The sequence below is a fragment of the Eleutherodactylus coqui genome, chromosome 2 (assembly GCF_035609145.1).
Source record: "Eleutherodactylus coqui strain aEleCoq1 chromosome 2, aEleCoq1.hap1, whole genome shotgun sequence".
NCBI classification, from domain to species: domain Eukaryota; kingdom Metazoa; phylum Chordata; class Amphibia; order Anura; family Eleutherodactylidae; genus Eleutherodactylus; species Eleutherodactylus coqui.
Genome location: NC_089838.1, coordinates 224595445 through 224667533, shown reverse-complemented (window position 1 = coordinate 224667533; position 72089 = coordinate 224595445). Strand labels below are relative to the sequence as shown.

Genomic DNA, 72089 nt, shown 5'->3' with positions numbered 1-72089 from the left:
TATGGCTCATATTTAATGCACGATGTATATTACAAAGTGCATTAATATGGCCATACAGAAGTGCTTAACCCCACTTGCTTTCGCAAGACAACCCCTTTAATCTAATGTACTGTCATATGGGCACCTTTATTATGATAAACATACTTGTGTCATATGGGCAGCAGTAATTTTGAGGTGAAGACACAAAATGGATACTATTTGAAATCCTACAATTAAACTCAAAAGTCGTAAACCTCAAAGTCAATAGTCTCAGCGTTTAAATGCAGATGACACAAGTGGAGTAGGAATGCCTACTGTAGACCCTTCTTTTAGCAATTTCGCAAATAGTAGGATCTTCTAAAGTAATTTCATGTCATTTTTAATTACAGAAACTTAAATACAGCCTTCATTTTAAAATGTAATGTCAAAAATATTCCCATTATCCCATTATATGAATTTATTTGGAAGCACAAATAGTTAATTTTATTCACTCCGTTCATACACCTAAGCTTTAATAACAGTTAAATCTTCCCCCTAGGAGATTACACTGGACAGTTTCCCATTCAAGCCCACTGGCAGGGAGCATTGATTCAGGAATCTTTCCTATCCACAAGAAACATCTGGTCACATTCCTATCCTAGCAAATGCATTCGTCAGAGAATTGAAAAATATGTTTTATGTACAGTATTCGTATAGGCATCTATTGTTGTATTCATGTGGTGTAAAGGTATTGGGCATTTTACGGAAATCATTGTAGTAGCAGATATCTTTTGAATAAAATGTACTATATGCTTCTTAAATATAGAAAAATAAATGATATATATATACGGTAGGTATTTGTATTACATCACATAGACTGTATCTAGAATGAGTACATGGTTGGTGGAGAGTTGAAGGGAATTAAACTATACATTTCAACAGCAGGTGATGATATGATTAGCGAATCTTCAGACTTTCCTGTCATTTGTTTGAGTCATCAGGTTATTTGAATATTATCCTCATGATTTCTGTGATTATACCAATCTATATAATCTATATTGTAGATGCCCATCTCTTCTAAACACAACTCCTCACAAAATACCCAATTTTAGATGGAAAGTTCACTTATTTGTTTTTTCCAACCAATGATTATCCTACGTGGTCTTTCTTCCTTGCCCTACTAATTACAAAGCTACATTTTATTTCATAACTTCAAGTTTCTTTGATCAAAATAGAAAAGGAGCTTAAAGGGCTTGTATCAGGATAGGTGATAAAGGTCTCATCAGTGGGAGTATTTCCATTGAGAGTCCTACTGATCATGAGAATGGAGGTCGTCTGTCCCCATTTCTTGTCACTGAAGGCTCACAGCACCCACCTGCAGTGATGTCAAATTGAAAGCAATGATGGCCTCTCCTCTGTGGCCGCCAGTTTATTCATTTCAATGGGGCTGATGGAAATAGCCAAGTACAAGCGTTTGGCTATGTCTGATAGTCCCACTGAAAAGGAATGAGGCAGCACCAAGAATGCGCAACTACAACTTAATTCAGTCTCCTCCTCACTGTGGGGTGTGCAGTACGCCCATAGTGAGTAGGAGAGGGGAACAAGTGACTCCAGTTCTCATTATCAGTGGATATCTCAGCAGTGAGACCCCTACTAACCAGACGTTTATCACTTATCTTATAGATAGATAATAAAAACAAAATCTATTCTGGTACAGTCCCTTTAATAATGTCCTATTTTTTCAATCTTCTATTGTGTGTGTATAATATAGAGAAGGGCACGTTTTCTAGTATTTACATGATTGGTCAGACATTGATCATTTATGATTAATTAGTAAGATCTGAATCAGTTGCTATATAGACCCCAGTTTGTTTGAAAGCAAAAACATTCCCAAGTAAATAAAAAGCAATAGCACTGTTCTGACTACCCTATACTATGCATCTTATACTGCATCAAAATGACCATAATAGGAAGGAGAACAATAGAGATGAGTGAGCACGCTCTGATAAGTCAGTTACTCGAGCGAGCTTCGCTCTTCTCGAGTAACTGACATTCTTGTCCGAGCGTGCTCGGGGGGGAGAGGGAGATCTCTACCACCCGCTATCCCAATGGGTTTTCACAATCAAAGTAAATTTTGCTGCATCTCTATATTGTTGGAGTGTGGGAGAAAACTCATGCTAACACGAGGAGAGCAGATATACTCCATGCAGATGTTGTCCTTAGTGGAATTTGAACCCAGGTCTCCAGGGCAACAATGCTAACCACTGAGCTACTGTGCTATCCACTAGCAGTAAAAAAAAAAGAAGGGCTCATCTATAATGTAATTATTACAAAATAAGCTGTTCTCTGTATCAGGTGATTAAATGAGTTTTTTGGTTTTATATGAATAAAGATTAATTAGCTAAACAAAAGTTACACAACTTCAAATATATTTTTGTATTAATTCCTCTCATTCTTATATTTATGTTCAGGCTGGAAACCAGTAAAAGCATAATTAAAGGTTACACAGCTTTTCATAATACAGTGACTACATTTTACTTGTATTTAACAAGTAAACCCATTAAAAACCCAAGATACTCATTCATTTACCCCTCTAGGACACAGCTCCCCTTTTTTTCTTTATTACTAGCTTCTTTTCCCCATTTTCAAAAAAATCATAATTTGTATTTTTTCAATCAACGTAATTGGGTGAAGTTTTTTTTTTTGCTGTACAAGTTGTATTTTTCAGTGGTATGATTTAATGTATAGTATATACTCTAGACCAGTAGTGGTGAACCTATGGCACGCATGTCAGAGGTGGCACACGTCGCTGTCAGCCTGTCACCACATTAATGAATACCTGCAGGTGCCGCGGCTTCCCTGCCGGCATTCACTCAACAGCGCTGCTAGCTGAGCTGATCCCGGCGCACACTATGACGTCCTCCTCCCCCTCTTCTGACATCTCCTACCTAGGTTCTCCACCAGCAGGGAAGGAGGTAATCCACATATGAGTGACAAGCAGTACAGCAGAAAGGAAATCTTCACAGCATCATTTATTGAGACATCCAAGGTAAAAACGGCAGAGCGACGTTTCGGCTGATATGACAGCCTTTCTCATGCTTAATGCCATATGGAACAAACTCCACATATATATGAAACCAAAAACCAATCAAAACACAACATATAAACACCCCCCCAAATATGGACATACGATTGGGTCGCTGAAGAGGGCATCCCGCAGGCAAGCAGCTGAAGACAATAAGTGCGGAGGCGTTGTATGTGGCTTCTGACATTATCCCAGAAGAGCCCCTGGCATGATGAGATGTCGTTCATGCGTCAACAACGGGAGTACACAGTGACGGCGCATATCATGAGGGTATCAAAATCCCATGCATGCGTGGCACACAACTCTCGGGAAAAGCCCAACATGGTCACTTCATTGGGGATGGAGCCTCCATTCCAGCACATATATTATGCACACCAATGGCAGCAGGCAGCGGGGATTTACCAAATACTCTCACACTCAATGAATGACCACTGTATATGGGCAAACTGTCCAGGGACAATGAATGTTCACATACCCCTCAGTGAGGGAAAGCCTTGCTCCGAGGATGGACTGGGAGGGCCAGTATCGAGATCATAGAAAAAAATGAAAAAAAAAATATATATATATACAAAAAAAATATCAAAACCCAAAGGAGAGTGATTGCCTAGAGGGGGATATAGTATGCATAGAGAATGCACACTACAATCCCCTATATTCCCATCAATATCTATGGGGCATAGCTATAACCGTAGATTACATAAAAAATATAGTCCAACATAGGCAAGAGCATTGGCAACCCCCTCCACTACACACAATAAAAAAAAGACTTTTTTCTTGAAACTGAAATAACTTTATTGGACCTAAAAATTAATGAAAAACTATATCAAAAATAGACAAATACACAACAAAAAAAGAGGGAAACTAATATGTTGCAATATAATGGAATTGACAAAATATGATTCCCCAAATATATAATCACTCCATACTGTACAGCCCCCAGCTTTTCCACTAGATGCACCTCTCCAACAATCGCCTACAACAAGAAAAAACACAACAGTTACTAAAAAAGCAGATAAATTATTTTAAAAGAAAGGAACAACATTATATTCAATGTTAAGACCTCCAGGTTAGAGTGCCCAGCCTGAAGATCCACTGAAGCTCCAGAAATTTAAGCGGAGTTGATGTCTGGCAGCACATTGATGTCACAGTGTGCATCTGGGATCAGCGCCAGCAGCAGCACCGAGAAGAGGAGAGGGGGTAAGTATATGGGTCTCACTGGGGGCTGCTGTGGGGTGTCACTATTACTACTGGGGGCCGCTGTGAGGTGTCACTATTACTACTTGGGGCCGCTGTGAGGTGTCACTATTACTACTGGGGGCCGTTGTGGGGTGTCAATATTACTACTGGTGGCTGCTGTGGGGTGTCACTATTACTACTGGGGGCTGCCACAGTAAGGCGGAAATGCTGCAGAATGTTCTCAGCAGAAATTTCCATGGCAAATTCCACAGCATTTTTACATCCAAAATCTGCACCCTGTCTATTTTGAAACAGCCTTGTCCTTTTAAGAATGACGGAAGTAAAAATCATACGTTGGGATAAGCACTGCCCCCTGACGTGTTGGCACTTTGCGATATATAAGTGGGTTTTGGGTTGCAGTTTGGGCACTTGGTCTCTAAAAGGTTCACCATCACTGCTCTAGACTGTACCTGTTATGATCGTGTGGGCAAACTAAGCACGGGGGCCCACACGATCGCGACCAAAGTGGACTAGGGTACGCACACAGATTTCTGGCAAACTATCCCTGTGCTACCGGGAGGTTGACCTGGCCCTACCTGAGCAGGGCCATTGCCCCAATAAGGGCAGCCCAGCGGTCTTCGGATCTCGGCCCTAGCTGATCCTAGGAGCCACGCACCAGAACAGGACGCATTCACATGCCACATGACAGGGACTGAACAACAGGACACACAGAGCCAGAATACACAGCATACAGCAGCCAAAATGTAACCACTAGTAACAGATTGGAAGCTGAATATAATTACCAGGTATTAGTTGACATTTTGTACAAAACGTGAAAGCTAGCAGGCCACTTCACGACTCCTGGTTATACTGCTAGACCCTACACTAACCGAGAGTCCAGCAGAACCGGACACAGTTCATACAGAACGCTGCAACAGGACAGGACACAGATAGCAGGTCACACAGCAAGCTAACACAAAACTGACAGAATATAAATGAACAAACGGACATGAACCAGCAAGACACAGATCACACAGCAAATTTCAACAGACAAGGATTCATGACTGCTCACCCTGAACACCAGACAGAGACTAACCAGGAGCTGGGTTTATATGTGAGCACAGACCCAGGAGATTGGCCAGCAGGAAGTACCACACCCAGCCAGCTCAATCAATTAACCCTGTGAGGGTTGTGCTGCTAGGAAGCATAGAACTACAGATCCCAGCAGCACACATAACAGTACCGTTCAAAATTCATATTCAGATCATTCTATTATATTTAAATTAAAACCTAAATTTACAAACAAATCATAAAATCCAAATAAAAGAACTATAATTTGATTGGCTAGCAGGAAGTACCACACCCAGCCAGCTCAATCAATTAACCCTGTGAGGGTTGTGCTGCTAGGAAGCTTAGAACTACAGATCCCAGCAGCACACATAACAGTGCCATTCAAAATTCATATTCAGATCATTCTATTATATTTAAATTAAAACCTAAATTTACTAACAAATCATAAAATCCAAATAAAAGAACTATAATTTGATAAACCACAGGACCCTAACAGAAACACATGTAATACAATATAATGTGACAATCTATAGTAGTGTTGACAATGTACTGGTACCGCTATTCTTTATAAAGTGTCCCTAAGTTCTTATGACACAATCACCCACAACAGATTTGTACACCTATTGAGTACCTTCATTAGCAGAAAGTTACCCATCATTTTAAAAATCTTTCAAACTTTCTCGGTGTTTATATACTGGACTGCGGCACGTACCACCTCTTTAGCTAGGCAGCGCCTTGTCACTCTGTAAGATATAATCACCGAATTTTGAACTTTAGGGCTCATTCACATGGACGTATTGTCACTGTGTATTACGCATGCATATTTCCCGTGTGTAACAAGCGCTGAATGGAGGCAATGAAAGTCTATGGACTTTCATTCTTCCATTCACACCTGGGTTGGAACTATGAGGGGACCTCCCTATTAAATTGCAGCATGCTCTATTTCTTTGCGTTTCATGCAGGGCCCCTGAAGGGCTCCCTATTAAAACGCTGACCCTTCACAATGCCTGCAAAAGGACAGCATTTAATATGGATACCCCCTCTGCACAGAGTGGGGGATTATAGAAAAAAAAGGAAACACTGCGTGTGTCCTTGACGTCATAATCCCGGGCATGCGCAGTGCCTATCGCAGCCCTACACAATCTCTGCCGGCTCTTCTGCCACCACAGCGTAGGGACTGCGATGAAAGCAATGCTGCGAGACAACTCTGTGAAAGAGCCCTTGAAATGTATAATTACTGAGCGTTAATATTTCCCGCACTACAACACTCCGCCACAATCATCAAAAGAAGAGAAACCAACAATAGAATTAATAGAAGAAGGGCTCAAAGTAGAAATAGAAAAAACGCCAATACCCAGGTGCAAAAGGGGGAGGATTTTCCATTACAGGAATCTAGTATTTTTAATTTGCGTTCAATTGAACTCACAACAAAACAGATGTCATTGCCAAATAAGGGACTGAATTTTCACAGCCTGCTGATATACGCTGTATACTGATGCATTGGATTCCAATGCATCAGATCACATGGCCGTATTCCTGAGACGTAAAAGAGCCCAGCCAGCCCAATATAACGCCGGGCGCTTTTACGTTGGGCCCAAAAGATAGTCCTGGAACTATCTTTTGGGCCGGAATACGTCAGCCGCTGCATGGGCTCCTATGGGAGCCCATGGTAGCAGCCGCAGGTGAGAGTAAGTTTAACAGTGTGGCTGCTAAACACCCTTCCTCTGCTCTCCTTTCCCTATGCAGGCTCACCTGTCCTCTTCTCCCCGCTGGCTCTCTGCAATGGGAGGGGGCAGAGCTAAATGCCGGCGCATCCTGCCTCCTCCTATTTCTGGCCTTGGATAAGGGGTGGGATGTGGGCGGTGCTAAGCTCATGCCCTCTCCCCGCTCCTTGTCCATAGCCATCAATGGAAGGAGGCGGGATGGGACATTGCTTAGCTCCGCCCCCTCCCACCCCCTCTCATTGCAAAGAACGAGTGGGGTGGAAAAGAATGGTAAGCCTGCGATGGGGAGGGAGGGAAAAGGGGTGACGGCATGGTAGTCTCGGCGCATATGTGCTGGGACCCATGCCATCTGAATGTGCGCACAAACGTTTGATTTGTGCACCCATTCACCAATTTTATCTTTCTCAACATAGCGTATATCGGCCGGCCGTGAAAACGAACGGCTTATATACGCTCGTGGGAAAGAAGCCTTAGATAAATTTCAAATATATGTGGGTATAGAAAAATATATTTTTAAAATTTGTTTGAAAAAATGTTCTAAGAAAAATTCTGTAGGACAAGCAGTGGAAGATAATACAAAATACATACATACAGATGTGCAATTCACAAGACAAGAATTGGGAGGAGAAATATTAGTGTTCCATACAGCAGTGGAAAACGATTTACAAAAACTCCGCCCCAAAAAGTATAAAAATTGTTTAAGTTCAGAGGAAATGAAAAGGGACTACAGAAAAATTCTAGTATTACAATGTGCCCTGCGGACAAAGAAGGAGGGATAGTCATAATGGATACTGAAAAAATATGAATATGTGTTTGAGACAGTTGTCCGATGTTGAGATATTTGAAGTCAAAAGAGGACCTAATAGTTCCATTCAGAAAGGAGTTGGAGTATCTGTTAACAGACCAGGATTTTAATTTAGAATAGGAACACTGAAGAGACTTCCTGTATTTTAGTGTATCCCAAAAATACATAAAGATCCTATTACTCCATAAGGGAGACCTATAGTTTTGGGGATTGGTTCCTTGATATCCAATCTATCTCAATATCTTGATAAGATTCTCCAGCCATTTGTAAAAAAAAGATTCTTCCATATTTACAAGATAGAACAGAAATAATTAAGGTAATGGAAAGTGTAGTATGGCAAGAACATTGGATATCAGTAACATTAGACGTTAGTTCATTGGATACATCGATAAAACATGACCAGGGATTAGAGGGAATCAAATTGCATTTAGAGAATATAAATAGTGGAATTGAGCAGGAACAAGTAACATTTATTTTAATTATAATTAATTTTAGATTCACCCATAATTATCTTTGTTTTGGTGCAATCTTTCATTGTCAGCCTTCCGGACTGCCATGGGTATCAGGTTCACTTCTATTACTGCAAATTTGTTTATGTGGTTTTGGGAACATAGATGCATGTGTCCCCAACTGGTCATGGACCTGATCTATGGTGGTGCTATAGTGATGATATATACTATGTTTGGTCTGGTTCCCTGAACATATTGGATACATTTTTATATGAGAATAATCTAAAAAAATTATAATTTACAGTTTATGGCCAATATTGCAGGGAATGAGGTTGAGTATTTGAATTTGGAAATTAAATGTGGTGAGGGTAAGGTGGGAATGTAATACTTTCCAAAAACCCACAGCAAAAAATGTTTTTCATTCTGTTTACTAGTTGTCATTTACCTACATGGCTGTTGGGGTACCTTTCAGCCAATATCGCTTTTTGAAGCATAAATGTACTAGGGAGGAAGTCTTCAAAATTTAAGCTAAAAATGTAACAAAACAGTTTGTTGATAAGCAATATCCTGAGGGTATTTTGATTAACTCCTAGGGAAAAGTTAGAGGTTTGGACAGAACCTCATGTTTCAGTGAGAATAAATCAAATTTAAAGAAAGGCCTTATGAAACAGAAAGGTTCAGCGTAAAGGGGTTGTCCCGCGGCAGCAAGTGGGTCTATACACTTCTATATGGCCATATTAATGCACTTTGTAATGTACATTGTGCATTAATTATGAGCCATACAGAAGTTATCAGAAGTTATTCACTTACCTGTTCCGTTGCTAGCGTCCTCGTTCCCATGGAGCCGACTAATTTTCGGCGTCTAATGGCCAAATTAGCCGCGCTTGCGCAGTCCGGGTCTTCTTCTTTTCTCAATGAGGCCGCTCGTGCAGGATGCCGGCTCCGTGTAGCTCCGCCCCGTCACGTGCCGATTCCAGCCAATCAGGAGGCTGGAATCGGCAATGGACCGCACAGAAGCCCTGCGGTCCACCGAGGGAGAAGATCCCGGCGGCCATCTTCAGCAGGTAAGTAAGAAGTCACCGGAGCGCGGGGATTCAGGTAAGCACTCTCCGGTGTTCTTTTTTAACCCCTGCATTGGGGTTGTCTCGCGCCGAACGGGGGGGGGGGGTTGAAAAAAAAAAAAACCCGTTTCGGCGCGGGACAACCCCTTTAAGTTATAGTTCTGATCATGGGCGGATTAGGGTTATTAATAGGTCTTGACATTTATTGGGAGGGGATAAAATTTGGGTCTGATATTACCAGAATGAACTGCCAATGGTATTTACTAGGGATAGTATCTTCTGTGAAAAAAATTGAGAGGGAAGTTAAGTCCCGGTCATAATTGTGATCCAGGGGATTGGTATTCTCAGCCAGTTAAAAAGGATTGTCGGTAAGGACATTTTATTGCTCAGATATCAAGGACAGAGTCTATGAGTCAGAGATTCCTAGTGGACTAAATGTGGAGTTGGAAAATTTTGGTTTTTGGGGGAGGTCCGTTGCAGGTGCTTTATATATTTACATAATTTTTATATTTGTATATTATTTATTTGCATAATATTTATATTCTATATTTGCATTATATATTTCATACTCATACTCTGTGTTTTTGGTATGCCATAAAAGTGTATTAATGAATGCAATTCCACAAATCCAGTTCATACTTTTTATACAACTCAAAAGGGAATAAATATGGATGGAGTTTAATAAAGGACTAATGGCCACTAGTGGAGAACCGAAGTTTGCTTGAAATTACAACAGTGTAACTTTTAGGAGGACTTAACTGGACCACAAAAAGACATGTCGTCAAACGAAAAAAGGAAAAAGGAAGGCTCGGAGCTCCAGTGGGAAAAAAAAACCCAATGGGAAACTAAAGATCAAATTAATGATCTTTAATACAATCTTGTACAATGCGTTTCGTCGCGGACACCGCGACTTTTTTAAGTACAACAAACATGAATTACATCATTTAATATATAAGTAAAAACAGGGACTTACATTCTCAAACCGCCAATGGTCGATAGTCGGGAGGCGTCCGAGATGTGTGCGGACCACTTATGGATGTCATAAGCGGCCGGGTGACGTAGGCATGCTCACCCGACATGTGTGCGGACCAATTCTGAGTATTGTGACCGGCTGCGTGACGTAAGCACGCACGCCTGGTACGCACGTTCCGTTCTGGTGGAACGCATACATCAGAAAGATATGTAACTTGCACACATCACATTATTGTTCGTGGGGAGGAGACCTGGAACAGTTTGGACACAGCACAGCAGAAACATTCTGACATGTATACATGTATACATAGAACTCCAGGTTTCAGCCACCCCACTATACAATTAAGGTGTAGGTTCCTAGCAGTGACAAAACTCTGTGATTATATCTTAAAGACTGATTAGGTTCCACCATCTTAAGGAGCTGGTAAGTGCCAGAGTCCAGCATATGAACAGTGAGAAAGTTTGGATGATTTTGTAAAGGATGGGTGTTTCTCTGGAAGTGACTTTCTGCGAATGAAGCAACTCCATAGGTGTGCAAAACTTTTGTGGCATGTGGCCTTGGTGTTCAATGAATCATTATGCATGTGATACTGTTTTTTCTTGACGTGACACATTACAATCGATAGTGCTTCTTTTGGCATGCAGTATTTGACATATCTATGCTGTCAGGGTGTGCTGCTGGGATCTGTAGTACTAAGGTTCCTAGCAGCACAGCTCCACAGAGATGGCTCAGTGTGGTATTCTCCAGCAGCCAGTTCCCTTTAGTCTGCAGCACAAAAGAACTAGCATCTCTCAGTATTTGAGGATGGTCTTTGTATGGTTTGGATGTATCTGTTTTGCTCCCACTCAGAGCTGTGTTTGCATGTAGGTCTGTTGTGTTTCTCTGCTTCCCAAAGACGGTTTGGACACATGTAGTCCTTGTCTGTTTCATATGCAGACCCCCTCTTCCCTTCCCCTGACAGGTGCGGCCTCCAAATATCTTATGTCTCATCTGTGTGTCACATGGTGGATCCCTGACACAGTTCCCTATGTCAGCTCGGTGGCTGATTGTCTATCTCCCCTGTATGAGGACACTGTTAGACTTGCTGTGGTGTTTCATCTGTGTCCATGTGAGCTCTGGGTGGAGTCCGTGTTGTATGCACTACCTATTGTAGTCTGGTGTGAGCAGTCCAGTTCTGTGCTCAGTTTACTGAAAACGTTTAAACATTTTTAAGTGGAGAGACATGGAAAAAAACAATTTTGTCATCTTAGAGGGGGGGGAGTATTCTTTTTACTGCATGATATCTTTATTATATCCATCAGTACAGTCATGATAATACCATATATATTTCCTGTCACCATCTCTGACTGCCATAACTATTTTATCTTTCTGTTGATTGTGCTAGGGCTTGTTTTTGCAGATGATCTGGGGATTCTACTGGAGTGCATATGTCTTTTTCATCACATTTTACCTTTCTTCTTACTGACAGAGTGACCAAAAATGAAATCACAATTCTGTTGTGCATTTATTTCTTCTGACGGTGTTCACTTACTTTTAACTTTTTCTTAGTCCCCTAGGGGGACTTAAAGTTGCAATTGTTTGATCACTCTATCTGTAATACATCTAGAATACTGTATTCTGACACGCAGTCTATCAAGATGTGACACAGGCACGCCTTGATAGACAATCATTCATGGTAGGCCTGAGGGCCTGAAGAAGGCCCTCGGCTGCCATGATAACTGAATGGAGCCTCGCAATCTCATTGGGGCATTTAAAGGGTTACAAACACGATCAGCATGAGCTTTGGTCAGCGCTGTTGCAGGCACCTGCCTGCAAAGACAGCCATCAGCCACTGTGCATGGAGTCAGAATGGCTTCCAATCCTGTTTCATGCAAACCCTCTGCCTGGAGGGCTTACATGCCCACCTTTTAGACTTAAAGGGGTTGAAGGGCTAAAAGGCTTGTCCCACTTCTAGCTGTTTTGCTGAAGGAAGCAGACAGCTCTGTATATTGTGCAGGTTGGTACTGAAAGCTGAATCCCATTCACTTCAATAGCCTGTAGTACCAACCCTCTGCCACTGCACAATGTGTGGAACTGCCTTCTCCCTGCAGCGAAGCAGCTGGAAGTGGAACAAGCCTTTTACAGGGATTTTTCAGGACTAAACCAAAAAATGTTAAACGGGTTTAAAATGGATAAAATTGAATACTCACTAGAGATGAGCGAGCACCAAAATGCTCGAGTGCTTGTTACTCAAGTCAAACTTTCAGTGATGCTCGAGAGTTTGTTTCGAGTAACGAACCCCATTGAAGTCAATGGGCAACTCGAGCATTTTTGTATATGACTGGTGCCCCGCTAAGGTTTTCATTTGTGAAAATCTTAGCAAATCACCAAAGTCATGTAAAAAACAGAAATGGATAGAGCAGGCGAGAAGCAACATGCAGGGCTGCATTTCGGGCTCCGAGGTCTCACTATTAAGCCACAATAGTGGCAAGAGTGAGACCCCCCCCCCCTGCACTGTCAGCATAAAGATCGTTCTCCTCTGCCACAGCTGTAACAGCTGAGCCAGTCAGAGGCAGCACTCACTCACCCATTCATGAATGGGTGTGAGTGAGAGCTGCCTCTGATTGGTGAGGCTGTGACCAATCAGAGGCAGCTCATTCAGCAGGCGGGGATTTTAAATCCCCGGCTGCTGAATACTACAGAAAGCAGTTCAGGAGAACTGCCGGCAAGACGCGGCTGAACTCCGGCTGCAGCGGAAAGGGGAGTATAAATTTTTTTTATTATTTTTACACATTTTAGGATGATTTTCAGGTAAGGGCTTATATTTTTAAGCCCTTCCCGAAAATTCATCCCGCGCTCGCCAGCAGCCCATTGCTTTCAATGGAGCCGGCTGTATTGCCGGCTCCATTGAATTCAATGGTCAGTGCTCGTTTAATCGAGACGAGTACCGCGTGGTGTTCGTCTCAAGTAACAAGCATCTCGAGCACCCTAATACTCGAACGAGCATCAAGCTCGGACGAGTATGCTCACTCATCTCTAATACTCACCCATCCCTGCCACTCCCCATCCAACGTTGCAGGCTTGGTACATGCCTCACGGACTAAGAAGAAGCAGTGGGTGGTCATGTGCTGTTCATTGTACATGTGACTCACAGGCTTTAGCGTTGATTTATCTATGGTATTCTTATATACCACTTTAGGTTTTTGATGCCTGAAGACTGTGATTTATGGTATATATTAATAGCAATAATGTATCTAAAACAATAGTTAAATGGTTTTTAACGTTTCCATGTTATTACTTTTCTTAGCATCCTTTTATTTAATGATGGAGAAAAAACATAAATATTAATTTCCTACTTTTAATCACTAAACTCTCACGAAGAATTCTTACTTGTTTTGCCTAATGAAATAATGTTGAGCTCTAGATTGCCTTTTCTTCAGTTGAAATTCACAAAATAATGCTTGAAATCCCCCCATCCACCTGCAAGCATTTAGAAGTGTAAACATTGTTTTCTGGCACTTTGCAGTAACAGTTACACAAAATCTCGTAGTAGACGTTGCCAAATTGGTCTCACAAAACAGCTGACTGTCAAGTGTTCCCCATTTTTACTCTTCTACTGACTCTGGGGTGGTGTAATAATCCAATGCTAAATTAATCTAAAATATTGATCTTATTTAGTAAACAGCAATAAGATTTATGTGACTCCATAAAGCAAAAATTGTGTAGTCTGCAATCTTGTGACTTTTTAGAATCATTTCCAGCAAAACTCAGTGATTCTAGTCACAAGAATTCCCCTTTCTTATACCAATACAACTCATCTACGGTAACTTAATGGGGTTTTCCAGTTTAGCGTAAATAAAGCTAATTTATTGTATAATGAAAGGCTACTTTCTAATTTATGTTTCAGTTTCTCATTATGATCAAGGTATCTGCTTGTTATCAGCATTTTCCATGTTGTCATTCGGGAAAAGGCCTATTTACACGCAAAGATAATCTGTCAAACCATTGAAAGTTTTAGCAATCTTTTTGCATAAAGCGTTAATGGCCAGTAATGCCCATTAACACGTTAGCATCTTCATTTGCATGTAAAAGAGCCTCCAGGAGAGCTTGTGACTAATTCCACACCCAGCTGCATTGTTCTTCATGCGGCTGCAGGCAAAATACAATGTAATCTCCCGACTCCCGTGCAGAACACAGCATTCGGTCTGTTGAGAGATACTTTATCTCTCTGCAGCTGAACCATGGATTTTAAGTTCACCTTCAGATGAAGAGTGCATGCTAGCAGCATTTACATGTAACGATTATTGCTCATTTTTGGTTGTTTGAATGATTTTTGACCGATAATTATTACGTTAAATGGGCCTTTAAAATGCTGCAGCCAGATCTTAGCAGAAAGACTGTAATACAATATGTCTATGTCTGCATACAAGTGTTACATGATCTTACTCCACCCGCTGCTCTAGCGTTCACTGTATTGTAGGAGAGCAGGGGGAGGAGCAATGTAGTGCTGTGCACAAGATAGCATGAGGTAGGAGACTGGAAACGGCACTCCTGTATGCGCTGCGGAATATGTTGGCGCTATATAAATAATATTATTATTATGTGTGTGTGTAAGTTACTATAAGCACTAACAGTGGCTGGATTTGGGGTGCCACAAAGGGGGCTTACATATTAATTTGTTAGAGCAGAGAAAGGAGGGGTCCTATTACTATTAGGAGTCCACAGAGGGGCTTCTATTATTATAAAGGGTCCATAGAGGGGCTCCTATTAGGAGTCTACAGAGAGGTTCTTATTTCTATTAGGGGTCCATAGAGGGGGTCCTATTACTAATGGTGTCCATAGAGGAGGGTCCTATTACTAATTTGGACCACAGAGAGTGTCCTATTACTTAGTGGGGCCACAGTGGGGTCATCATCAAACTTAGTAGGGCCACACCAGATACATAATTACTTAGTGGGAATACAGCAGGGAACTATTACTTAGCGGGGCCACAGTATGGATTCTATTACTGATTGCAGCCACAGAAAGGTTCTATTACTAAGTAGGACCACAGCAGTGGTGCTTAGTGGGGCCAGAGTGACCATCCTATTACTGATTGGAGCCATGGAGAGGTTTTGTTACTTAGTGGATGCACTGCTACTTATTGGGACCACAGCAGGGACACTACTACTTAGTGGCACCACAGCAGATGCACTTTTATTTAATTGGACCAGAATGAAAACATTGTTACTATAGAGGGGCACTGAGAATTTCATTAGGGTTGTAGCAGTAGAATGGAGAGAGTATGCAGAAGCGAGTCATGGCTGGAAGAAATCTAAGTGGACCCAGAGAGAAGAAAATAAAATACTGTTGACTCCGGACAGAGTCAACAGCACCTATAATCGCTGGAGGTAACTCCACTATAATTGCTATGTCTGTGTAGAGCTTGTATTTGAGCACATATTATGATAACTGGGTTATTTAGAGGTATACTAGAGCTGAACCACTGTGTCTAAGCCTGACACATTCTAAAAGTTGTTATACATTTTTTATTTATTCATTTATTTCTATATTTTTTTCAGGATTTGGGGGCAATGGGGTTCCGTGAGCTCTTTGTATATCCACACTCCTACTCTTAGCCTGCTAAATTCATAGATCACTATCATGCTGTGAGTTTGGCTAGTAGACCCACAGTTGAGCTAGGACATTCATATGTAAGATCATGCATTCTTAATGTGCGTGTCAGCATCTGGCCATACTGAGAAGTAGTATATTTCTTGGTTCTGGTGTTGCATTTATGTTATGAGCTTGGTTCTGGTGCTGTATGTATGTACTAAGCTTGGTTCAGGCGCTGTATTCATGTTATGAGCTTGGTTCTGTTGTTGTACTCATCTTAAATAGATAGTTAAGTATAGAAGGACATGTGGTTGACCACACACAGCCAGAGCATGCCCAACTGTGGCAGCCAATGGCTACACAATTTTGCTAGTATTTTGTATGGCCATGGCTTAGCAGGGTGCGGCCAGCTCAAACAGGTGATTCCACCCTTACAGACCATTCACATATGAGTATTTTGTGTTCATGTGCTGTCTGTGTATTTCACAGCATGTCCTATTCTGGCCCATATAACATGCAATGTTGACTGCTTGTGGCATGTGAATGGGACACTACTTTTGGGCCAGTGTTGTGTGCTTGTCCCAGGTTAAAATTTGCCAGCCAGCCCCTGCTAGTAGCCACAATAGAAGCCTATCTTGCCTTTTGCTGCTTTATCCGGAGCATAGAAAACAGCTCAGGTGGCTAAGTGTTCAGTGATATATATTTTAATAGGATGTTCTGCTGTGTTTTATGATAAAAAGCAGAAATAAAATCTGTGAAAACTCATGGAGTTCCCCTTGTTTTTACAGAGTGACTAACAGCTTTTCCAATATACCATCTTCTAATTTGCACATAGGTGTGGACGTTGCCTGGAGAGCGATTTCTACGCAACTGCTTTGTCCCAACAGTGAAGTTTGGAGGAGATTCTGTTACGGCAAGGGGGATGTTTCTGCTGGGAAGAACAAGGGCCATTGGTTATAGTGAAGTCTACCCTCAACACCAATCGGTACAGAAATTCTGGACCATGTGGTATTACCTACCCTGTGGCAATAATTTTCTACAGCTCTGTGCTTCTACTAATATGACCGAGCACCATGTCATACAGCAAGCTGTTGGATTGAGGAGCAAAACATCTGTGAATTTCATTGGCCAGCCTAAAGTCTGGATCTCAATCCCATCGAGCCTCATTGGTATGAACTAGAATACCATATTGGTGCATGCCCAACATGCCCATCATCCCCATATCACTATCTGAAGCTCTTTTTGAGGAATGCAGGCAAATTTGTCACGACATCTATCAGAATTTGGTAGAAAGCATTCCTAGGAGGATTACTGCAGTCATTGAGGCCAAAGGCAACCTAATGCTATATTGAAAAATGTGAATGAAATTGAATTTCATCACCTTCTCTGTGTGTCCCAATACTTTTACCAACATAGTGTATTACTATGGTTAATACAGTTTAAAGGTAATTATTACAGAACTGAGACATCAACAAAGATAACTTTCCGCCTTACATCTGTATCTGGATAGTGGACTGTCCTTGACAACATCTAATATACAGTAAGTGTAAAGTATACTTAATTTTATATAGTTTGAACTTGATAAATTAAAACATTTGCCCACAAACACTGGGAAATTTTTGAAAAGAAAACAAATACAGTTGCACACAAAAAAATTATATTTTAGAACTTACTGGAATAAAACTGTGGAAGAACAAAGAAAACAAAACATTCCATTTGAACCAGGAATATGGGTTGTCATGGTAGTCTGATAAAAATATAAAATGTTACGTGAGTTGAGAATGTAATGTATCAGCTGTTAACAGAACTAGGCTGCGGAAAGCAGAGGAAAACATAGGGAGTAACAGAAGAAAGATTAAAGTGATGCAATGTAATACTCTTTGGCATTGACGTGCTTATGTGTTGTTTGCTCTATGGGGATAAAAGCCATGGGATGATTTGCCATCCCTTTAGTTCTTTGTGACTTAACCTCTGCTTGATCTAACTAAAAAACTGAAACTCCACCAAGAAACACTAAACAATTCACGTAAAATGATCTAAGTGCTGAAAAGAATATTTGTTAAAGAATGTCCCTGCTGGAACTCTATATCCCTATTTATTAGCTTCAAGTTTCTCAATTGAGTATTAAAACAATTGTTGTTGACTGTAATTACTGTTAAGCACTGATTTTTTTACACAATAATAATATAGGGTGGAAATTACTATGCCTTGGAAACCTCTACAGATCTGGTTCTTTTTATTTTTCTAGTATAATAATAATAACAATAGTAAAATACAGCTAAAAACCTCAGTCTGCTTTTGGAGTTTTGCATGCACCTCATTTCCGTTGCCTTTGGCAATGAAAATGGCTTTTACATGTCAGCATAAGCCTATTAGTTACCAAATCGTTCATGATACCATAGTATGTAGATATGTGAAATATACCATACCTAAGTAGATTTCTATGAAAAAGTGTTGCCTTGTTTTATGTTAATGCATACTTGTCACATTAAATGGTCTCTGATAACAAAAATATTCCTTCTAATTTAATAGTTTGGACCTGATTAGCAGACTCTGTTCATATCAGCATTGTGGCTTCTGGTTATAAGGTACATGGCCATCTTGTTCAGATCACCCCAGGAACACAATTGACTGTCTTGAAAGAGGTGAGAAAGGGTAAGTGTAGCTAAATACGGGCAAACTATCGACTGAATAATCACTAAAAGGATCTCAGTAGTCGCCAGTCACTTTGCTTAAGCATACAAAAATGAAGCGATTAGGCCAAGTTCAGACGAGCGTGGTTTGCATGCTGCTAAGCAACGTGTAAACCATACCGCTGTCATCCTGAAAAAGATTGCGTGACCGGGCTACTTCTAGTTCCATGGAGCAGCCCAGTCACACATCTGTGGTGTGGGCTGCGTGCTTCCACGACTCCCATAGGAGCCTATGGAAAGCACCCTGGACAGCGGGCACCACGGAGATGACAGGTGAGTCAGCACTTGCTGTCTGTTCTTTTTTGGAACTGCAGATCCTGCACTTCCCAAAAGGGTTTATGTGAGCACTTCCATAGCAACCTATTGGTTGCTATAGAAGCGTGGTTTACATGCTGCTGTAGCAGCGTGTAAACCACGCTCGTCTGACTGAGCCCTTAGTGAGCGGGTTTTCACGCAGACACTCATTTTTGTGCAACGTGCAAAATACAATAAATAGAGTTTGAATACATAAGTTGGCATGGTGTGTGAAAAGTATATGCACTTGTTCTAACAAAATAGGCAAATACTATAGATACAGAGGGCCAACAGTAACAGTTCTCTAAACTTATTATGAGAACCAATGATGCAATAAAATGGATACATAAGATAAAAGTATTTCCATATATCTTCCTATAGGGAATGGCATTATCCTGTTCTTGTCCCGTTCTCTATGGAGCTCTGGCTTCAGGACCTGCACAGAGTTGAATACATAAGTTGGCATGGTGTGTGAAAAGTATATGCACTTGTTCTAACAAAATAGGCAAATACTATAGATACAGAGGGCCAACAGTATCAGTTCTCTAAACTTATTATGAGAACCAATGATGCAATAAAATGGATACATAAGATAAAAGTATTTCCATATATCTTCCTATAGGGAATGGCATTATCCTGTTCTTGTCCCGTTCTCTATGGAGCTCTGGCTTCAGGACCTGCACAGAGTTGGTCATGTGACCTTATATGTGCATGTCCTTCTGCAGTAATATACTCCGAACACACATGTATCTCAGGAATCACTAAATATCACAGTTTTGTTATGGCATTTGCACCAAGAAATATGCACTGAGCAAATAAATTGCATAACTGCTATATTTACTATTTATATACATTTAAGGCTCCTACTGTACACCTTAATCAAACTGTTAGAGCCCATCTACCACACCAAGGTAACCCAACCCCCTCCCCTGACAAGACTCTAAACCATCAGACTAACCTCTCGTTGGGTCAAGGGTCTTTAAAATGAACTCGGGCCTGTAGAATCCAAGCAAAGCTCTGCTTTAATTAAAATCAGCCTAGGACAGATGGGAAGGTCCTATCTGAGGGGGGTAGGCTTGGCATTGCAGATGCGCTTACAGTTTTATCAAGGTGTGTGTTAGAACCTCACATGTATATATACATAGTAAATATAGCAGTAATGACATTCGTTTATTCAGAGTTGACATATCTCTTGGCACTTGTAGCATACTGTTACACCATCTGCATACAGTAGTTGTCTTTTCAGTACAGCCACAGGAATGTGAAACTGTATATTTATTTCATTTTTGATTTTTGGAGGTGCTGTCTTGTTTTTTTTCGGTAAAGTGTATTTCGAAATTTACCTTCCTCCATCTTGGAATTTTGGACGTGTACTCCAAGTCTGATTTTAATTTGAGAAGAGTTTAGCTTGGATCCTACATGCCCCAAGTTTCTTTTGGAGGCTCTTGGCCCAAAGAGAGATGAGTGTAGGGTCCCATCTGGAGGGGTTGCCTTGGCGTGGCAGATGCGTTCTCATGGTTTAGTCATATATTGAATGCTGGCATATTTATTTGAGCTTTAGCATGCTGTCACACCGTTTGTCTAATTTTCTAATTTCACTAATAAAATAGATTTTTTTGGCTTCTCTGATGGATAAGGTTACTGTTTTTGCCCATAGAAGTCTATGGAAAGGGGAGGAGAAGGAGGAAGCAGCTGCAGGGAGAGACAAAGCACAAACATGTATAAAAGGTTCAATTTTGTATGTGGCTCTTGATCTTTATTATGGGAGGATGATGCAACAACAAGGCAGACACACAGCAATAATCTTAATATAACTTTACTCCCCATGAGGTGCAAGACTTAAAGGGGTTGTCCCGCGGCAGCAAGTGGGTCTATACACTTCTGTATGGCCATATTAATGCACTTTGTAATGTACATTGTGCATTAATTATGAGCCATACAGAAGTTATCAAAAGTTATTCACTTACCTGTTCCGTTGCTGGCGTCCTCGTCTCCATGGTTTCCGTCTAATTTTCGCCGTCTAATGGCCAAATTAGACGCGCTTGCGCAGTCCGGGTCTTCTGCTTTTCTCAATGGGGCTCCGTGTAGCTCCACCCCGTCACGTGCCGATTCCAGCCAATCAGGAGGCTGGAATCGGCAATGGACCGCACAGAAGCCCTGCGGTCCACCGAGGGAGAAGATGCCGGCGGCCATCTTCACCGGGTAAGTAAGAAGTCACCGGAGCGCGGGGATTCAGGTAAGCGCTGTCCGGTGTTCTTTTTTAACCCCTGCATCGGGGTTGTCTCGCGCCGAACGGGGGGGGGGGGGGGGGGTTTGAAAAAAAAAACCCGTTTCGGCGCGGGACAACCCCTTTAATGGTTACAGAAACAATTAGGCATAGCGCTTTGTGGTTACAAAGTTTCTTAAGCGCGCACAGCTCAGTCATTTCAATAGGGCACACAGCATAATGGTTATGGTTTTTCTGTGAGGGAACACATCACATTAGTTACCATCTCTGTGAATTTCACAAGGTAACACAGTTGAACAGAATGTAGCAGGGCACCTTTGGTTAGTACACTAATAGCCTCTGATCATATTAGCCGTAATTCTCAGGGCTTTGTCAAGCCTAAGGTACAGTCTATTCTCCAGGTAGTGGTCCAAAACGACTTTGTGCATTTCTCCAGGGAAACTTTCAGAAAAAGAGTTCTCCTCAGCATCAAGCAAGGTCACTGTCAACTTATGTCAAGATGACAGGTCAGTAAGTTACCACTTAACAGGATTTCAGGATCAAATGCACTATTGGGGCGTAGTGGCTGGACCCAATTTCACAGATCATACAGGATGAAACTTGCCAATTCCAGTCAGTCTCATGCAGCTAAAATAAGCACAACTGACATTTACTATACACTGAACTATAAATTACGTCCCAAATCTCAGAGGCAAATACAAGCAGCCCCAATATATCACCTTACAACCCAAATATGGGACTCTAAGGTGCTTCCACAGTAACAAAATACAGCATCAATACAGTGCTGCACAGTTCTGGCAGTCGTTATAATGGACATTGAAGGAACAGTGCCTATGAAAAAAGAAATATGTCAACAAGAAGAATGGGGAAAATGTTCAACATTTTTTCAAATGTTTCTACTTATTATTACCATTATCACAAATTTTTTATTTAAATCATCAAACTGAACTCCAATACTTTTTTTCCAACCTGTTCCACTACTGCTTTTTAGCCAGCTTCAGATTTTCACATTGTTTTTAAAATGGCTGCCGGGGAGTGCAAAAACTACATCTCCCGCAATACTCTATTGCCAGTTACTGATGAGTGTGCATTCAAACTGTTCAAATTGTGTCATCATTAAAGAATTTGAAGGCATTGAGCATGCCTGACCAGTAAGATAGCGAGCATATAGATTGTAACCATTTGATACTAATGGATAATTAAGCAGGAGGGGGGCACAGGTAAAGGAATATCACTGCAGCGTTGTAAAACAAGTTATATTATACTGCAAAAAATATGTGATTGTCTTAAGAAGTTTCCTGATATGTTTCATTTTGAATCACCAGAATACTTCTTTAACTTTGCAAGAACCTTAATATAGTTCCGTTGCATACTTTGTAAGGAACTGCAGTTCAGGATTAGAGGCAGTTAATCTGAACTACCCCCTTATACACAGATGCTGATGCCCCTCCTGGCAAGTATTCTGCTGTCTCACATCAATGCTGGTTTCATAACTACGGTACACTGCTCATTACTGCTGTATAATGTCCTCCATGTTGCTGCTGCTTCTGAGATTGTGATTGAGATAGGGGAGCAGAACTTCCTCTTCTCTGTGTTTGCTGTGTATGGGAGACATCATAGCAGCTAGTCTCTTCCCACTCTGGATGAGAATACAGCGAAAACTATTAAAGATAAAGCCTATGAAAGAGGAAAATGGTGAAAAATACAAGTAATATAATGACCAGATATGTTATTTCTCATGTACACACGCAACAACTTATTCTTAAAATGCACCTGAAACAATAGAGAAACTCAGTTGTGGAGACCAAAGCAAAGTAAAGGGTTGCATAACAAAAAAGGCTCAAATACTTCAATCACATTCAAAATAGGAAAAGGTCACATCTAGACGTAACATGGAAAGAAAATATGCCATTAAAGTGGTTTTCCTTTAAGGTTAAACAAACACTTTAACAATGTGCTGAATATACTTTATGCCACCACTAATTTCCTGGCAACAGTTCATAACTAAAATATTTATTATGAAATACTCAATATCTAAAGATGGAAAATGCTTTCGGTGGCACAGAAAATATTTTTTTTTTCAAAGAAACCCATCTAATGGTCCATCCAGTGCCAACACTAAACATAGTCTAACTTTGTAACAAACCCTGATGGTGATTGCTCAGATTAGTGGTGATTTCTATACTCTAACCATATACGAGTATAGTTAAACACAAAAGTAAGAACATCCCATGTAAGTTTATTTTTTATTCATATGTGGACATATCAATATTTTCTTAATTCAAACAGCAGACAAAGAAAGGTGCAGCATGGTGGTTTAAGGCCCTTTTACCCGGGCCGAAAATCGTTTGGATTCCCACGAACCAGCAAGAATCGGAACGATTATCGTTCAGTTAAATGCATGCTTCGACTGAACAATGAATGAGAATTCATTTGTTTGCATGCAAAAAACTGAACAATGGCTTGGCCTATGTAAACAAACAGTTGTATGTTCTCCCCGGGTTTGTGTAGGTTTTTTCCGGGTACTCCAGTTTCCTCCCACACAGCAAAACCATTCAGATATGTAATATGCATGGGCTATATAAATAAAGGTGATTATTATTATTATTATTATTATTATTATTATTATTATTAAAGGTGATGTAATTAACCAAAAAAGATTAAGAGGGATTTTGCCAAGAGGATCCGGCCGGCTGGAGATGAGGTGACTGGAGGAGCCAGGAGAAGATCGGTGAGGTAAAGATCTGGTAAGGGGGACTGGAGGAGCCAGGAGAAGATCGGCGAGCTGAAGATCTGGTGAGACGGCTGTCTGGGGAGAAATAAGTGAGTATAGAATTTTTTTTATGTCAGAACCCCTTAAAAAACAAAGCTTATTTTGGCATTAAGCATTTTTTTTTGTTTTTTGCATCTCCATATTCAGAGTCATAACTAGAGATGAGCGAGCACCAAAATGCTCGGGTGCTCGTTACTCGGGACGAAATTTTCGCGATGCTCGAGGGTTCGTTTCGAGTAACGAACCCCATTGAAGTCAATGGGCGACCCGAGCATTTTTGTATATCGCCGATGCTCGCTAAGGTTTCCATTTGTGAAAATCGGGGCAATTCAAGAAAGTGATGGAAACGACACAGCAACGGATAGGGCAGGCGAGGGGCTACATGTTGGGCTGCATCTCAAGTTCCCAGGTCCCAATATTAAGCCACAATAGCGGCCAGAGTGGGCCCCCCCCAACAATTTTTACTTCTGAAAAGCCCTCATTAGCAATGCATACCTTAGCTAAGCACCACACTACCTCCAACAAAGCACAATCACTGCCTGCATGACACTCCGCTGCCACTTCTCCTGGGTTACATGCTGCCCAACCCCCCCCCCCTCCGCACGACCCAGTGTCCACAGCGCACACCAAAATGTCCCTGCGCAGCCTTCAGCTGCCCTCATGCCATGCCACACTCATGTCTATTTATAAGTGCATCTGCCATGAGGAGGAACCGCAGGCACACACTGCAGAGGGTTGGCAGGGCTAGGCAGCGACCCTCTTTAAAAGGGGCGGGGCGATAGCCCACAATGCTGTACAGAAGCAATGAGAAATATAATCCTGTGCCACCGCCATCAGGAGCTGCACACGTAGGCATAGCAATGGGGAACCTATGTGCCACACACTATTCATTCTGTCAAGGTGTCTGCATGCCCCAGTCAGACCGCGTTTTTTTATAAATAGTCACAGGCAGGTACAACTGGGAATCCCCAACTCCGCAATGGGAATTCCGTGTGCACCCACAGCATGGGTGGCTCCCTGGAACCCACAGGCTGTACATAAATGTATCCCATTGCAGTGCCCTGAACAGCAGACCTAACGTCAGATTAAATGCAGGTGGACTTTGGCCCACACTGCATGCCCCAACCTGACCGGGCTTTTTAATTCATAGACACAGGCAGGTACAACTCCCTATTGTGAAGTCCCTGTGGACCGACAGCATGGGTGGGTGCCAGGAAGCCACCGGCGGCACATAAATATATCCCATAGCATTGCCCATCACAGCTGAGGTAATGTCATGTTTAATGCAGGTGGGCTTCGGCCCACACTGCATGGCCCAGTCAGACTGGGGTTCTTTAGAAGTGGACACATGTAGTTACAACTCCGTGTGGACCGACAGCATGGGTGGCTCCCTGGAACCCACCGGCGGTACATAAATATATCCCATTGCAGTGCCCAGCACAGCTGATGTAACGTCAGCTGTAATGCAGGTGGGCAAAAAGTTAATTGGATTACATTGTAGGCGAGGGCCCCAAAAAATTGGTGTACCAACAGTACTAATGTACCTCAGAAAAATTGCCCATGCCCAACCAAGAGGGCAGGTGAAACCCATTAATCGCTTTGGTTAATGTGGCTTAATTGGTAACTAGGCCTGGAGGCAGCCCAGTTAAAATAAAAATTGGTTCAGGTGCAAGTTTCAACGCTTTAATGAGCATTGAAACGTATAAAAATTGTTTACAAAAATTATATGACTGAGCCTTGTGGGCCTAAGAAAAATTGCCCGTTCGGCGTGATTACGTGAGGTTTCAGCAGGAGGAGCAGGAGGAGGAGGAGGAATATTATACACAGATTGATGAAGCAAAAATGTCCCCGTTTTTGATGGTGATAGAGAACGATGCTTCCATCCGCGGGTGCAGCCTACGTATTGCTTAGGTATCGCTGCTGTCCGCTGGTGAAGAAGAGAAGTCTGGGGAAATCCAGGCTTTGTTCATCTTGATGAGTGTAAGCCTGTCGGCACTGTCGGTTGACAGGCGGGTACGCTTATCCGTGATGATTCCCCCAGCAGCACTAAACACCCTCTCTGACAAGACGCTAGCCGCAGGACAAGCAAGCACCTCCAGGGCATACAGCGCGAGTTCAGGCCACGTGTCCAGCTTCGACACCCAGTAGTTGTAGGGGGCAGAGGCATCACCGAGGACGGTCGTGCGATCGGCTACGTACTCCCTCACCATCCTTTTACAGTGCTCCCGCCAACTCAGCCTTGACTGGGGAGTGGTGACACAGTCTTGCCGGGGAGCCATAAAGCTGGCAAAGGCCTTGGAGAATGTTCCCCTGCCTGCGCTGTACATGTTGCCTGATCTCTGCGCCTTCCCTGCTACCTGGCCTTCGGAACTGCGCCTTCTGCCACTAGCGCTGTCGGATGGGAAGTTTACCATCAGTTTGTCCACCAGCGCCCTGTGGTATAGCATCATTCTCGAACCCCTTTCCTCTTTGGGAATGAGAGTGGAAAGGTTCTCCTTATACCGTGGGTCGAGCAGTGTGTACACCCAGTAATCCGTAGTGGCCAGAATGCGTGTAACGCGAGGGTCACGAGAAAGGCATCCTAACATGAAGTCAGCCATGTGTGCCAGGGTACCTGTACGCAACACATGGCTGTCCTCACTAGGAAGATCACTTTCAGGATCCTCCTCCTCCTCCGGCCATACACGCTGAAAGGATGACAGGCAAGCAGCATGGGTACCCTCAGCAGTGGGCCAAGCTGTCTCTTCCCCCTCCTCCTCATGCTCCTCCCCCTCCTCAATGCGCTGAGATATAGACATGAGGGTGCTCTGACTATCCAGCGACATACTGTCTTCCCACGTCTCCGTTTCCGAGTGCAAAGCGTCTGCCTTTATGCTTTGCAGGGAACTTCTCAAGAGGCATAGCAGAGGAATGGTGACGCTAATGATTGCGGCATCCCTGCTCACCATCTGGGTAGACTCCTCAAAGTTTCCAAGGACCTGGGAGATGTCTGCCAACCAGGCCCACTCTTCTGTAAAGAATTGAGGAGGCTGACTCCCACTACGCCGCCCATGTTGGAGTTGGTATTCCACTATAGCTCTACGCTGCTCATAGAGCCTGGCCAACATGTGGAGCGTAGAGTTCCACCGTGTGGGCACGTCGCACAGCAGTCGGTGCACTGGCAGATTAAACCGATGTTGCAGGTTCCGCAGGGTGGCAGAGTCCGTCTTGGAGTTGCGGAAATGTGCGCTGACCCGGCGCACCTTTCCGAGCAGGTATGACAAGTGTGGGTAGCTTTTCAGAAAGCGCTGAACCACCAAACTAAAGACATGGGCCAGGCATGGCACGTGTGTGAGGCTGCCGAGCTGCAGAGCCGCCACCAGGTTACGGCTGTTGTCACACACGACCATGCCCGGTTGGAGGCTCAGCGGCGCAAGCCAGCCGTCGGTCTGCTCCCTCAGACCCTGCAGCAGTTCGTGGGCTGTGTGCCTCTTCTCTCCTAAGCTGAGTAGTTTCAGCACGGCCTGCTGACGCTTGCCCACCGCTGTGCTGCCACGCCGCGCGACACCGACTGCTGGCGACGTGCTGCTGCTGCTGACACATCTTGATTGCGAGACAGAGGTTGCGTTGGAGGAGGAGGAGGAGGAGGGTGGTTTATTTGGAGGAAGCATACACCGCCGCAGATACGAGCACCGAGCTGGGGCCCGCAATTCTGGGGGTGGGTAGGACGTGAGCGGTCCCAGGCTCTGACTCTGTCCCAGCCTCCACTAAATTCACCCAATGTGCCGTCAGGGAGATATAGTGGCTCTGCGCGCCTGTGCTTGTCCACGTGTCCGTTGTTAAGTGGACCTTGGCAGTAACCGCGTTGGTGAGGGCGCGTACAATGTTGCGGGAGACGTGGTCGTGCAGGGCTGGGACGGCACATCGGGAAAAGTAGTGGCAACTGGGAACCGAGTAGCGCGGGGCCGCCGCCGCCATCATGCTTTTGAAAGCCTGCCAGTGGCACTAGCGACGTCTGGACGCTGCGCTGAGAGACATTGCTGGATGGGGTCGAGGACAGCGGAGGTGAGGGTGTGGGTGCAGGCCAGGAGACGGTAGTGCTTGTGTCCTCAGAGGGGGGTTGGATCTCAGTGGCAGGTTGGGGCACAGGGAGAGAGGCAGTGGTGCAAACCGGAGGCGGTGAACGGCCTTTGTCCCACCTTGTGGGGTGCTTGGCCATCATATGCCTGCGCATGCTGGTGGAGGTGGCTCCCCAGCTGATCTTGGCGCGACAAAGGTTGCACACCACTGTTCGTCGGTCGTCAGGCGTCTCTGTGAAAAACTGCCACACCGTAGAGCACCTTGACCTCTGCAGGGTGGCATGGTGCGAGGGGGCGCTTTGGGAAACAGTTGGTGGATTATTCGGTCTGGCCCTGCCTCTACCCCTGGCCACCACACTGGCTCGGCCTGTGCCCACACTCTGACTTGGGCCTCCGCGTCCTCGCCCGCGTCCACATCCTCTAGGCCTACCCCTACCCCTCAGCATGCTGTATTACCAGTAGTGCAGAAACAGAACGCTGTAATTAAATGTGCCACTTATTGGCCTGTGGTTGGAGGCTGACTTCGCTTACGGAACGCACAGCAGAGCCAGGAAATAATTTTGCGCAAGCCTGCTGTAACACTTAGCTGGCTGCGTATGAATTAGGAGGACAACTATCCCCAGCACAGACCCAGTACACTGAGGACAGTCACAGGCAGCCCAAATAGATTTTTTTTCCCAAATGTTTTTGGAAAGGCCCACTGCCTATATTCAATAAATATGTCTTCTGTCCCTGCCTCACCACCACTACTGGCCCTGGACTATGTATAATTACTGCAGGGCGCAATGCTCTGCACGGCCGATACACAAAAAAAAAAAAAAGTGCAACACTGCAAAAAGCAGCCTCCACACTACTGCACACGGTTAGATGTGGCCCTAAGAAGGACCGTTGGGGTTCTTGAAGCCTAAAATACTCCTAACACTCTCCCTATAGCAACTCCAGCAAGACAGCACTTTCCCTGATCTCTGTCAGAACGCATCTGTGGCGAGCCGCGGGAGGGGCCGATTTATATACTCGGGTGACACCTGATCTCGCCAGCCACTCACTGCAGGGGGGTGGTATAGGGCTTGAACGTCGCAGGGGGAAGTTGTAATGCCTTCCCTGTCTTTCTATTGGCCAGAAAAGCGCGCTAACGTCTCAGAGATGAAAGTGAAAGTAACTCGAACATCGCGTGGTACTCGTCACGCGTAACGAGCATCTCGAACACGCTAATACTCGAACGAGTATCAAGCTCGGACGAGTACGTTCGCTCATCTCTAGTCATAACTCATTTATTCTGTCAATGTAGCTATATGAGAGCTTGTGATTTACAAGGTAAATTCTATATTTCAAAGGCATCATTTTCTAGTATATATAACTTATTAACTTTTTGGGGGAGTTTTTTTCAGTTTTTTTTAATGACATTCACTATTTGCTTTAAATAATATGTTAACTTTGTTATCAGGTCCTTACGATTGTAGTGATACCATATATGGAAACTTGCAAAGTAAACCATTTTAGAATAGAGACACCTTTCATTTTCTTATGGCCCCCTGTCCAGGGCCGTGACGGAATATCACTAGCGATATTCCGCCGCGTAGAGGAGGGGGGGCGAGCTGTCAGGTCTCCACTGCGAGACTATCTGACAGATAGGCTCACAGCAGAGAATCGCAGCAAATCGCGTCATGCCGCAATTCGTATCCCACGGGGCTGCGCTTTCCATAGTAAGTCTATGGAAATTGTTCACTGTGTTACCCGCGGCCGGATTATTGCCGTGGGTAACGCAATGAACCATTGCCCGTGGACAGGCATCCTAAATAATGGGTTTTTTTAATCCCAGTAATGGACTTCTGCTGGACACTTATATTGACTATGCCAAACCATTATACAATTATACCAAAGTATTATTGCCTTTCAGTAATAAACCAACAGGCAATCTATTAGGCTGTGCCCCTGGCACCAAGCTAATAGGAATATACAGTTAGGGCCAGAAATATTTGGACAGTAACACAATTTTCGCGAGTTGGGCTCTGCATGCCACCGCATTGGATTTGAAATGAAGCCTCTACAACAGAATTCAAGTGCAGATTGTAACGTTTAATTTAAAGGGTTGAACAAAAATATCTGATAGAAAATGTAGGAATTGTACACATTTCTTTACAAACACTCCACATTTTAGGAGCTCAAAAGTAATTGGACAAACAAACATAACCCAAACAAAATATTTTTTTTTCAATATTTTGTTGCGAATCCTTTGGAGGCAATCACTGCCTTAAGTCTGGAACCCATGGACATCACCAAACGCTGGGTTTCCTTCTTCTTAATGCTTTGCCAGGCCTTTACAGCCGCAGCCTTCAGGTCTTGCTTGTTTGTGGGTCTTTCCGTCTGAAGTCTGGATTTGAGCAAGTGAAATGCATGCTCAATTGGGTTAAGATCTGGTGATTGACTTGGCCATTGCAGAATGTTCCACTTTTTTGCACTCATGAACTCCTGGGTAGCTTTGGCTGTATGCTTGGTGTCATTGTCCATCTGTACTGTGAAGCGCCGTCCGATCAACTTTGCAGCATTTGGCTGAATCTGGGCTGAAAGTATATCCCGGTACACTTCAGAATTCATCCGGCTACTTTTGTCTGCTGTTATGTCATCAATAAACACAAGTGACCCAGTGCCATTGAAAGCCATGCATGCCCATGCCATCACGTTGCCTCCACCATGTTTTACAGAGGATGTGGTGTGCCTTGGATCATGTGCCGTTCCCTTTCTTCTCCAAACTTTTTTCTTCCCATCATTCTGGTACAGGTTGATCTTTGTCTCATCTGTCCATAGAATACTTTTCCAGAACTGGGCTGGCTTCTTGAGGTGTTGTTCGGCAAATTTAACTCTGGCCTGTCTATTTTTGGAATTGATGAATGGTTTGCATCTAGATGTGAACCCTTTGTATTTACTTTCATGGAGTCTTCTCTTTACTGTTGACTTAGAGACAGATACACCTACTTCCCTGAGAGTGTTCTGGACTTCAGTTGATGTTGTGAACGGGTTCTTCTTCACCAAAGAAAGTATGCGGCGATCATCCACCACCGTTGTCTTCCGTGGACGCCCAGGCCTTTTTGAGTTCCCAAGCTCACCAGTGAATTCCTTTTTTCTCAGAATGTACCCGACTGTTGATTTTGCTACTCCAAGCATGTCTGCTATCTCTCTGATGGATTTTTTCTTTTTTTTCAGCCTCAGGATGTTCTGCTTCACCTCAATTGAGAGTTCCTTTGACCGCATGCTGTCTGGTCACAGCAACAGCTTCCAAATCCAAAACCACACACCTGGAATCAACCCCAGACCTTTTAACTACTTAATTGATTACAGGTTAACGAGGGAGACGCCTTCTGAGTTAATTGCAGCCCTTAGAGTCCATTGTCCAATTACTTTTGGTCCCTTGAAAAAGAGGAGGCTATGCATTACAGAGCTATGATTCCTAAACCCTTTCTCCGATTTGGATGTGGAAACTCTCATATTGCAATGGGGATGTGCACTTTCAGCCCATATTATATATATATATATATATAATTGTATTTCTGAACATGTTTTTGTAAACAGCTAAAATAACAAAACTTGTGTCACTGTCCAAATATTTCTGGCCCTAACTGTAGCTGTGGTAGGTCTGAAGGTCTTGTTTAGGTTCCCAGATGTGATAGTGACACACTGGTGTCCCATGATCATGTTGTTGGACATCAATGGGGCAACAGAAGATGCCAGGGTCACCATTATTCACAGCAACCAAGGGGCTACTGCCTGCATCTGCTGCTGGGCTACGTAGATATATATATATATATATATATATATATATATATTTGCAGTAAGAATACTGCATTTGAATGTACAGTTATGTTCATATCTGGGAATAGTTCATGATCTAAAATCTCAGAAAAATCTCTTAAACCTAACCAAATGGGAGCATAAATATCAAACATTGCCAGCAGTAAGGGTTGTACTGAACAGCTCAGTGACAATCTCATGCAGGAGCGTAACTATAGAGGATGCAGGGGATGCGGTTGCACCTGGGCCCACGAGCCTTAGGGGGCCCATAAGGCCTCTCTTCTCCATGTAGGGAGCCCAGTACTATGAATAAAGCATTATAGTTGGGGGCCCTGTTACAGGTTTTGCATCGGGGCCCGGGAGCTCAAGTTACGCCTCTGATCTCATGGGATGCCAGATAATTAGATTTCTGATTGGCCAGAAACGTCACAGTCATCTGTAAGTGCTGTGATTGTTAAGTGCAAGCAGTTCAGTCACAAAGCATGGCAGTGGTAGAAAGGTTATGGCTTAAGGCTACATTGCTATATCAATGCCTTGACTGATTACCATTATCACCAATCCACCATCACAGTACCAGAGGGTGCTTGAGGGTACTGTGAGATCTACCATGAGAAATGTTGCATCCTCTGCCTGAAATTCTGGCTACGATTCATTCTTATATTTGAGCTGAACAGTCAATTTGTAGCCCAGTTCTTCTTTCATCTACAATGGTTGATTGGAAATAGAACTTTAGGGGTGCTTCCCTGACCTCTAGAAATGTATTGTCCCCTTATATTACAATTTATCTGGAAAGATTGGATATTAACAAAATCTGCAATTAGGGTAGAGGTCTATGCATTTCCAGTCACATATATTACTAGAAGATTAACCATTGTAAACATTTTCCATTGGGTTTTTCTTCTTATTCTTTGACATCAAATAAAGAATCTCCATATTTCAGCTCTGTAAATCAGATTTTCCACAAAGATTCCATGCAGGGCAACATGGTGGTTCAATGGTTAGCACTGGAGTCCTTGGTTCAAGTCTGGCCAATGACTACATCTGCATGGAGATTGTAAGTTCTCTCTGTGTTTGCAGTAGTTTCCTGCAGGGGCGTAACTATAGAGGATGCAGGGGATGCGGTTTCACCCGGGCCCAGGAGCCTTAGGGGGCCCATAAGGCCTCTCTTCTCCATATAGGGAACCCAGTACTATGAGTAAAGCATTATAGTTGGGGGCCCTGTTACAAGTTTTGCATCGGGGCCCGGGAGCTTCAAGTTACGCCTCTGGCTTCCTCCCTCACTCCAAAAACATACTAGGAGGCGAAATTGATATTGTGAGTCCCAAGGGGGACAATACATTATAATGTACAAGGGCTGCACAATATGTATGTGCTATATAAATGAGCAAGATAATAAATAGAGTAGGCATTAATGGGAAGTTCTAGGTTATTAAAGTTGGATCCCACAGTCAAAACTATTTACTGAATCTTCACTGAGTTGATATTAAATTGAATATGATAAACTTGGACAAAAATCAAGAAAAAAAAAAAACACACAATTTATTTTCTTGAAATTTTAATGAAAACAAAAAGAAAAAAAAATAGAAAATATTCAATTCCTTTACATTTCAAGCAGTTGTATATACATGAGTCCTAAAACATGCAAGTTGATATTCTGAGCTTGAGCCACACACCAATGCTGTGTGGTTTATTAATATTAACTTAAAACATTATTAAACCATATTGTGGCTTCCATATACACATTAGTTTGTTTTAACTCCATATATTAAAACAAACCTTCTATAAATATCAGTCTCTGTGGCATTGGTCAATAGAATTGTACATTTTATTACAGCAGGAAGGAAAAACAAACACCCATTTCCAGTTAAAATTGTGGAGGCCATTAAGTCTACCAAATGTACTATAGGATACTTGGATGGGAAAAACATACGTCTCCCAAGGGTAAGAATTAGACTAATGTCACTATGAAGTTTTCGTAATGTTCGTGAACATGCACCATCAAATCTATGCATTATGGATGTTATGTAGTACACAATTAAGCTGGCCATAGACTGGTTTATTTTGGCATTCTAAAATCTCTAATTTAGACCATTCTTTGTCAACTATTGGCATCTTTTTGAAATGAATGAGTGTGATAGATGCCAACTGATGGCAGTTAAATGTTGAAAACTTGATGTCATATTGGATTTTTTTAGGTCATTGTCCTGTGCAGTGGTTAAAAAGTCATGCAGATAAAAAGCCAGCTCTTCCAATGCTTAAAGAATATAGTATAAAATAAAGAGCCTTTATTTGAAGATTATTAAAAATATTTTCATGAGACCGCAACACGCCATAGTATCATTATCCCCTCTGACATGTTTCCAATGCCATCTGGCACCCTTAGTCGTAGCAAATGAATTAAAAACAGTACTCAGTATTTAAGAGCAAAACACCTGGGTGGCAACCAGTAGTTTCAAAGGGTCAAAAACCAAAATGTACCTCTTAACTTGATCTAAGTTTAAATTTTTTACATGTCAGACATGAATTTAAACAGCTATGAATATTCTGAAATGTTTAGACACTTGACCTTAGATTAAGTGAACAGGTATATTTTGTCTTAACCCTTCTGGGTGGCAGCCAATAGTTTCAAGTGTTTTGCTTTAAAATATTCAGTACCGTTTTAAAATTTATTTGCTCCAACTAAGGGTGATGGATGGCATCAGAAACGCATCAGAGGGGATAAATGACACCATGGCATAATGTGGTCTCACAGCAAAATATTTTTCAAATAAAGGTTATTGATTGTACACCATTTTTCCTCAAGCATTGGAGGAATTGGATTTTTCTCTGACTGCACCGACACAGCTTTTGGCCAAATGCATCCATGCTGTCTGTGCAGCTTAGAGGATGTGGTCAGCTGGATTTGTTTGCTCTTATATAACTTTGTTGAAAAGTCATTCCAGTCGAACAGCAAATTTGCCTCCCTTCAATGGAATCCTAGACAAGAAATTGATCGGTTGGGAAAGAGATTGTTATAGGATAGAATCAGCCAATTTAAGGCTGGGTACAACTAAGTGGATTGGCATTACGAAATTGCAGAAAGACATTACTGACATTCATATGAACTAAACTGGTTGCATTATGGAAGGATATGGATATAATTTTTATCATTAAATGGCATGGAGTAGGGGCCGATTTATTTTCAGCCTACAAAATGCCAAATCTGTCTGATCTTGTCTACAAGAATCTAGCATACATATAGCGATAAACGTTTCTGGATTATGTGATTGTTGGCCTTTGTCTATACATACTTTGTTTTAGAAACAAATACTAGAGGTCGTAGCAACCACAACACATGCTATTGAATTGCTGGATAGAGACAATTTTCACAGTAATGTGAATCAGATTATAATATAATATGAGCATGTACACACACATACATGCAATATGTAAGCAAGCAATAGTTACTGCGTAATCAGCAATGGCAAATAAGATTAACCCTGCTCCAATTTCAAATTAATATATATACACACACACGCACACACTCACACACACTAAATCTTTAGCCCAACCACCTATAAAACAGTGTCAATTAAAGAGGCATTAAAATATAGTATAATTTCATACGTAAAGTATATTCTAGCTTTAGGAACTCCTGCAAAGCTATAAAATGGACATACTTAAAAGGCAGAACTCTTCCAGATTTTACTAGCCATTTCATGTAAACATTTAAAGTGTCCTAAAAGAAAAAAAAATTAAACATCTGCTTGATTTATCTAGTGTCCATTTTATTGAGCAATAAAGCCAGTAATGGAAGCTTTAATATATCATTTAGAAAGGTGAGGCTGCACTTACAGCATCCATAGTAATCAAGAACAGGAACTACTAGAGGGGGGAAAAAAAAAAAAAAAAAAAACTAAAAACTTGCCCTCCCACCCTATGTCATCTTAAGGGCCATCATCAGTAATAAAAACTTACGATTCAAATCCAATTGACTCAAATACAAGAAATTATGGAGCCTTGTTATAAATAGGATAGGCCATCTGGCTTAAAATACACTAACAATAAGGAGAAACAATTTTTAAAAACGTAAAATCTGGAAGATATAGATAAAAAAAAAAAGCCGTATACAGCATGTCCAAGTTTACTACATACAAGCTAATTGTTTGTAAGAGTCAGAAAAGCTGGAAACCTGTCAGTACCTCAACGAATAACACACAGCTTACTCTGCTGACCATTAAATATGGGCAGATAATATAATCTACTGTAAGTATAATAAAAAGCACTAAAATGAATGATTTTATCATTTGTAAAAGTGTTATGAACACCTAAGAAGAACGTTCCTGGTTGTTGTGTTAGTAGTTACAGAAATTGCTTAAATAGGTTATTGATGAATGCATTCTATTCCTGAGTAGTGGTCTGGACACATTTTACAGAGGTGGCAGCGGACCAGACGTCCAACAAAAGAGCTCAGTCCGAGTACATCTTAACAATTCACTGGTAGTGACCGAAATGGAAGTTGAGAATTGCCAACACTTAAATGCCTTCAAGCAATAGTCATCTGCAGATTTCTATGCTGCTCATTCTCATTATTTCTTAGGAATTCTTCTGTGGGATCTTTATGGTGACTGTTTTTGCTTCTGTGTATTCTCGTAGTCCATACTCTCCCCTAAAAGAAAAAAAAACAAATGTCAATTCATTTTATTTGAGATTACAAACATATCTGATGAAAAATATTAATCACTGAAATCAACACACCTCAACTAAAAAGGACAATAGTTTTAGGGTTCATGTCAGGGATGCCCAACATGTTTTTGAGATGCATCCCACCACTCTCGATTTATACTGCCTACTCTACTTTCTTTCCACATGTACAGTCTTCCATGCAGCGTCGGCTGATTATCCTTGCCAACTTCTCCAAGTGCTTTCCAACTCCATCCCTCCCTATTTTAATACATTTAGAAAGAGATACACTGTGCATGTAAACTCTGTCCCACAATGCTCAGCAGTTTTCTTTTGTCTGCTTGTCTCTACAGGGTACTACCTGATGGTGAAGGTCTATTCCTATGCAAGAGGCATGGTTCGTTTACCAATACAGTAAAGGAAATAATTCATTTCTCATCGCCTATAGCATTATCAGCTAGTTGGACAATTTTAAAGGTGGTGCTTTGCGATTTTTCTTTACGTTCCATAAATTGTCCTTTTTACCCTCTTTAATATTCTAGACAGCTGCCTGTCCTAAGTTCCAGCCCTAACTAGTGTACATGCCAAAGCCATATGCAGCAAACATGTACATTAGCACATCAAGTCCCTGTATAAAGAACTAAAAATACTTACATTTCCCTCCCGTTTCCAGACATTTTGTATCCTCCAAATGGACTCTGGGCATTTAAGGCATTGTAGCAGTTTATCCTGTAGATTAACAACCAGGAACAAGTTATTAGATAAGAAAAAAAGTTGTAGTTGATTGACTGATAGTATATTTTAGTATATTTTTCTATATTTTATCCGAATATTCATATATCTAACAACTAAGGCAAGATCAGGACATTATTTGTAGAGACAGAATAACCTCCTTCTTGCCTCAGCAATTCATATAAATTTCAAATTCCTAGCAGCTCCAGAACCCTAACTCTTGGGATAGGCAGTTCTCAATTTAGCATTCTGGTGAAACCCCATTGCACCAATTTAATTTGTAAATTAATTGTAAAATTCAATTTATAGTTCTCCTTAAATAGCTCCTTGGGCTAGAAACTGCTTAAATTGCACTGTTTCTAATAACCTAAAACTGACGTCATGTGTCCTTTAATTAGGATTCATTGCCAATAAATATTTTCATGAACTTGGAAGGGCTAATTTGGAATCTGCATTTTCAAAAAAAGGCCTAAAGGCAGAAAATACCAGCATTGCTTACTTAGCAAATAACTAAATAACAAGGGACTAAAACAAATGCAAGTTAATGAATGGAGTAACCTAATTGCAACAAAGCTCCAGGTCCGGTTGGGCCAATAGTGCTATACACCATTTTAAAGTGGTTAAAGGGGTACTGCAAGAGAATGCTAAAGTACATGCACACAGTTTTCATGCATTATGAATTCATTGTAACTTCTGAGAGTTTTTATTTAAAAAAAGTTCTGGATTTGTTCTTACCACACAGTTCCAGCTTGCATTGCTGATGACACTGTAAGGGCCTTGTTGATATCATTTGTAAATACTGCTGCAACTAGGCCAAAGTCAGAATTGTTGGCTCGTTCTATAGCTTCTTCCATGGTTTTAAACCTTAGTATTTGTTGTACTGGTCCAAATATCTGTAAGAGAAAGTCTATTGTGTTATATACAAAAAAAAAAGCAAACACATATGCATAAAGAAGCAAGGGGTAGGTAAATTTATTGTTGCCATACAGGCAGTAGATCGTTTGCTCGCTAAATCAATCAGTCGTTCACATTCACTTCATTTCTGCATGAAATGAAGATAAGCAGATGAGGAACAGTTAAAGCATCTGGGAATGTTTAGTTGCAAAAAAAAAAAAAAAAAAGGCTGAGAAGAGACTTAATAGAGGTCTACAAATATCTGAAGGGCTGTCACAGTGCAGAGGGACCAGCCCTATTCTCATTTGCACAAGGAAAGACTAGAAGCAATGGGATCAAACTCTGATAGTGAGGGTGATCAATGAGTGGAACAGGTTACCACGGGAGGTAGTAAGTTCTCCTTCAATGGAAGTGTTCAAACAAAGGCTGGACAAATATCTGTCAATTGTTTAGTGAATCCTGCATTGAGCAGGGGGTTGGAACCCATGACCCTGGAGATATCTTCCAACTTTACCATGCTAGGATTCTAAGGTTTTATGAAATGAACCATCGTTCATAGTTTGATCGTTAGCTGTGTTTACACTAAAGGAATATCAATAAAAGTCCAATGATCCGGCTATTTTTTTAACGATAATTGTTCTGTCTAAACACACCTTTAAACTGCAATATACCATGGCTAAAAATGCAGAGAGAAACCTTTAATTTATCTTAATGTCACAATACTAAGTGGAGCTCTCCTCCACCACCCTGCCTCCCTGTTGGCTGCACTGTGAGCAATCCAGCGATACTCACTCCTGTGTAACAGCACAGGAGCGAGTATACACGGGGAAAAGTCTTGGGCATTGTTTGCCTGACATTCGTTACATGTAAAAGGGCCTTAAGCCATTCTGCCATCTTCTGTTTAAAAAAAGAAGTCAGTATTAAAGTAACTAGTAGATTATTTTGCAAAGCTCTTACCTCCTCCTTTGCAATCCTCATGTTATCTGTCACATTAGAAAAGACTGTTGGCTCTATGAAGAAACCCTTCCTTCCTAGAGGTTTACCACCACATTCCAATTTGGCACCTTCAGTAACACCAGACTGAATCATATCCAGGATTTTATTATATTGCTTCTTGTCAGTCTGTTAAGAAAAAAAAGAGAGTATATGTTATACGGGGATTTAACAAACAGCAAAGAGCATCCTTGGGATATGATGAAAATACTCTCCACAGGCCCTGTACTAGGTGTAACATAATATACTCTTTTTGCCCATATTCCATCCCTGAGAGACTGAGGAAAGGCCAAATAAGAACAACAGCGTAATGATTTCACAACAGTGATGGGAGCAGTTTGTTAAACTGCAGTGTTATCCAATTTCTCAGATTCATGATACCTGTGGGCCTTGTTCTGTTGTTGGATCAAAAGGACTCCCAACTATTCTCCTCTTTGCACGTTCAACACTCCTCCGAACAAACTCATCATAAATCGAGTCTTCCACAAATGTTCGTGAGCCTGCAGTACAACACTGGCCTTGGTTGAAAAAGACCCCTTGGTGTGCCTGTTCCACAGCATAGTCCACTGCAGGAAATATTAAGGCCATCAAATGTAAATTATGATTTTTTTGTAATTCACATTTATACAGTAAAATACACATTGGTTGAGAACAGACTTACAATCGGCATCTGCAAATATAATGTTGGGACTTTTCCCGCCTAATTCAAGAGTCACTCTTTTAAGGTTGCTTTTCCCTGCAGCTTCTTGAATCAGCTTTCCTACCTATGAGAAAACATGGAGGATTTTAAGTGCACAACCAATACAATCAAAAATACATCCACTGTTAGTCTTTACTGTAGAACTTTCTTCTTCAAACTGCTGACCCAGAAGTAATTACATTATCATAGTAAGTAGGGCCGAAAAACAAGACATATGTCCATCCAGTTCAGCCTATTAACCCCCAACGTTGATCCAGAGGAAGACCAAAAAAATCCCCAATGAATTAAAAGCCAATGTTCCCCATTTTTACATTTTGATATTAGGGCAATGTAAATTTATACTAGGAATTCCCAGAACATTATGCTTTATATAGACACTATACAGAAAAAGTTGTATAAACCATAAAATGTATCTGCCCAAACTTTTTTTTAACTGTAGTGTTTAGAAATTATTCATTAAAAAGAAAGAAAATGCTACAGAGGACATTAGCTATGAATTTGAGCATAATTGAAGATCAGACATGTAAAAATATGGTTCAGGTTACTTTTGGTCAAAGATTTTAGACTTGTATAAGTAGACCTATTCTGTTAATATACATATTTTAATCCTTAGCATACATCATTGGTAGCAGTTTTCCCACCGAGTTCTTCTGCTTTACATCAAACTGTTGAAGTCAATGCTCAGTATATGAAATTTTACCAAACATACAAAGCTTTACCTCCAGCTCTGTGCAAAGATTAATGTGCAATTGTACAAAAAGCTGCATTGAAATAATTTTCCAAACCCAGTAAATTGAAAATTAAATAGTTTACGAAAATCTATGATATCCTGGCTTTTATTTTCATCTTTCCTTTTACCGATCTTAATAAAGAATAGATTTATGGCAACTCCAGAAACTTTATTACCAGTTATTACCAAACAATATAAGCCAAGGTAAAATACAGAAGTATATTAAATCTATGTATATAATGAATTTTGGGAGGGTTTGAGCACATCTACGTAAAACAAACCAAATAGAAAAGCTTTATGAAGGTCTAAGGTAAGTTTAGGCAATCTGTAGCTCTTCAACTTGTGATCCCACAATTGATGGCCGAAGCCTGTTTACGTCTGGCTTAAGATATACAAGTCAGCCAAGATTTAATAGCATTTCTTGTGCATATGTTTTACAAAGCAAGAAATATTAGAATCTGCAATAATAAATCCACTCGAAGTACTTGAAGTAGCAATAATGTTTAGAACGAAGGCTTCTGCTAATGTCTTAGCCCTTCTTAAACCATACCCTGCTTTTGCCTCATTTGTTATCAAAAAGCATTGCACAACCAAGTTAAAAACTCATTATTTAGGCAGAGGTCATATGCTCTGTATATACCATACATGACATTAATCTCACTTAAGAAATGAAAAGGGAGTCCTGCTGAGTAAATTAGAATCAGTGGTAATACAGCTGTTTGCTACAAACATTTGTTTGGCATTAAGCACTTGCAATACTCCTGTAGTGCGCTTTGATGGCTTCAACTGTATCTTTTGAGCAATGATGAGATCATAGTTTGTATAAAGAAAATGCATTGCCAAGTATAACAGAACATAAAACTTCGTTTAACAAGTGTCCACAAAACAATCTTTCATGTCTAATCGGCAATTTCTCTTGAAAAAAAAAAAGTTGTAGAACAAACACAAAATCAGGGCTCTTCTAGGTGGCCATTGCAGCACACTCTCTATCACATAGTGGATGTTGCTTTTTTCTATGATCACTGTATTGGACTGTAGAATCCCTAATTTGTGCATGTACATGCCAACATACTCTACAGTATTATAGTAGATAGCTAGAGGACTTGACCTTCACGCCTTTCCAAGCTATTTATGCAGGAATGTAAGAAGTGACAGATAACTGAAGTTCTCCTTTACTGAAGCAGTAATAACCCAACCATAACTAGACCAACACAAATGGTGGCTTATGTAACCTTTCTAGGATTCTTTATATTCTTAACTAATCCCATTTTCTAAATTACTTTTACAGTAATCTACAATTTTATCCTCAATGGATGGTTGTGCCCCATTAAAACAATCGGAAATTATAGAGGGAGAGATCTTTCCTGGGATCACTTCCTATTAGACATTATTCATACAAGTGAGTGCAATTTGTGAAAATCTGGCCTATTTTTCATGCCTTTTTCATGGATGAGTGTCATTCATTCTTAAATTCATGTTTAAAAAACAAAACCAAAAAAAAAAAAAACCCGAAGGTGGCTCAATTGATCTTTTTTAAAACTACTATTAAGTCAATGGGTGCTTAAAAAAAAAAAAAAAAAAGAAGAAGAAAAAAAAAGAGAACACACTCACATGCTATGCAAGTGCAATCCGTTACTTTTACTACACGCAGTGACTTGAACAGGCAATGCTCATCCGAAAATCAGGCTTGTATTATACATCAGAGTAAAAAAAAAAAAAAAAAAAAAAAAAAAAAAAAAGGGCTTATGTGAATAGAACACATTGATTTCAATGGTTTTATTTCCATGCATGTTCAGTCCAATTAAAAAAATCAGATTGCACTTGCATAGAAAAAGATTTTATGTGAACAAAGCCTAGCCGGTTTTAAAGTCTGCTGCAAAGTGCAGTTCCCACTCTAAGGGTCTTGTCACAATGGTGTCTGAATGGGCACCGCTTCTCCAGTGGTAACAGCTGACCATTTAGGACTTGCAATAGCTAGAGTGACGGCACCTTTTTTCCCTGGACAACCTACCCAAAAATCATTGACATTGGAAAACCATATTGAGTGAGAGATAAGTAATCTTTGTCTATAGGTCAGATATGGATATAAATTCATTACCATCATTTACTTTGAGCTACATGATGAAAATAATTACAATCGTAATAAACTGCTCAAGTACCACTAGTCTCAAAAATCATCAAGATCTATTTTATACCCCATGAACACTAGAAAAATGTACCAAGCAGTTTCTGAATGGTAGGCTGTCACCAACATCTACCCCCAGGCAAACCAGCCTATTGACTACTAACCAAATGCTGTTAGCAAATGGCAGATACTTAAAAAAGGGCATTTTATTAATCTTCAGCTAGTTTGGGATTCTAAAAACTGTTAAAATCTACTGTAGAAGTTTAATATCTACTTACAATTGTCTACAACAAATAGTGGAAAATCCAGAATAGCCCCATGTTCAGAATAGTTAGAGCTGCATCCATTTGCCTTTTGGACAGTTAGATTTATCATTAGTTTACTGAGAAATAGGAATCAAGTCTCCAAAAGCCAGGTACCTGAAGGAATTGCCAATTTAGGAATTTACAAGCTGTGGCTTTAATGTGACAGTCCCTCAGTACGGGTATAAAGCTGTCATGACGGGGAGGGGTGCACTTTCCTTTCCTGAAAGCATTTTCTTCATTAATTGAAAGTAAAGCCCTATATTTACAAATTGTTATTATAGTAAGTGTATTAAAGATGTGATAATGTTAACCACGGTTGCTAGAAATCTGGAATATGGAACAGTTTATGCCAGTCTAGTGTTATATAAAAAGATACATCTGTTATTACTTAGAATCTTAAGATACCCTTTTGTCATATTTGTGTTACTTACCACTTCACATTAAAAGCTTGTTTTAACCCCTTCCCAACATCTATTGGATGTCGCAGGAAAGTGTATGAAGTAGGTTCAGGGGCTGAACCCACTACATATGCGGCAACTGTTGTCTGTGTTATATAGCTGATGACAGATTACAGCAATCAGGATGGAGATAACTCTTCTCTCGGCCATATAACACCTTAGATGTCACCGTCAATAGTGGTCATGGCATCTAATCCATCCCCCACTACACCTCTTGGCTCCCATTGCTATGTGATCATGGGATTTTGAGTGGTTGCTATAGCAGCTAAGGGCCAAATGAAATACTCATTAGTACTTTTCCCCCCATTTATTAGTATAATAAAATACATAACACCGGGATTGTGTGTGTGTGTGGGGGGGGGGGGGGGGGGGGGGTCTCCTCATGCTCCTCTTCCCCTGTAAAAAATTAAATAAAAAACAAAAAAAGGACTAAAGTAATCAAAATAGTCAAAAAGTTGCAGGTACCCCAAGATGATACCAAATTATGGGTCTCTGAAGATGTCAAAGTTTTAAAAACTATATGAATCTGGAGTAGCCATAATTTTAACTATAAAATAAGAGGTGTTTTTTTTTTAAGTTACACAGTTGATGCTGCAAAAAACACAAAAAAATAAAAAATAAAAAAAAATTAAAATGACCGAATTGCTTCTTATTGCATTTCACCCCAGAAAAATGTTTTTAGAAGAAGTTTTTCAATGCAATAAATGGTGACATTAAAAATACAACTTGTCCTGCAAGAAACAAACCCATATATGACTGGGTTTGTTGAAGATAAAAAAAAGGTCATGGTTCTTGGTAGGTAGGAATGAAAGAATGAAATGTTGCCACTAAAACTAGCTTCAACTTGTGGAACCCTGGTCTTCTGGTGTTTGCATGTTGGCCTAAAAATATGTGCTGAAGATTAAGATCTCATTAACTAGGGCCGCTGCGCTTTAGGATCCTGAAGTCCCTTTGTCACATTATAAGTCAACAGTATATGTTTAAGGGGATTTTGTCATTTAAAAAAAAAAAAAAAAAAAAAAAAAAAATCTATACCCACTTATTCCCCTACAGGCAGTCTTCGTACAGCGTCTTTTCCTCCATGAGCTTCTGCAGTGCCCCGGGTCACGTCACCCCAAGCTGGCCGGCTTGTAATGAAGCCAGCATTCCTCGCATTCTCTTCCTAAGGTCAGTGAAGGTCACGTCCCTGTCACATAGCCTTTACTGGCTAGGCAGGAATGCTGATCTATTGCAGAGACCCCCTTGCATGAGCAGTCTCTGCAATAGCTTGGCTTTCCGTGCTGGGCTGTGATGTAACGGACACTGCCGGCAGGAAGGTGAGGTGCCACCCCCCCCCCTCCTTCCCTGGGACTGCAGGAGACAGGAGAAGATGGGTGACGTGAAGATCTGGTAAGTAAACTGCCTGGGATGGAATAGGCAAGTATAGAATTTTTTTTTAACAGAACCTTTTTAATTAGATTGAATTATAATAAATCAAACTAGGTGCCGACATCTCAGTGGAAATGAACAATTCACAAGTGTGCATATATGACCCAACAACAAATTAGGTGGTGGGTCCTCAGGCTATGCATGAATTTCCTCCCACAATGTACAGAGTTACTAGAAGACACAGACAAACAATTTAAAAATAAAGCCTATTCACTTTGAGCATTAAGAATTATTTACATTTAATATTGGAGATACTGTTAATAGTAAATCAATTATGTAGATTTAATATACGACTCATTTTATACATGAATAATATGCAATTATCAGCAAGCAGGGTTTTTCCATGCATGAGACATATTGGTAAATTTGGAATCCATGTACATTTCTAATCCCTGCAGATTCACTGTTCAGGGAAATTGCCCACAATTCACAGAAAACGTACATACATACCTCTGTAGACCCAGTGAATGCAACTTTATCTATGCCAGGGTGAGAAGTTATTGCTGCGCCTGCAGTTGGACCATATCCTGGCAAAATATTAACAACTCCTGGTGGAAACCCAGCCTAGTAAAATAAAAATGAAGGGAAAAATGGTGTGTGAAGATTGTCTGCATAAAGTTAATTTTAAGTTGTTAAATTTAAGTATCTGCGAAAAGCATAATATTACTAGAGCCTCATTTTACCTCCTTGATGAGAGCTCCCATGTAGAGTGCAGTGAGGGGTGTCTGTTCAGCTGGTTTAATTACTACAGTGTTTCCACAGCACAGAGCTGGTGCAATCTTCCATGCAAACATCAGAAGAGGAAAGTTCCACTGCAGGAGACAACAGGTGGTCAGATGAGAATTTTAAGCTGTGACAATTCATAAATGGTTTATGAAATAATCCATTTACAGCACTATTCTCATTTGCACAAGGAAAGACTAGAAGCAATGGGATAAAACTGAAAGGGAGGAGACACAAATTAGATATTAGAAAAAAAACTTTGACAGTGAGGGTGATCACTGAGTGGAACAGGTTACCACAAGAGGTGCAGAGCTCTCCTTCAATGGAAGTCTTCAAACAAAGGCTGGACAGATGTCTGTCTGGGATAATATTAATGAATCCTGCATTGAGCAGGGGTTTGGACCTGATGACTCTGGAGGTCTCTTCCAACTCTACCATACTATGATTGAAACCACATATATACAGTATTGTGGCACCTTCAGCTGCTATAATATATTAGTCCTGTTACAGCTAACCATTTACTTTATACTCCCACTGAACATTTGGCTGTGTTTATATTCAATCTTCAATTTTAGAAGATGGCCCAATCCCTGCCCATCTGCATGATATTACCTCTTGTCTAAAAGTGTTAAGATTTCTGGGCCTCCCACTGCCCATTTGGGGTAGCTCATGACATCATTGGTGCCTGAACTGCCCATTTATCTTTACTCCTAAATATTATTATTATCTTAAAAATAAGCTGCTATGTGTAGATGAGGAATGCCACTATTTTTGGTCATTATATGGCATTTTTCACCAGTTTTCCCCTCTGCATGCTGCATCTATACTTTACAGTTTTCCCTGAGATGAAAGGACACCAGCTGCTATAATAGCTTCCACATGTAGAAAACAGCAGATTCTGCTTCCCAACTCTCTGTAGCACACACATAGAAATAAGAGAATCAAGTATGACATTATGCAGCCGTACTGAGCAGTGCAGATGCGATTTCAGTGGCTTTGGTACAGTAAACCCTATTAGCTGCTGCAGCAGCACATCTGTGTGAGTCTCTCTACTTCTGTCTCCTTTCTGCAGCTGCTTCCATCTAACCCTCCAGCAGCAAGCAAACAAAAACCACCCAGTTTCCTGTTATTTACCTTGGAGTCACTTTTCACTTGACAACAGGCAGTAGATGGGGGGGGGGGGGGTCCCTTCTAAGGGTGACTACCCACTACAGGTTTTTTTTTCCCCACTGCGAAATTCGCAGCTTTTTTTTTTCTGCAGGGGTCTATGGGACTTGTAATGTTAAAAATCACGAAAAAAATTGCAATTTACCGCGAAATCGCGATTTTGCGTGATCGTGCTTTTACCTTACAAGTCCCATAGACCCCTGCAGAAAAAAAAAAAAAAAAAGCTGCAAATTTCACAGTGAAAAAAAAACTGTAGTGGGTAGTCACCTTAATATGCTAGGTGGCCAGCACTTTAGAGCAAAGCATCATTTTAGGTAAAGTTATTTGCACTTTTGCTAGTAATTATAAAACTTTATTTATTGCCAAAAGCCTTTATTACTGTACTTAGCCAAACAGCTACTGTATATTTTAAGGATGTTTTTTGTAAAAAAAAAGTTTTTTTAAATTACTGTTTAAGAAGAAACATTTATTTTCATTAACATTTCATGTAAAAGGCAAAAAAAACCTTATGTTATTCTAATCCAAATACTAGAATCATAATTATTTGTAAAGATCAATTTTTAATTATGCATTTAATCAAATATTGAAATATCATGCTCCGTAAAAACTCAAAATGAAGACTTTTCACATTACTTCATTTTTTTCTTAACTGGTGAAAACAAGACCCTACATTGGCCTAACCAAATTGATCTGATAAATGCAGCTGAATGTTTTTTTTAAATATTTCTTATCACTCAAAAATATACAAAATGCCTACTTTTCACCAAACACTTAATTTTCTTATTTCACAAATGTTTGTAAGCCAGATATTAAACAATACTTGCAAAAAGGAAAAAAAAAATAAAATCTTCAAATAGATGCTGCCCGCATTCTGACTTTCTGGCCAAGGTTTTACAGAATGCAATGCCAGATATCCAGTGAAAGCATTAGGCACAGACCAAGAACATTGCCAAGTACTGCTGCTGACTTAAGGGAAATGAGTAACTTGTGTTAAGGAATGTGGAAAATTTGTTGTGCAAAACCCGATGGGATGAGATGTAGACATATAGCATTTTACCTTTTCTGTGTATGGCCTTTTTCTATACTCTTAAGTAAGGTATCATTTTTAATTAAAGCAGTTATCTAGGGACAAAAGGACTCCATGAATATCCCCTTTAAAGTCTGATTTGTGTAGTGTGTTCTTATAGTCACACAGTTTACATCATTCTCTACTTGCTAGCTTACATTAAGTAGGTAACAAGTAGTAGGCAACAGATAGAAATAATCACTGAGGCAGAGGGATCCAGTTACCATTGTACCAGTTATTATTTTTCACGTACTGGTTACCATTAGTGGTACAAACCAGTTACCATCATCTTGACGTACTGGGTACCATTATTTGTATAACGACAGGTGGATAATATCATAACAACCTAGTGTTCTAATGAAGAACCACCATTGTTTATTACAATTATAGGTGTATATTAATAACATTGTTAAAGGTCCGTCATCTATAAGAGAGGACCAACTTGGTACCTGTTGAGCGTTAAATGGGAGGTATCATATGTTCCATCCTTCACCCCCTATTTAATTCATCAACTGATACATACGTTGTGTTTTTGTTTTGATCTTTCTGTCTTATGTGTCTACGAGGCGCATCATTTTAAAATACTTTAATAAAAGTTAATTTTTAAGGGATCAATACAGTGATAGGTCTTTAGGCAACAGATAGAAAGGAGTATAGTGGCCAAATGAGGCTACAGAGGTTTCTTTTGGATTTTCATAAGGAATCTAAATAGTTAGTTTCCAGAGCATAGATAGAAGCGCAGTTCCACTGCCATGTAGTGGAAGACATTTCACAGTGCCATGTTGAGAGCCTCAACAGTAAAAGGAACTCTGGGACTAAAATGCATTAATTTGTAATAAAGGTAGTTTCAAAAGGAACATGGAACTTGGGGTAAAACTTATTAAATGCCCTAACATCTCCATGAAGTTGAATATATAGGTCTGAAAAGCAAAGAATCACTAAAAGGGCCCTGGAAAATAGTTAGCAACTTCCCACCCTTCATGTTATATGCAAGTATTCATGGGCCAACAACTTTGCTCGGGAAACATGGGATCATATAGAGTCTGTGGTCAAATAATCCTTTGGTCTATATCAGCGTGCACCTTAAGCTATATGTAGTTGTATGATAACTTTAGAACGCTGCACAATATGTCAAAGGAAGGAATTTCTTTGACTATTGCTCTGTATCACAATGTTATTAGTTACAGATGAATAGGATTTGAAGAAGGAAACTGGCAGAATGACATGTTTGGAAATGTTGGTTCTGACCACCTCTACAGATAAATAAGGACGCTTAACTCTCCATACACTGTGACATCAAAACAAATGCGATGCACGAAAGATACCAGTTACAGGAAACTACCACATTAAGGAAGAGTTTCCCATGAAAGCCAGTGTGCAAGTTTCCTTTGATATTATAGCCATACAGTGTGCCTGCCACAAGAATTTTCCATGGGTGTGTTAGAAGGGAAAATGAATTGGATTATAATGTTCCACTGGTCTCATGCTATAGTAATTCACATGCACTAGAACATGGAATGTTTCTGATTATATTCGTTAAGGTAATTGCATAGTCCAATCCCTCATTTTATAAAATATAATGTATACCCACTGTTCTCTTCCATATTTAGTACTATTTATTAAATATTTAAAAAACAGAACATGAAATATTAAGAATCTATTTTAAAAAATGGAGTTTCATGGTTATCTTGGTATTATATACACCAGACACACACGTTTCTGTAAGTTTTTCCTATATGTTGCAAAATAATCAATAACATTTTCATTCCAATTCGCGAGCCAAAAGAAGCTCCGTGCTTGGAAACAGTTTACCAAGTTACGTAGTTAAACCCCTATTCACCTGTTTAAATAAGCAGCTGTAAAAAGACTTATAGAAATAAGCCAGCAAATAGAAACAGAAGAGTTTTTTTTCTCCTCAAAATCAAAAGAAACACACAGCTGTGACTCATGTTGAGTACGAGTGTAAGCAAAGCCACCCAATGAAAATAAAACCTGCCGACACTTACCGGGATGATCTGTCCACACACTCCGATAGGTTCATGTTTTGTAAATGTAAAGTAATCCCCATCTACAACAGAAGACATAAACAGAGGTTTGTAATATCACAAAGATTGGGGTTGGCATATATGCGATACCCAACTGAAGGAACGGCCTAGTGACGCAAGGAAACTGCATTTTAATCAAATTTTAAAAATACCTTCAATGCATATGCCATGTAGGAAATAGCAACATGAATATTAAAAGGGGTTATCCACTTCTTAACCCAGCCTGGCAAAGAGCTGATCGGCAGGGGTCCTGAGTGGTGGATCCCTGTCGATCAACTATTGATGGCCAATTCTAAGGATAGGTCATCAATAGTTATAAAGTGAACCAACGCTTTAAGCCAGTTTCTCTTACTTTAGGGTGCATTCACATGAACGTATATCGGCTCGGTTTTCACGCCGAGCCGATATACGTTGTCCTCGTGTGCAGGGGAAGGGGGGGTGGGGGGGGGAGGATGGAAGAGTCAGGAGCAGGAACTGAGCTCCCACCCCCTCTATGCCTCCTCTCCACCCCTCTGCACTATTTGCAATGAAAGGAGGCGGAACGGGGGCAGGGCTGATTCTCAGAACTTAGCCCCGCCCCCTCCCCATTGCAAATAGTGCAGAGGGGCGGAGAGGAGGCAGAGAGGGGGGCGGGAGCTCAGTTCCTGCTCCTGGCTCTTCCATCCTCCCCCCCCCCCCCCCCCTGCACACGGGGACAATGTATGTATATCGGCTCGGTGTGAAAACCGAGCCGCTATACATTCGTCTGAATGCAGCCTTACTTGTTAACATTGTTGTGCATGTAGAAAATTGAGAAATGCCAGGTTCTCATTCAGGGGAGTTATCTGGCATAATTTCATTGTGAATAACATTTACATATATTTGTTGCTATATCTCCATGCAGAACGTTTTGGTTCATTAGTGCTGTTAAATTGACATATACTATTTTGAGGTTTACAGTAGACACTTCAGTACAATTATTTGCTGAGTATTTGAAAATGTGCTCTATAAAATGGCATGTTGGACACACCAGAGCAGACAAAGTGTGGCACTCTATACAGTGGCTAGAGACCCGTCATCTGACCTCTACCTTCTACTGAATATACATCTATAATCATAATCTGATCATATATAGTATAGGACATCTACCAATTCATCATTATTTTATTAATTTTATGTGAAATTTTACTCCATACATGGACCTTTCATTAAAAGAGGTTTCCATGCAAAAACTCTTGATGACCTATTCCCATGATCACCGCTCAGGATGAGTTGATCACCTGACCAATTCTCAGCACAACAGGCTGGACATGCATCAAAAAAGAAAGGTAGCAGAAGTGCCATAGCTGGCTTTACTCCCATTGAAAGCAATAGGAGGTGGAGCAGCTATTACATATCCATGACCATCCCTGGTTTCGGAGGCAGTAAAGCCATAAAAGTGTAATAGCTACTTTGGCTCTCATGGATTTCAAAGGGAGTGAAGCCAGCTAGAGCACTTCCGCTGCCATCTCCTATGATGCATGTCCAGCCTGCTGCACTGACAGCGGGCCAGGCAATCAGCTCATTGCCGGGGATCCCAAGTGGTGGGTCCCCAGGAATTAATCGATGACCTAACCTGTGGTTAGATCGTCAGTAGTTTTTACCCAAAAAAACCCTTTAAATATCTAAAAGACAAGAGACATAAAATGATTGCAAAGTCATTTCCTCTTATTTATGGATTAATTTTCTATTCTAGGTTTTCATGAGTATGAAAGCATTTTGAAAATTCATTTGGGTAATGGTATACGATTGTACATCATCTTCGCAATAATTGTTGAATATATGTGGAATGTTAAACTAAAACAGATCACTGAAATATCCCAGAGCTAGTAGTAAGAGAAGTCAGAACCTACCCGCTGGGATGGTCATGCCATGTATCTTGTCTGCCCAGCCAGCATAATACCGAAATGTTTTAATCACGCCTTGAAGATCCACATAAAAAGATTGTAGAAAGGGCTTGCCAGCATTTAGGGATTCAAGTGTCTGAAAAGTGAACGGGAAGGTCAACACTTCTAATATAAAGTAAAAATATAAGCCAGCAATTATAAAACTGAAATACATTAGACTTCTGTGTAAGGTAATAAAAGTCAGAGAAATAACACTTACTGGAAACCTTACTATACTAAATGAGGTCTTTAAATTAATGAGCAAATGGTTGGAGTCAAATATTAAAAGCCGACACCTTGTTTTATATGAAGTTATTCCAAAAATGATGTTAGTCCAGTGGTTACATACTTCTCTAAAATTATTTGGTTTGTAATAGAAGTATTACAGTAGCAATTGGTATAGCAGCAGAGCACGGCTTGGCACAAGTATATAAATGCCTCACATTTTCAAAAATATAAAATACCAGCCTTGTGGTCTTCTGGCAAAAAAAAGCCATAATAACCATCATTCTTCTTACCAAGCAGGTACGAGGAACAGGGGACGACAAAACTCTCAAACATTTATATACTGTACAAGGGCTTCACTGCTAATACACATCACTCACGTCACTTTAGGCCTAGTTAGATCTACGAAAGATAGGAAACTTAGTTTTTTCTTTTGCGTTTTGAAATTCATTTTGTTATTTTTTTATTTCTATGGATCCACCAATTTTTGGTTCAGTGTTGAGTTATTCGAACAGCATTTTTGCCACTCATGCAAGACATGCTTCACATTCACAAGGAAAAACATCTGTTAATAATTATGGGCACCAATTCCATCTGTAGAACTTCAAGGTTTAAGAAATAAATGAAGATCCAGCAACACCAAATACTTACTGTTCCATGTACAGTACATTGTGTTAATGTTGCTTATAGCATATTATCACTTATCAAATGCAACATTAGTCTTAAGTCTTGCATCATAAAATGGAAATGCATACTAGAATATACAGTAGAGTGCATACCATAAATAAAGTAACTTAGCCAAAACACTCACTGAACACTGCATTACCAACTACAGTACATAAAATGTTTAAAAGGGCAGATAGTTTATTATTGCACCTGTTGAGCTCCTTATTAGAGATGAGCGAGTATACTCGCTAAGGCACATTACTCGAGCGAGTAGGGCCTTAGCCGAGTGGCTCCCCGCTCGTCTCTAAAGATTCGGGGGACCGCGAGAGAGATCTCCCCTCCGTTCCTTCCGACTCTCACTCGCCGCTCTCCGCCACCCCCCGAATCTTTAGAGATGAGCGGAGAGATACTTGGCTTAGGCACTACTCACTCGAGTAATGTGCTTTAGCGAGTATACTCGCTCATCTCTACTCCTTATGCTAGCATTACTAAAATGAGACTATATGAAATTACTGCACAAAGAATGTCATTTACTTACAGCAAGGATAGCCCTTTCTCTTTCAACCAAATCAGCCAGTTTATCCAGGAGTCTCCCCCTTTCTGATGCATCCATTCTTCTCCATACAGAACCCCAGGAAAAGGCCAAGCGGGCAGCTCTTACTGCTTTGTCCACATCGGCCTTTGAAGAGATTTACAACATCAACAGAAGAAACCACCACCAGCCAGACTGTATTTACCAAAAGCACGTTTCACTATCACGGAACATAGAAAGGTTACAGATTTCCAGGTGCGTTTGGGATAGTCTAACATTTCTCAAGTAATAAGAAGCTAGGATGATAAGTCTAAGTTATGAGTTAGCCTCAATTCATAACCAGCCCATTAAATAGCAATTTTAAGTAATGTGCAGCTGTGATTAGGCTCTTAAGCCAGGGGGTCCCACAGGCCCTCCTCACTATAATATGCTGTTTGGCTTGTGAAGAGAAATATGTGATGGGTAAAGGCGCAGCTGACCGAAATATAAAGCTCAACACAATACAAGAGGTAGGCTCAGCTTCTCTGTTTTATTTTATACTAGTGCAATGCCCCTTCCTCGGTTTTGGATGGGGAGACACTATTACAGGTAACAGATTGTAATTATTATACACAACTCTTACCTTTTTCAGACTAGGCCTTTTCTATGACTTACCATCTTAACAAGAGAGAAGAATCACATCTTCTGCATGTTCCTCTACCTATATTTATCCAAACCACTCACTCATTCAGGTAGCTCCACCTCAATTTTTTTTTTTACTTTACTGTTTGGCTTGTAGAAGGCTAACTCTTACTTCCCCTTTTATATAGATACCCTTAGTGAGTGCCCCCATGTCTCTGAGCTTGGCAGCATGCCGCTCCTAGTAGTGCTGTCATGCTCACTCGATTGCCAGAGAGATGGAGTCTTCCAGTTGTCAAACAGGGTATAGAGAGTAAAACACCATAAGAGCTTGTGCTCTGTGCTGACATAGCATAGAGACATCCTAACTGTCAGCACTGATTGGCAGGGTGTTCTTTAGCGGGGTGGGGTGGGGTAGTGCGGTCAAGACTGCCAAGCAAAAGAAACTTAGATAGTCTGGTCAGTGAAAGAGCCAGAGACAGAAAAATCAACACTTCAGCCTGGACTATAATTGTATCTAGGGCTAAAAGAGCTAGAGTTAGAGAGCGAGCAAGCCAGACAGACTGGATCTGGGACCTGCGTGTGACCACAAGAACTGAACAAAATGTACCCAGCCTCTAGTGTGTGTCCATGTCCACCTGAATAGTATATACAGATATGTTCTACTAGAGTAGTCTACTCACTCTTTAAGGGTGTGAAGAGTGCGGATTAGTTGCGTTCTCTTCTCAGATTCACAGTTTATACTCTGATTAAAAGGCTTTTGTTAAAGAGACTGTTCATGTTATACTTAATTAAAATTGATGGGGTTATTGTGAAACAACTGTTGCATGGTGCTCAATAAATTTGACATTGCATCACAAGTGTCTTTCTATATACACAATATGCAAGAATTGTGTGGCAGATGTAGGTTCCACCTCTGTAATCCTCACCTATATGAAGAACAAGTGGTCACCGATTTTGCTTGTGTTAGATGATGGGGGGGGGGGGGGTGATTGTGGGGAGGGGGAATAAGAATTTTTGCACCAGGGCCCATAAGCCTCTAGCTACACCCTTGGTATTGTGTGTTGAAGTCTTTACCTTCTCAGCTTCTTGAACTTCACATATCTGTTCCCCAGTAGCTGGATTGTGGACTGGAAACACCTTCCCACTTTCTGAACTCTGCCATTCATTATTTATAAAAATCTACAGAAATAAAGAAGGAATAGAAGGATTAGAACACGATTCTATTCAGTACTTAAAGGCATTCTGTCATCAGGTTCATGATGCCCAAACCACAGGCAGCATGAACATAATTTCAGAATAAAACATCCACAGGGGCACTGTGCATAACTCTCCCATGTTCCTGCTGCCTGTGGTTCGGGCAGCATGTACCTGATGACAGAATCCCTTTAAAACTGTATGTGTGCACAGTTAGCATGCCCTCTTTCATTGGTAGTAATATCTTAAAAAGTAGTACAAAACTGGAAGGGAAAAAGGCCATTCTATTTTAACATTAGAGTCCAGATAGTCTAAGCAAATCCAGTGCACCCTAGCTCTCGTAGGTGTCCCTCATTCTCAAAAGACTTTGCCAAAAATACACATTATGAAATAAATATTATGTAGTATATATTAAATATGGTCTCTGATTGCACATTGACCCATCTGTCGCAATGCAAGATGCTACTGTTCTGCTTTAAGCAAAAAGGAAAAGTAGAACAAGTTAGTAACATAACTTTCTTATTATTAACACAAGTTGATCACATTTAAATTGGCTGTAAAACTCCTACCATTTACTCCAGTGTGTGTAAAGTACCTTCAACTAAGATTTTGGAACAGTTTCAAGTCTTGAAAAGCACCAGCTGTTGAATTTACAAGCAAAAAACCTTACACTTAAATAACTCACTTTTGAAAGTCTTAAGTGTTCTGTGTCAGGTAGTACCAGCCTGCACACATCCATACCACCAAGCCCACATTCTTTTTGCAATAAATTTGCATTCACTTGGGGCTTTTATATACATATATAGAACTCTTCCAGCTATACAGAGTCTGATGGTTGTCGATTAAATGTATAAACCCTGTGCATTTAATCTGACTTTCATTATGGTCACTTCATAAAAATGCCATGTAGTGGACAAGTGATGACACATTGCAAGAAAACACAAGGAATCCCTGCAAAGCTTAAATTAGTTTCCCCACCACCACACTTTCTAATTTATAGAGTGTGGTCTAAGGGCAGTGTGTAAATCAGATAAACTATGACATGAAATCATCCTATCTGGAGAGTATATATAGCCATCACTGAGGGCTGCATGACAAAGAAATGAAAACCCTTAGTGAGGCAGGGCTTGTTTCCATGTAAATCACTGCACAGAACCCCGAGAGGCCATTGTTCAAATTCAATAGCAAAAGCCATCCACTATTGCCATCCCCTGGATTCAGCGTTAATTAAGGCCGACTTTTTGCCATAAATCAGCCCTGGTGTTTTTACAGTTTAATTTAGCATTAAGCACACATATTTAAAGAAAAATAAAAGTAATTGATTAACTACGGCCGGTCTTTAGGAGGTGTAGAGGGCATTTTCTTAGAGAACCATCCACGGATAGCGGATAGCTTAGACGTAACAATAGTAAATTGGAAGAAAAGTTAAAAACAACCCATTAAAACTCCTCCATGCATCAGTAATAATTTACATCAGTGAACACCTCACATAAAACTTTCGGTGTAGGCCACATACACCATTCATTTAAAACACATATCAACAGGTGGTGGCAATGTAAGATCCAATTTCCTTTTTTTAAAAGCAGTTGTAAAATGATGTGCCATAGGAACAATGATGATTTACAGTCTTCATTTGATATCGTTCTGTGAAGTTATGATTTATAGTCCACCTCCCCAGGTGCATGTTACTGCCAATTTCCACATTTTAAACCAAACTTTAAAAACAACATTTTTAAGCAATTCCCTGATTTCCTGAAACACATCCAACTTTATTAAATTAATTTTTTAGAATAGGTTACAGCAATGGCTGAAGAAGTGTCTACACCAGTGGTCTGCAACATGCAGCTTCATGTGGGTTTTCCTATAAAGTTCAATGAGTAGATGAGAATGAAACTCTTATACATGTCGTACATGAGCCTTCCAATATATCATCCACTGACCTTAAAGGGGGTTTTAGGGCCACTAATATTGATGAGCCATCCCCAGGACAAGTCAACAATATCTGATCCGTAAGGGTCCACCCAGGATTCCCAGGGTCTCACGAGTGCCAAGGCCTCTTCTCAAGCATGTGATCTCAACATTTATTGTTTACGTGGCATGAGAGCAGCTCAGTCCCATATAAAGGTAGGTCATCAGTATTACTAGAAAACCCCTTTAAGGTTTTAAAAATAAGTTCATTTAATGTGAACAGGATAAAAAAAAGCAGATATAGACCCAAGATGAAACACAAACAATACTTGTGCAAACCTTGTAAAACTCACTATCAAACACAATATTGTGATGACGAATGCTAATGAAAGATTACAAAAAAAGTCATCCAATAGAAAAAAAAAAAAAAAAAAAAAAAAAAAAATCACATCTGTTTGCCCCTTAGCATCGTTAGGTTTTGTTTTATGAAAGAAACTGTATATTGTTTAAGAGGCATATAAAATCCATTGCTGTGCACAAAGATAGTAGGCACCTGTGTGTACCCTGACAGGAAGCATACTACGCTTTCTGCTTCAGAAAATGCATGCTTCCTGTTAATATGTTAGGAATCTTAGAAAATAATTACAGTGCTCAGGAATGCAGATAAATTGATTTGTAGAGATGGGAAAAAAAAAAATTAGTGAAGGGGCTTGTAGCTAGTATGGGGGCAGGGGATGGGGAGGAATTGCTAAATTGGAGCATACTACTACTACTACCACATATTTGACACAACAACAACATAGCCGGTAATGAAAAGCGACTCTGAAGATGGATATGAAATTCCATGTCTAGTAAACTGTTCTTCCAATGAGGTGTTACAACATTCCTTATGAGTACTATTCAATGGGCCAACTGTTTGCCAAAAAGTGCTCAAACAATTTTAAGTGATAGCTGCCCTGTGTAAACGCGGGACCCCACAGGGTACTGATCAAGAAATCGCTCATTAGTCGCTAATCTCAATCCATCAACCAGCCCGGGCTCTCCGCTCTGCTAATGAAACCAGACTGAGCGCCCCTTTAATTCGAACTTCTCATTCCCGCCTCCAAGACTTCTCCAGAGCAGCACCGGTCCTCTGGAACGCACTACCAAAGACTACCCGAACAATCCAGGACTCGCAGAACTTCAGGCGTGCTCTAAAAACGCACGTCTTCAGGGAGGCATACCGCATTCCCTAAACAAACCCCTCTGTACTCCGCCTGATAACATGCTCCCTGACCTACTGACTGCAATCCCTGCTAGCCATCATAAACCGCTCCTGCAGTCATACTGTTTCTGCCGTCACACGGCTAAATGTCTGACCATTGTCTATGTGTATATCACCCCTCACTCTTCCACCTCGCCATACCGTGCATATCTCCAGCCCCTTTACCCTCTGTATCACCCCACTATTCGTAGTATGTAAGCTCATTGGAGCAGGACCCGCACCCGTATTGTTTCCATCAACTGATTACTATGTAACCGTGGCTCTGTAATGTTTGTATTGTCTTTCTGTATCCCCCCTGTCTATGTAAGCGCTGCGGAATATGTTGGCGCTATACAAATAAAGTATATTATTAATTACTTTGTTTGAACAAAACTACTAGTGAGGGACACATATCCTTGAATGGAATACTGTTCTAGTAATACAGATTATATTACAAACTGTATAAATAAATTGGGAACAGTATGCATCAAGTATTAAGGGTGCTCTGCATATATACTCATTGTTGCGTAGATTGAAGAATCCTACAGTAGAGGAATTGTGCAGTACCATTAACTCTAGAGTATGTAATTAGCATCTGCCCAATTACTTGTGTGTGATAATGTTCCATTATCAATGTGGTTTGTGCTTTAATCTCAGTCATTAACTCTTTATGGGTGTACCATATACCAATCTTTTTGTAGATTTCAAGAGTCTGATATGTTGACATGCATAAATAAATAACACCTTACTCCTCCTAGGAACAGTGTTCCTCAAGATCCATGCTAAAAACAGTTACTGTTCGTAAGCTGCCGTGTGTACATGAGAAATGACACTATTTCTGGCTATTATAGGACTTGTATCCTACATTTTTCCCTCTGCAGGGTATACATCCGATTCTCAATTCTCTCAGAACTAGTGTGAGGAGTCTGGCTGCTGTGTTGCGTTTTATATACTGTGCAGAGAACTGCAAATCTGCTCTCTATCCATCCATAACACACGAATATAACATTACTATGCAGGAAAGTGCACAGAGCAGTGGAGATATGAATAGCAGCGGAGATATGAATAGCAGCAACCAACTCACCATTAGCCCCAGCAAAACATTTGTGCATGAGAGTCTCTCCCTACTCCCCTGTCCCACCCATCTGCGCTCATACACTTCACAATGACTTATCCTGCTCTTCCATTTCCTGTTTTCCTTTCGTAGTGTCTCCAGAAACACACTTGACAACATACAGTGGACAGCAAGTTAGGAGGAAGGGAGACCCTTAGTGGCCAGCACTTGAGTGCTTTTTTTAGTACAAAAACATTTTAGGTAAAGTAAATTGCAGTTTTGCTAGTTATTACATTAACTGTCTGCCAGCTGACTCTAACACCATCTCTTCTCTCTACTAAAACTGGACCCCTCAAAAACGGACCTACTGGTGTTTCCGCCCTCTGCTAACCAACCTCATCCTGACATCTCCTTCTCAGTATGTGGCACCACCATAACTCCCAGACAGCATGCCTACTGTCTTTGGGTTATATTTGACGTCGATCTTTCCTTTATCTCCCTAAATCCAATCTCTTGCCCGAACAGGTCAGCTGCAAGTCAAGAATATCGCAAGAATCCGCCCTTTTCTCACCGGGAATACACTAAAAATGCTCATCTTTGCCCTAATCCACTCTAGGCTGTATTATTGCAGCTTGCTGCTGATCATCCTCCCCCGTGCCAGACTCTCCCCTCTCCAATCCGTCCTGAATGCGGCAGCCAGGCTCATCTTCCTGTCCCGCCACTACTCAGACGCCTCTGCCCTGTGCCAGTCACTACACTGGCTGCCTGTCAAATACAGAATCCAATTCAAACTCACTACCCTCATGCACAAAGCTCTCCACAGCACCGCGCTGCCCTATATTGCATCCTTCATCTTAATCCACCACCCATCCTGCGCCCTCCACTCCGCTAACGAAATCAGAATAAGTGCCCCTCTAACTCAAACCTCTCATTCCCACCTCCAAAATTTCTCCAGAGCAGCACCAGTCCTATGGAACGCACCCAAAACTATCTAGGCAATCCCGACATACAAAACTTTAGGTGTGCTCTAAAAATACACCACTTCAGGGAGGCATACTGTATCCCCTAAACCAAACCCCTCTGTACTCCACCTGATAGCATGGTCCCTGTCCTACTGACTGCAACCCCTGCTAGCCGCTATCAATCGCCCCCTGAGGTCATACTGACTCCGCCACTATACGGCCTGACCATTGTCTGTGTGTATAGCATCTCACTCCACCTCGCCAAACTGTGCACAGCTCTAGCCCCTTTACCTTCTGTATCACCCCACTATTTGTAGTATGTAGGAGCCCCTACTGTTTCCAGCAACTGTAATGTAACTGTGGTTTTGTTTTTTGTTCCCCCTGTCTTGTAAGCGCTGCAGAGTATGTTGGCGCTATATAAATAAAATTACTACTATTAACTATCACATAAGCACAAGTTGTTTAAAACGTTAATGACTTCTTAAGTATGGAACTGCCCTTTAACCTTTACTTCTTTCTCAAGTATTCTCCTTTTTGAGTTGAAATGAAGCCTTTTAAATACATATAACCTTTCATATTGGGGAAAAGAAGGGATAAAATGGTAAAGTTCTTTAGCTATAAAATAGCTAGCATTTTGTAGCCATGCATAACAGTCCTATCCTGCTAACCAAAGATGTAGGCAGACATTCCTTGTTTTAATGGAGCAGACATGGTTCTGCAAGTCCAACTTGGGAGACATTTGGTGTAATTTGCAGGCGGCACCACACAAGTCAGAGGGATGTCAGTACTGTTTGTTTTCTTAGCCACAGGGGGCAAACATTTGAATAACCACTATAACATACAACTCGTTTAGTATGCTTGCCTTGGAATTACATTGAACGTTTCAGCAAACCTTTACTCAACTTTCAAAGAAAAATGAGGTGTAAGCAGTGGTTGCTTTACTATATATTGACTTTCTAAATAAACTAATTTGCCATCTAAGACATGACTTAAGGTGCTTTACATTGGACAACTATTGTTCAGATGGTTTCTCAGAAAAGTCGTTGAAGCATTATAAACAGTCATTAGTTTGCTTTTAGACAGAACGATGATTGTTCATTAGTTGTTTGCTGACATATTGTTCATAGAGGAGATCTCCATATAAATTAACTCACAAGTTGTTCAAATACCAACAACTGCCACTTTACAGTAGACGACTTTTAATCAACCAACAGCTATTTTTTTGGTAAGCTGAAATGAAGACCATCTTTTGAATGCGTGCTTTCAAGTGATTGGACAGATAGTAGTCCAATGTAAACGTAACTAAGTAAAATGTGATTTCTTTCAAGTTTTTTCCCCATATCTACGAATCCAAAATGCCTTGCTTACTGTATATACATATACATTGAATTCTATCATCCCAGTCCCTAGCTCAGGCTGATTTCATGGACAGACCAGGGGAGCAGGTGAGATCAGGACGTCTTTGTTTCTCAGATTAGATGGAACAGTGGTCACAGCTCCTACATTGATAACCACAATATTTAGATCTAGAGCTGTTCCTATATATGCATATCCCATATAATGGAAATGGGAAAAACCCAACTTGTATCCAGATGTCTGCCGCGGAGAGAGAACAAGAATGGGATTGTTGGATTTTACCATGTCTGATTTTTTGTTCTCGGAGTGATAAGCAGATATACGGGGAGAAACCTGAGGTCAAACATATATGCCATGCGTCTTGAAGGATGTATTGGTGTGTGTTTTTTTAAGCAATGTATGGTCTGGTTCATACATTGCATAATTAATAAACTGTTAAATTAGCCTAGAAATCTACACTAAGATCAATGCCTTATAGCCGGATTTAACCTACTGCATTGCAATAGATAAAATCCGTAGTGAAAACTCAATGTCATTTCTGCAATAGGTAGGACTTACTGTGCATCTTCATATCTCTACCATGTCATATCTGTAATTCATAACAGATTGTTTTGTAATGCTGTAAGCGATTGGGGTTTCTTAAAACCGCCCTTCACATACATAGTACCGTACTTTATTGTAAAATGCCACACAATATTTGCCTAAACCTTAGGTAAGAGGCAATCTACCGGTAACCCCAATGAGAAATGGCAAATGTCTGCCTATTTTCAGGCAGTAGTGTACGGTATAAGCAATTTAAGGAAGACTTACTTTAGTTGTGTATATTATTTACAAGGCTTCCAAAATACAAGGTTGTAGAAATCCCCTTCCAAACACCCAATTGTTTTCCTAGGTCATGCATGTCTGTTGCTGTCTGGATCCTGGCCACATCCCAAGAAGAAAAAAAAAAAAAAAAAGTGTAGGACAAAAGTGTTATAGAATGAGCGCCTTCACTCTTTGGAAAAGGCAGATTTGCGAATGCTGCCTTAGTAGAATAAACTTAGTCATGGCAGTCAGAAAATGCATCAAATGTATCATAATGGCATATACAATGTGATAAATTTGGTGCAGGCGATCCTATTTAGCCTCCTTTTATACCACCTCTTCTGTGAAAAATTTGAAACCACTTTTTTGCCAAAAAATCTGGTGCATGCTGTTAATACATCTGGTGCCTTTTTGACTCAAAGGTACACCCCTTTTTCTGGACACTGGAAAAGTACAGAAAAAAAGTGTCTAGCAAAGCACAAAAAAAAATAAAAACACCAAAACTTTTTTTCCCTTCTTTTTTAGCTAAAATCAGAGGTAAACAAAAACAAGGACAAGTAGCAGCCTTTCTACTATACTTGACATTCCACTTGCATTCACTCCTGGCTTTGGCTAACAAAAAAATGCCTATGCGAGTCCATTTGACATGCCGTATAGTTCCTTAAGAAACCTGTGATCCGATGTTCCTACATCTTCAGAGATCTTGAATAGGAATATTTTTCACTTGGATTTCTGAGGTTACTAGCGAGGCATAAAAAACGGTCATTGCTTAATACCTTGCTCAAGCCCACCACCATCAAAATATTTTGAAAAGCTACTGTATCCATTTTTTATGGTTGCGTTTTCTAGTATGGTCTATTAAGGTTCTCTTTGCTGGGCCAAGGAATTCTATGACAGCTACGGTATATGCAAAAGGCGACTTCTGCAATTTGCACGCCATGTAAACCATCACCTAATCACGGACCCTTAAAGAGAATGGTATAATATATTGCTAACACTTAATCATATGCAGTATTATTTTATAGGCTTGTTGTTCTTAGTAAAAGTATCTAAATTAAGCACATATTAATTTACATTAAACTAAGCTGCACAAATAACCATCTTAATTGAAAACATTCCTAAGCTCTGGCGTCCTACCAAGTTTACACGAACTGACAAATGGATGAGAATCTTTTTGTCTAAACTAGACAGTTATTTTCAGACATGTACTTTATTTGCAGTACTTTCCTGACACAACTAGATTCAACATTACAAACATCTGAAAGGCAATCTAAGGGTATATTCACATGCAGCAAAGTTGTAGAAATGTCTATGACTGATTTAAATGGGGCTTGCACAAATCCAGCATAGGTTACAGAAACAACCCCATTCAGATGTATGTGACGGATTTGCAGACCCAAAATTTCTGCAACAAGTTTGTTGTGTTTATTCTTATTATTAGATATTAAATTATATAATAACTATAAACATTTATGTTTAATATTCTATTGTGATTACATAAAAACATAACTGAAGCTTGCTTAGGCTAAATTCTCCATGATGTCCTTCTACAACTGGAGGACCTGAAGAATCACTGATAAAACCTATGTGTAACAACCAAACTGGTACCCTGCTGTTTATGTGACAGAATTATGTTCAGTGTTGTAAACACAAAGGCATATAATTACTGAAGAGTTAAAACCACCATTTTAACATTAATCTGGGCCATTTTTTACGCAGATGGTATAAATGGCTATCAGGGGCATGAATGGCCATATTAATTACAGCTACCCCCTTGCAGCTACACAACATTCTTTTAAATGTCTACCAATAAATATCCATTTGACAAAGTTAATTTAATGCAATCCTGGTCAGTTATCAAGTACTATATGTGTCAACAATTCCAACCATTAATCAAAGTGTAAATTCACCAAAAGGCCAGCTAAAATCAGATGCCGCTATTCAGAGTTCATAGCTTCTGCAATCCCCAAAGACCATTTTATCTTCTAGCACGTGAGCTGGACAGTAAAGAAAATGCATACATTTTTTCTTGTTTCTTACTTAAGGTCACCCAGATTGTGGTTCTAGGTAAAAATCAATTTTATAATGTTTGATGATTTTGATTAAAAAAAAGTTAAATTTCCTGTATTAGTGAACAAATTAATTTTGTATTTTCACATAGAACACACAAAAAAAGGGAAAAGAGTTATCAAGAATATAAAAAACTGTTAGGTCCTTAATATTATTGCTTTGAAGTAACTCGGATCTCTCAACTCGGTTTTCGAAGAGTGTTCTTTTTTGACCAATATTTGATGGTTCTGCTACCATATATAAAAGTTACATTTTATATATGGTGGTCTGTGATGTTAATTATGCTTGTGTGAAGAAAAAAAAAAGCCTAGTAAGATAGAGGTGATGCGCTTATTCGCTAACCAGAAGTGTAAAGAGTTACATGTACTATTTTCTTATGTACTTTTTGGAGGATGGTATTAAACAGTCACTATACCACAGTCATACAAGTAAACCCTAATTCATCTGTTTTATCGCTAATGAAGAAGTATATCCTTATATACGAGCAGGGCTCACTCTTAAAAAAAATGTATATTGTATACACACACACACAGACATCCACAACTTCTTAACTTTAGAGCGCCAAGGTACATTACACAGTAAAATCTAAATCTAACAGCTTATGATCTATTCAGTAACTTTTTACCCCCATTTCTTGTAAAACAGTAAAGAGAATGGTTCTGCAAAAGGTCATGACACAAATTATAAGACCCATGACATGTTCTATGTCTTTGTCATCCTCTTTTCTGTATATGTATTTAAAAAAAAAAAAATTGTATAAGACTTGAAAACACGCCATGCAGTTTACAGGAGGAACATAATACACTACTATAAGAGATAAGCATTAAAGTTGCGTTTATAAGGATCACCTTAGGGTATTTATATTGTGGTGTGTTTTAGAACAGGAAGGATAAATATTTGTTGTAAAAAAAATATTAAAAGCTTTCAGCCAGGATAAAAAAGAAGAAATAAGCATTACGAAGGGGACATACTTTTGTCAATCACTTCGTTCAACCGGAATTAATTTTTACACATTATTATTCTAAATAACTGGGTTTTCTCATGTTTTCTTAACTATGTACAACAAAGGACATCATATATTTAAACCTATTTCGATATGCCTGGAACACAGAATCACATCAGGTCACTTTCTCAGGACCTTGGCTATAGGCTAGAAAAATAGTCACCTGCAATGAAGGAATCTCTAGCATGTATTTCATAGCCCAGATTGTCTAAGGTATCAGCAATGAAAGCTCAATGTAAGTCCCTCTAACTTTGCTCTATGTTCAGTGATTGAAGCAATTAAAACGAGCAAATACAGAATGTGCTTCCAGTCTGTAGCTTGCTTTCTATAAACAAGTTTGTATTTGATATAATAGGTTTATTTCGCTCATATATGGTACACAGAAAATACTCATAAAACCTTAGTTTTTGTTACATGTGATGTAACGCATGCTCTGCAACCTGTGGCTTACCAGCTGTTATGAAACTACAAATCCCAGCATGCCACGGCAGTCTGAAGCTTTCAAGGAATGTTAGTACTTATGGCTCTCCAGCAGTTGCAAAATGATAAGCCCCATCATGCCATCAAAGATTTAGACAGTCACAGAATGCTTGGATTTGTAGATTCACAACAGCTGTGGAGACCATCGATGTACTGGTGTAGTGTAAAGCAAAAATGCATACTAGAGGGTTGTAACGGTCATTGAAAGAAACATATGAGATGCCTTTCAAAGTGATGTACATTGTTGTATGATTATTACATAACAGAATATATTCCTCCAAGTCTCCCGTTTTCAAAGGGATGGTGACTCATTTTGACCAAATTCAGTCTACTCCTAAAATATCCCAATTTTGGAATGAACCAATAGATACAAGTTATTTACATCTCTGTATTACAGCAAAAGTGCATCCGTGATCTAATACTACAGCGTATAGCAGGATTTCATAGTGATCTTTGGCTCTTGTTAGTATAGTTGCTATCATTTTCTTAACTTGTGATAATGTTGAAAGAAGGAAAACTAACTAAAGAACAGAACTTGCACGTATAAAGAATAAGGCCTTCTTCACTCACGTATACCATTTTTCATTGTAGACATAATGACAGGAATTTCAAGGGTTAAAATAAATGCCAGCAAAAATGTGAATGCGTTTCCCCCCCTCTTTTTGATACATTTGTAACAGGCATTTTTCCAAATCCTATGGTAAAAACGCTTTAAAAAAAAAAAAAAAAAAAAAGGGGACTCACCCACATTAAGCAAAAAAGCACCACCAAGCAAATTATCACTTTGTTAATAGTATGTGTAATATTTCACTTTAATCTTCAATGGAACATCTGGCTGCACAATTAAAAACATTGTCAAAATGCCACAAACTACACGTTTAAAAAAAAAAGTGAGCAACCACCCCAAGTGAATATTAGGGACCTTTTACAGATGGGGAATATTTCCACGGTACGCACCTAAAGATGCAGCTTAATCTGCTGCTGTGGATTTCTGTTCCATAACCTGCATGTATACATCAGGATTTTGGCACAGACTTTTCTGTCTTTAGGTGCATCTTGCAGAAATATTCCACACGTGTGAAAGGTCCCTTAATGAACCTGGTGTGTTCCTTTTTGACTTTCCAAAATGTATTCTAGCTGTATAAATTCTGAGCAGGTTATGCAAACAAACTACACAAAAGTAAATACCAAACTGCATCTATTGTTATAAAACAGCTTGTTACACAACTATGCTTATAAATATAAGCAGACATGATACACAAATAAAGTATACATCTGTGATACAGACTCTGGGATTTACAGTAATGTTAGATGGAGTAGATTACAGAGAAGTAGAAAGCTTCCTGAAAAGAGGGGCTAGATTCTATCCATTCAAAGTTACTAGAATACAGAGTTGTGGAGCAGAGGATTATACATTACACAACACAAGGCAAAAGTTCTGTTACTAGAAATCTAGACCCTTGCAGTATTATTATGAAGAACAGAAATGTCATTAAGGAAATAAACGCAGCTGAAAGAAAAGGATCAAGTTACAGGTTACTTTCTAGGATTGCCCAGTAAAGTTGTGGTGACCCAGCTGCATAGAAGAATGCAATCAATAAGAAGGGATAGCAAGGTTCAGAGCCTATCTGTACTAATTGCAGCTGTGCCTGTGTGTAGTGGAGGAGAGCCAGGCACTTCACAAGTGACCCAGCAGAAGGTCTCCTTACCTTAGTGTGTTTGACCTCCAGGTTTGTGGTGGGTGAAGGCAGCAGATGTAAAGAGGCCATCAGAGCTGCAGGGTCTGTCTTCACTTCTCCAGGCATCTCTATTTTACTGGAAGTCATAGCTGGATGCTGGTAAATGAGGCTTTTGGTTAACCCCCCTCTTCCTCTCTGGATCTTTTCAACTGACCTAATATTTGTTTGTGGTGGAGAAAAGATGAGTGTTCTGGATATTTGCTCCTTTCCTCTGTATATAGGCAGGTGTCAAGCTGGGTCTTTTCTTATTGGACATAGGGGGAGAAGCAGGGGGGCTGGTTCATCCTATGATGATATAATTACAAACGTCTATTTACATAAGCCACTCAACACAAGCCTATTGAGTCACATCAGCAGTCAATAGGACTTCCCTTCTGTTAACACATTCAATGCTAGAGAGTGTGATGTGGGCTCCCCCAACACCTTACACATTCCCTCTCCAGGCTGTGGACCATAGACTTGCACATACTCTATCAAGCAGTGGAAGTTTGGAGAATTCTTGCAGTAATTAAAAAATAATTAGCACCTCCGTGTTGTGTTCAATTCATCTGTAGAAAAACAATAAGGTTCAGACAATCACAGAAAAGTGGCACAGCCCATGAGCAAGGAACACAATTAGATACAATCTGCTAAACAGAACCAGGGATTAAACAGGGAGCACTGCTGATTGACCAGCAGCTACATGCTTCAGAACATGCTATTCCATGTGTGATCATAATCCCTGCTCATGAATTTGTACAAGCATTGAAGATTTTGTACAGGACTGCTGAAGCATTACATTTTACTACTAAGTGCAGGCACTTTTTATGCGCATTACACATTGTAGAACTACAACTCCCAGCAGATCGGTTTTACTGTATTTATCTGCTGCTAACAGAATAGTAACATTTCTTATAGAAAGACATATGAAAGTATTGCACTCCATAGGATGCATATGATTAGATAACTATGGCAGAGTGAAAAAGCACAGGTAAATGACAGAACAGATATGTGCCAGTAATTTACACAGGGTGTAGTCAAAAAGACTGATTCAGCACTATATCTCAATACTGGTGTTCTATGTTGAAATAATAGTGTACTTGAATAGGAAGGAATGGATGTGCTACATGATGTTATGGCAACAGGCTCCTGGGGGCCACAGAACATGAATTTCAATTTTGTGTTTTGGCCCCTGTAAGAGAAAGTAAAATCCAACTGCAAAGTTAAAAAGTAGCATGTGAGATGAAAAAATCAGCTTTTGCATCTCTCCAAGTCCTGTGGGACCTCTGCTATGACTGAAGTAAAGAAAGCATAGTCAAGGTATCTCCCTTCTGCTACAATTGGCGCAGATCATCCAGGAAGTCATCCACTATTGTGTGCAGGAGATTCAGGTACTGTGTTGAAAGTCCCTGCAATGAACACAGGTCAAACGAGGCGATCATGCCAAATTCCAACTCACAAATTCACGCAGAAATTCACATTGCCTTCCGATTGGGTCTTACTCTTACTAATAATTTGCATTGCATCTGCACTGAATTGGCGCTTCGACATTCACTAACATAGTCTTGCAATGATAGTGTCAGCCCTGCACTGCACTGTCAAACAGCATCATAATTTATCATAGTAGGGGGCCACTTTGAGTATACTTTTCTTACTTACGGGCATATCAGCGGTCCCACGTAAATTAGATGCAGAATGTGGATTTCTGCTTCTTATATGCTTCTCTTCAACTTTGCCATTGGGTTTTATTCTCTATTACAGGGGCCACAACACTTAATTAAAATCCATGTTCCGGGGGGCCCCAGGAGCCTGTCGACATACCGCTGTGTAGCACAACCATGCCTTCCTCTTAAAGCTCGCTATTGTTACTTCAATGTAAGACACCAGTACAGTACTGAGATCTAGCACTGGATCAGTCTTTTTGATTACACCCTGTATAAGAAATAACATTAAGGGCTTATTCAGACGACCGTATATCGGCCGGGTGTTCACGCAGGCCGGTATACGGCATCTCTCTCTGCAGGGGGAGGAGGCTGGAAGAGCCAGGAGCAGTTCACTGAGCTCCCGCCCCCTCTCCGCCTCCTCTCTACCCCCTCTCCACCCCTCTGCACTATTTGCAATGAGAGAAGGTGGGACAGGGTGGAGCTAAGTTCCGGGACTTAGCTCCGCCTCGTTCAGCCTCCACCCATTGCAAATAGTGCTGACGGGTGGAGAGAAGGTGGGGAGGGGGCGGGAGCTTAGTGACCTGTTCCTGGCTCTTCCAGCCTCCTCCCCCTGCAGAGAGGCATGCCGTATATCGGCTGGCGTGAATAGCCAGCCGATATACAGTCATCTGAATAAGCCCTGAGGCCCATTTAGACGCAACAATTATCGCTCAAAATTCGCTCAAAAGTCGTCTGTTGAGCGATAATCATTGTGTCTAACTGCACTGACATCGTGCAGTTTTCGTTAAGCCGTTGCTCATCGTTGTCTTTCAGCATGCTGAAAGACAACTATGAGCCTTATCAGGAATTCACAGTGGGATACTGCTGATACCATTGTTTCAGCTGTATCCCCCTCCCTAACGATAGGCTGGGTATGAAGAACAGAGCGGTCCAGCTGCGTTCTTCATACCCTACTCGGAGCGCTCGGCTATATAACAGCCGGGCACTCCAAGCAGAGAACAGCTGGATGCAGAAGACAAGCGGGGCCACCCGCTTGTCTTCTGCATCCTCCGCTCGGAATGCTCGGCTGTAAAACAGCCGGGGGCTCAGAGCGGGGAACAGCTGAATGCAGAAGACAAGCGGCCCCACTTGTCTTCTGCATTCCCGGCTCAGAGCGCTCAGCTGTATAATAGCCGGGCGCTCCGAGCACAGAACAGCTGGATGCAGAAGACAAGCGGCCCCGCTTGTCTTCTACTTTCCCCGCTCGGAGCGCAAGGTGATCACTCAACGTTTGAGCGATCACCTTGCGCTGTAAATGGACACAATGATTATCGCTCAAAAGATACTCAAAAGACATAATCGTTGTGTCTAAATGGGCCTTTATAAATTGCACCAAACAAATTGAATGGCATTAGAATGATATAAGGTACTACAACAGCAATTGTTTAAATGTCCTAATTAGAGATGAGCGAGCGTACTCGCTAAAGCAAATTACTCGAGCGAGTATTGCCATTTTCAAGTACATGCCCGCTCATGCCAAAAGATTCTGGGGCCGACGAAATCTCTTCCCCCCCCCCCCCCCCCGTTCCTTCTTGCTCTCCCCCGCCGCCCCCCGAATCTTTTGGCACGAGCGGACATGTACTCGAAAATGGCAATACTCGCTCGCGTAATTTGCCTTAGCGAGTACGCTCGCTCATCTCTAGTCCTAATTTATATAAGCGATAGTTTGGATAACCCCCCACCTACAAATAATTAATAAAGTGAAAATTCAGCAGCAGGGTCTGGGTAAAAAAGCCATGGTCTAGCATACAGAGTGTCTACACGGAGCAGGCTTGGCATAGTCCTCATTAGACCTAATCCTCCATTATGTTAAATGTACTTGTGTCTACTCTTGCTAATTTTCCCTTTATACCTATCAGTCAGGAAGAGCTGCCCCCAGCCAGGTATTGTGAGGTCTGGGAGGCAGTGTGATCTCATGTGCATCAAGTGTTATCTAATTGAATTATTCTTATTAGCTAGTGTGATAAAGGTAAGTAAACTGCCCAGTGTGTGCTGTGGGAATAGCTGGATACAGGTCTGGATCAGGAATTGTACAGGAGCTCTGCATACTGTCAGGTGTGGGACTTATTTAGCAATGTAATAACTTCAGTTCCTGACATAATACATTGAAAAGAGAGACTAAGAACCTTTTGATATTTGTGTATTTGTAGAAAGAAAGGGGACACTTTCATATTGCACTGTACGACTTTTCTAAAAGGTCTTTTGTAGAGAAATGGGAGGTGAACCACATAATTGATCAGTAGCTGAGTTTTAGCCCTTAACCCATTAAAGACCAAGCATCATAAATATACAGGGTTTAGTTCTTGGCTTTAATGCAATGCCAAAATAAGACTACAGCGCGGAATTAAAGCTCCTTGTCCTGCAATCTTGCAGGAGTAGGTTGGGTCCTCAGCTGTCAGAGACAGCCGAGAACCCAGAAAGAAGACAGAAGCAGTTTATAACCACTTTTACCTTCTCCTTTACAGGCTACATGCGATCCGGTATGGAACTCCTGACCCCTAGTATGTCAGAGCTGCAGGGACTTAGTAGACCGCAGCCCAGCTCTTACAGTGACTAATGTCACAATAGGGGGATGCTTTCCCCTTTAACTGGGGCTTGTATGGATTCCCTAGCTATAGTGTAAAACTGTGAAATTAAAAAAAGACAGTGTGAATGTCCCCCAGAGGTCTTGTAAGACGTCATGTGGGACATAGATGTTAAAAAAATATCTACAAAAATAGGTTTTTGACCAATCACCTACACCATCATAAACCATCATCATATCCACTCTATAATCCGAGGCTATGCAAATTATATGTCAAAATGACCAAAATAAAATGGTGCACCCATTCCGGTACTTTTTATGTAAATATAATAATTTTCAAAATAAATTACTATACATTAAAAGTAAATCTTTTTTTTTACCTCTGAT

General features: G+C 40.7%; 1 protein-coding gene across 1 annotated transcript; it reads right to left on the bottom strand.

The window, feature by feature from the left end:
* Positions 1-35745: 35745 nt before the first annotated feature.
* ALDH1A2 (aldehyde dehydrogenase 1 family member A2) lies at positions 35746-67642 on the bottom strand. Its single transcript, XM_066592540.1, has 13 exons — positions 67467-67642; positions 54758-54862; positions 53069-53209; positions 51607-51736; positions 49697-49758; positions 45418-45546; positions 45185-45298; positions 39650-39752; positions 39370-39554; positions 38953-39117; positions 37837-37994; positions 37024-37098; positions 35746-36355 (listed from the first exon to the last, which is right to left on the bottom strand). Exons 1-13 carry the CDS (start codon positions 67581-67583, stop codon positions 36283-36285), a joined length of 1557 nt encoding a protein of 518 aa, XP_066448637.1. The 5' UTR covers positions 67584-67642; the 3' UTR covers positions 35746-36282.
* Between the last annotated feature and the right edge of the window lie 4447 nt (positions 67643-72089).

Coding starts and splice junctions, on each gene's coding strand:
- ALDH1A2 (XM_066592540.1), bottom strand. CDS start 67,583: ATGACTTCCAGTAAAATAGAGATGCCTGGAGAAGTGAAGACAGACCCT. Junction 53,210..54,757: donor AAGTTCAAGAAGCTGAGAAG/GTAAAGACTTCA, acceptor ATCTCTTCAAAG/GCCGATGTGGACAAAGCAGT. Junction 36,356..37,023: donor TCTGGAAACGGGAGGGAAAT/GTAAGTATTTTT, acceptor TTTTTCTTTTAG/GGGAGAGTATGGACTACGAG.